This window comes from Spinacia oleracea, chromosome 3, assembly GCF_020520425.1.
Source record: "Spinacia oleracea cultivar Varoflay chromosome 3, BTI_SOV_V1, whole genome shotgun sequence".
Lineage (NCBI taxonomy): Eukaryota > Viridiplantae > Streptophyta > Magnoliopsida > Caryophyllales > Amaranthaceae > Spinacia > Spinacia oleracea.
Window position 1 is genome coordinate 139227276 of NC_079489.1, and position 72089 is coordinate 139299364.

General features: G+C 35.9%; 5 protein-coding genes across 5 annotated transcripts; 3 read left to right on the forward strand and 2 right to left on the reverse strand.

The window, feature by feature from the left end:
- Positions 1-11440: 11440 nt before the first annotated feature.
- LOC110799831 (protein PHOX3-like) lies at positions 11441-12543 on the reverse strand. Its single transcript, XM_022005098.1, has 2 exons — positions 12300-12543; positions 11441-12234 (listed from the first exon to the last, which is right to left on the reverse strand). Exons 1-2 carry the CDS (start codon positions 12541-12543, stop codon positions 11441-11443), a joined length of 1038 nt encoding a protein of 345 aa, XP_021860790.1.
- A 923-nt stretch (positions 12544-13466) lies between these two features.
- LOC110799834 (phosphoglycerate mutase-like protein 4) lies at positions 13467-17751 on the forward strand. Its single transcript, XM_022005100.2, has 7 exons — positions 13467-13712; positions 13893-13998; positions 14568-14618; positions 14702-14812; positions 16311-16442; positions 17030-17105; positions 17261-17751. The coding sequence occupies exons 1-7, from the start codon at positions 13693-13695 to the stop codon at positions 17482-17484; spliced, it is 720 nt and encodes a 239-aa protein (XP_021860792.1). The 5' UTR covers positions 13467-13692; the 3' UTR covers positions 17485-17751.
- A 727-nt stretch (positions 17752-18478) lies between these two features.
- Positions 18479-21576, forward strand: LOC110799832 (phosphoglycerate mutase-like protein 4). Its single transcript, XM_022005099.2, has 7 exons — positions 18479-18662; positions 18919-19045; positions 19822-19872; positions 19960-20070; positions 20820-20951; positions 21058-21133; positions 21213-21576. Exons 1-7 carry the CDS (start codon positions 18643-18645, stop codon positions 21431-21433), a joined length of 738 nt encoding a protein of 245 aa, XP_021860791.1. The 5' UTR covers positions 18479-18642; the 3' UTR covers positions 21434-21576.
- A 686-nt stretch (positions 21577-22262) lies between these two features.
- On the forward strand, positions 22263-38014 carry LOC110799833 (metal-independent phosphoserine phosphatase-like). Its single transcript, XM_056839711.1, is given in 8 exon segments — positions 22263-22433; positions 23624-23753; positions 28755-28871; positions 30407-30463; positions 30465-30548; positions 31157-31232; positions 34772-34831; positions 37716-38014. Coding segments are annotated over 8 exon segments (846 nt in total). The 5' UTR covers positions 22263-22410.
- A 21445-nt stretch (positions 38015-59459) lies between these two features.
- LOC110799839 (uncharacterized) lies at positions 59460-61307 on the reverse strand. Its single transcript, XM_022005103.1, has one exon. The coding sequence runs from the start codon at positions 61305-61307 to the stop codon at positions 59460-59462; it is 1848 nt and encodes a 615-aa protein (XP_021860795.1).
- Positions 61308-72089: the final 10782 nt, after the last annotated feature.

The following is a 72089-nucleotide window of genomic DNA, read 5'->3' on the forward strand; positions in this document are numbered from 1 at the left end:
GTAATTTTTTCTGTTGGCTTTAAGTACGGAGTATGTAGTTTTTTCTGTTGGAACTGCTTGTTCTCATTGCCTTATGTTGATTTTTGTTCCAAGAGTTGGTTAATACAAGTATAGTTTTTGCAGAGTGACACCATAAAAAGAAATAAATGTTTGTTAAAACAATTGAGCTGACTCTGCTCAAATTTCAGGTTTAATTTGGTAAAACAATCATTATGTAAGGAACACCAGCAGTTGTTTTTTTAATGTCCCCCCTTTTACATATGGACATACCTATTACGTTAATTTTTAATACTTTGTGGTAACTTTATAAAAGTACCTATCAAATAAAATTTATTTTTAATTGTACTAATATTTATTTATATAAAATGTCACGCACGCATCACGTGCATAAACACTAGAATTGACAGTTCCTTTCATCAAAACTACGATCGTTGAATCATTATTGACAAATAAAATAGAGAAAAGAAGAACAAGGCTTGGTGTTTGTGAAAATCAATTATAGAAGCTGTAATGTTATGATTCATATGACAAAACATAAATCATGCGGAAAAACCATAAAGCCAGGAAAGCATATTATTTACACATAGAAAATATTATCGGAAATGGAAATATTGCCGGAATCGGAAATATTGTCAGAATCGGAAATATTATCGGAATCGGAAAATAATTCCGGAAACGGAAATATTAAATATTTGTTCGAAACGGAAATTAATTCCGGAATCGGAAATATTAAATATTGTTCGTATCGGAAATGAATTTCGGAACCGGGAATTTAATCGGAAGCGTATCGTACGAATAAGCATCGGACGAGGCCTGCCGGACGAGGGCCCAGCACGAAGCCAGGCCATCGCCCAGCAAGCCAAGCGCGCCACACGAACAGCCAAGGCCACGCCAGGCCCAGCGCAAGGCCAGGCCCAGCAGGCCATGGCAGCGCGCGCAGCGCGCGCAGCAATGGGCTGCGAGCATTGCTGCAGCTCGCGTGGGCTTGTAGCTCGCGTGGGCCGAGCGGCCGTGTGGGCTGTGTGCTGGCATGGCCTACACGCTTGCGGGTCATGCTCGTGTAGAGTTTGTGTTCACATACGAAACCTAAAGAGTATAGGATTTGTTTAATGATTAAAATTCCTAATCCTAAAAGATAAATTAATTAAATAAGAATTCTACTAGGATTCTAATTTAATTAATTCGTATCCTAGTAGGATTCGATTACTTATTCCATGGTCTATAAATATGAGTTAAGGGCTCATAATTTATATCGAGTATTGAAGTATTCAAAGGGTAAGTTTTTGAAAGAAAATTCAGCCACACTCTTGCACAATAATAACCGAAATTCCTAAGCACCTTAAGGGCGATTCTAGTTGGTCATTCTTGAGGCGGATCCAGACGTAGTGTGGACTATCTACGGAGGGACGACACTTGGAGTCCTAAAGACTTGTTCTTGTTCGGTTCGGGCGCAGCTAGGGAAGGCACGTTACAAAGTGTATGCATCTATACTATGCTAAATGATTATGTGTAAATAATATGCTTTCCTGGCTTTATGGTTTTTCCGCATGATTTATGTATTGTCATATGTATCATAACCTAACAGTGGTATCACGAGCCTCTTATTATTTTCATAATCTAAATTGCATGAACATGGTTAAATATTACAAATTTGCAAGAATTAAAAGGGGTGATTAATTTTCGTAATTGTTAATTAATTGCAAATTGCGTTTATTTAATTATACGTACGCAGTTTTTCGGCAGTTTCTTCGTTATTCATCCAAATCGAGTGATTTTTGTGTCAATTCCGCATGTAAAAGGCATTCTAAAATTTTGACAAAAAAAATTATTTTTCGGCCGAACCCAAAATTCTCAAATTCGAAGCCTAACTATGACTTTTCGGAGGTTTTAGTTTTTCGAATGCAAAATTTCGTAAATTTAAGATGTTAAATTAAATATTTGCGATTCTTGTTGATAAATCTTGAATTTTTGATTGACCTACTGTATATGTTTAACAAGTTTGAATGCCTAGCCTTGTTAATTATGCAATCTAATTTGTAATTATGATTAATTTGTTGAAAATTGGAATAATTTATAATTAATTTGATTTTCATAATTAGTTATAATTTAATTAGATACCTATGATTAAGAACCACCATAAAAAATTGTAAATTTATGTTAAATTTTAAATTTTTTATGACCTAGACTTGAATCCATGTTAATCGGAAATCAATTAAATAATAAATTTTCGATTTTTCGCCCTAAAATTATGAAATTAATATTATTTATTAATTTGTCATTAATTTTGAATATAAATTTTTAATTTTTATGCGATTCGCTCATATAACTTGCACGCACAAAGCAATGGACGCTACGTGTTACCCTTAAGGGGTGTTGTATAGTGCGGGCATGCGACGACGAGCAAGGGAGCTCGTCGCCCATGCGGTACGAATGCAGCGAGCAAGGGCATGGTGCACGAGCACAAGGCAGCAGCCCTGCCTTGTGTCGTGGGCTGTGAGCAATGGGCGTGTGGGCAGGGGCGAGAGCAAGTCACGAGCAGTCGCGTGTAGGCAGCAAGCGTGCTGCGCCACAGCGCGCACTGCCTCGCGCAAGCATGAGGAGCCTCGCGCGCAGCGAGCGCAAGCTCGCGTGCCACGAGCGCTACGCACAGCGTCGATGGCTCGCGCGCAGCGAGCGCCAGCTCGCATACTGCTGCCTCGTGCGATGAGCGCAAGCTCGCATGCGGGAAAGGCAGGCGCGCAGCGAGCGATGGCTCGCATAAATCGAGCGCTGGGGCGCGTCGCGAGCGATGGCTCGCGTGCATCGAGCGCTGGCGCGCGCAGCGAGCACCAGCTCGCGTGTTCGATTGATGCCTTGCGATGGTGAGCAGCAGCGATGCGACGCAGCGCATGGGCTGCGCGCACATGGCCAGCGATGGCTGTGTGCGTGTGGCCCATGGGCGTGCGTTGCGTGGGATTGTTGCGTTGCGATTAGATCGTTTTGAAATTTTAATTTGAGATTTTCAGTTTACGTAATTTTAATTAATTTTAAAATTAATAATTTAAATTATTTTCTTGGATTTTAATTTTGAATATTGTAATTATAATAAATTTTATTTATTCTAATTATTTTACTAAAATTAAAATCATGAATTAATTTAAATACGACTGAAATTAAATTAAATTTATGGATTCAATTATAAATTTATATGAGCTTTAAATTTTAATTAAATTTGTATGTTTCTGGTTAGACTAGAAATACATTTTTATGTTTAAAATTAGTAAAGCATATGAATTTATTGGTTTAAGTGGGAGCCCCCTTTAGTCATATACTCTTGATTAGGTCTACAAATCCTTAAGGTTAAAACAACTTGATTAGAATTAATAAGGACTGAATAATTTGTACATTATTGGTTCCCTTGATTAATTGCTGCAAATGTTTATGTGATGCATAATGTGTTTTACTAACCAGCTATGTGGGCCATTCATGATAATGAATGGGTGAATGGTATATATTGTATATGTACTGTTTTGCAGGTTATGAAGTGACTAGTATGGCCCAAATAGGATAGAAAATATGGTCTGCGTACCATTAATTTGAATGTAATTGGTCTAAAGTACCAAAATTGTTTTTCAATTCAAATATGGTCTGCGTACCATCAAATAGTTGTAATTAGTTTAATTATAGCTTATCCTATTTGAAGGAAATGGTGCCTCCCACGGAGATTTTCGAGACGGACTTTGAAGTTAAAGCTTCAAGATGAAGTCGGGCCATACTAGATCACATTTATCTTATGCATGTTTTAAGTTATTTATTGCTTTTAAATATGTCTTAAAATGCATGAAATCAAAGCTTGATTATGTTGCATGATTAAGGATTTTAGTTCACTTAAAATCTAACCAACATAGTAAGAGCCTTAAGTTCCAAACTTAAAAAATTGAGTTAAAAGGTGCCATGCCAAAATATACACTTGCTTGGATATCCTTTACATCAATCTAGTAATAGTTTTCGCTCAGCGAGGTGTTACTTATTGGTCCTAAAGGGGCAAGGTACACAAATAATTGTGAGTACATGTTAGTTTTGGTGAAACTCAACGATATAAGTAAGGAGTCCTTTTATGTCGTGGCAAAATCGATAGGTTTACCTAATAAGTTCTTAGACGTACCTATCAACCAAGAATAGTTTCTAGACTATTAGCAAAAGGCTTTTGCTTACCTAAGATGTTTTAGGATTAAGTCGACAAACTGTGCTTAGTTCTTCAATGATTTTAGGGTCTTGGAATCATTTTATTCACACCTGCCGGAACACATAATTCGAATAAAATGCTAATGACTTGTTTAAATTGCATGATTGCTTTCATTTTCAAGTTATTATTCATGATAAATGTTTAGACTTTGCATATTTCAATGTATGTTTTAATTATTGTTTATAATTGAATATCTTGCACTGCAATAAATCCTTTTAGAAAGGTAACAGTAAATTTCCTCGATTGGTAGTGAATCCAAGAACGATTCACGGAAATGAGAGAAAGTGAGCAATTTAAAATGTACGTTTCTTATAGCGACTTTTATGGTTGTTTTCGAACATCAAAGTCGAATGGCAAACCAATTGGTGCTTGTGAATTCAAAATACACTGTAGTTTTGAGATCATAAAGCATTGAGTTTAAACGCTCAGCCTTACCAATGGTTAACAACCTAATATCTTTGTCCATTTATTTCTCGAATGAGTCTAGTCCCTAGACATTCGAATAGATTGATGCTTAGAGAACTTTAGAAGCTTCTGGTAAGATCATCCAGTTGAAACAGAATATTCAACATAAATAAAATGGTAAGAACTCTGTTGGAATGACATCGGACATATCTAACAAAGTATAAACGTCAACACTATAGAATTCAATTCTTAAGACTATAAGAAAGGGTACAAGAAATAGGAAAACAAGGAACAAATGAAAGGAATTTACGATTCCGTTTCTACCTATAAGTTTATGTTTAAAGAGAAGTGACCTAGCAATCAAACTTCCTTGGTATCATATACCGCTTGAGGTTCTTACTTCGGTAATAACTCAAACAATGGAAGCTAGGCTACACTAATGGCCTACAAGTGGGAAATGAAGCATGGCAATGCTACATTAGTTGTAGGGTCATCTAGTTTGTTTTAAGTCCTTTCAAAGGCTGGAACTTAATGGCTATTTTGTTCCATAATCAACATACCTAAATTTCTGTTTTCAAACACAGAAAGACTCACATTCAAGAAAAACAAAAACAATATTTGTTTGTTTATTTGAATGAAATGGTCAATTACGGGTTGAGTCAATATGCTTGATTAAAACAAACAACTCTTTAAAAAAACTTTACTAGGTTCAAATCAACCCCTTGATTTGAGTTCCACTAATCTTTGGCATTGTTGCTTAGACCATATCAACAAGTTAACATTCAAAAGCTCTATTTTGATGGACTTTTAAAAGTTGATTGATTTCTAGATCATTTTAAGACAACTAGTCTTACTTGTTGAAAGTAACAAAAGATATGAACTATTGTTAGAACGCCTAGACAATAGAGTTCAAAGCTAAAGAAAGATTTTATGACTTTATTATTTCACATGGATTTGAGTGAATATAGGTTTATTTACTCAAATGTGATATAAGTTGAATCTGTTTGGCTAGTTCAAAGATTCAGAAGTATAAAATCCACTTGGCAAGAAGTCATAAAGATCTAGGTTAGATCATGTTGATGATTACTTGAGACCAAATACGATCATCAATGATTGTGTGTTGTAATTTCACAATCTAGGTCCATAAGATATGGCATATCTTAGTTGGAATAATCGAAGTCAATTAGTACTTGATTCGATTAATGATGAATCATAAAGACTTTTCCTATAATTTCTAAAACAAAATGCTCAACTACCACCAAACTAAACCAAATTCGTCAAAGCTATTGAAAAGTAATTTCAGAATATCTTTTCATAATATATCTAAAGAGTTCCTAAACTCAGTGGGAGCTTAGTGTTTGTTATTCAACAAACTAAGGCCCAAGTCTAGATATATGTTTCATTGTGATTTATTCAAATGAGACACAAGGGTATTGTTTCTACCACGAATTTTTGAGAACATAATGTTTGTTTGCTCGAAATAATGTCCTTTTGGAGATTCGTTTCCAAAATGACAAGTGGGAGAAAATAGACCTCGAAAGTCTTCGAGGCGAACAACAAACATAAACGGACATTCCGGAGGCTTTTCGAAGTGCTTCAGAAAATTCGAACTTATTCTGTAAGGACTTTACAAGTGGCTTTAAAGAATAGACATCTCTTAGAAGACTTTACAAGTGCTTCAAGGAGAACAGAATATTCAAAGGACTTTCAAGTGGCTATTGATATTCTATTGTTTGATGTTCTATACCCAAGTAGGCATAGAATTCAAGTCACTGAAACTATGAGATTCTTCTATTAGATAGTGAAGAAACATAGAGATCAGGTCAATGAAACTATGAGATTCTTCTATTAAATAGTGAAGAAACCTACAACTTGCAGTCAAACTATTATCATATAGATTAATGAGTTTGTGACTTGTAAGAAAGCTATGACGAAATATAGATTCCCTAAAATGGTTAGAGGCCATATATAGACTATATGTTTAATTGGTTAAAGGCCATAAAACATACTCAATGTTTTGATGACAAAATTGAAATTTTGTTGATTTGCAAGAATAGTTTCACACCTATTGGTTGCAAGTTTGTTTTAAGGATAAAAACCATCAAACATGGAATTGTGTTCACACATAAAGCTAGATTAGTTGCTAAAGGTTACAAGCAAATTCATGGCATGGATTGTGTTGAAACCTCATGCATAATCGTAATACACAAGTCTATAAATCAAGCAATGATTGCATATTGGTACATATGGCAATTGGATGACAAAACGTATTCCTCAATCAAATGATGGAATAAACTATGTACATGGTTTGTCATAGGATTTGTGGATCCAAATAAATGCTTGAAAAAGAAAGCTAGCTTATAAAATCTAAGTACAGATTTAAGCAAGCAAATTGGGAATTAGAAATGTATTTTAGTGAAGCTAATAAGTATTTTAATTTCATAAAATGCACATAATTCTTATAGATATATAAGAAGTTTAGTGGGAGTACATAAAACTTAATTGGTCATATGTGTATCACACACATATCTCTCTATTGTGAAATAACATTCAAATGATAATGACTTAGATTTGAAATTATTCATCAATGATGGACCAAGGCGAAACTTAGTACATACTGGGTATTAAGATCTATTTGCAAAGATCTTATAATATTGTTTTAGATTAAGTAATAGCATTTACTAAATCAAACACGAAAGACTCCATTGGAGATATTCGACCCATGTGAATAAATCTAAGTAAAAGATGTTTGAACTATGTATAAGCATTTACTAAGTTAAACATCAAAGAATCTAATGAGATTCTTCACCTATATTATATCTCAAAGAATTTAGTTGGATTCAGTATCTACTGAAACTGAATGAGCTAAAGTTACATGAATATAATTCAATTGGGAATTATTCTGCAAAATAATTTATCATGTATATAATATAATATGAGGATCGCCAAAAACGTATCGTATGACTTTAGGCATGACGAACATATACCAATCTCTATTGATCTAAGTAAAGATCAACTAGATTGAGATCAAGAAAAACTTATGGTACTTGAAAAGGTACATAGGATTTGTTCTTGATTCAAGGAAATAAAGATATGCTAAATATTGATGCTACACGCATAAACACTGGCAAAGGATCAAGAAAGATCCCTTTGAAGTTAACCATTGACAAGGACGAGCTATAGAGCATTGTGTTTTGAAATGGCAACATGGATTGGAGACCATGAGTTGTTGCGTGGGAAATTAAAATATTAATTTCTATGTTCCAAAGATACAGATGGAAAGTCTTCCACATATCTGTGAACTGCTTGGATAAGTAATTCCAAACAAAGCATCACTAGCAACCTATAAAGTTGAAGTAAAAGTACTTATTGCCTAAGAAGCAATAAAACAGGGTTGTTTATGTTAAAGAGTTCTTCAATGAACTTGGGTGAGATCCTATGTCTGCTGACTTGATGGTTCTTCATTGCAAAATGCGTAGAACCACTATCGAAGTAAGAAAGACTAGATCACATAATAAACAAACTCAAAAGATCTTATCATCATATCTCGAAAAACATTCGATGAAAAGGATGTTAAGATTGGCAAAGCATGATAACTAAACCTATGCAACAAGTGAGAAACAACACTCACATTGTGGCACTGGAAATCAAGCATAGCTTTGAATTCCATGAACTGTTTTAAAGATGGGTTTGAGGCCCATGGTTGTAAAACATTAGGGTTGAACATTTATCATATATGAAATGTATTTTTCATATTCCATTTAATCTTGGTTTAGTATTAAATGATGAGTCCCTTCAATTTGACGATATATTCAAGATAGACTGTCAGGACCAGTCCTGTGACTAAGAATGACTAAGAAATGTCTATCAAGTGAACTTGAATGTCAAAGGTTGAAAATGGTCCCTAGTCGGAGTTTTCTATAAAATTGGACGCATAGAAAACGTTAGACGATTAGAATGCAAGATGACTAGTAGTTCTGTTTCTTGAACTATGTGGACATGGCAATGTCATAATCATTTGCATAGATACTTACTTTGGGAAGACTAGTATCGGACAAGACCTATGAAACTTTACTGTAAGAGATGAAAATCTGTCATAAGTAAATTTCATTAAAATTATTAGACACTAAATCCTCAATACCTGAGTGATTTGAGATTACTTGTTTTGAGAACTAGTTGCTTTGACGTTGACCAATCGTCGCACCGTAAAAGGAGGCTATAAAGGCAACGCTCAGGTAATCACCTATCAAACGAAGTCTAATCTCAAAATCGCAAGATTGGGATTGTCCTCCCATAAATCGGGATGAGATGCTTAAAAGTTGTACAAGGCCACTCGGAGAGCTAGAAACTGTGAAATGCATGGCCGTGCTCGGATGAATCATAGGCTATGATTATCTGTTTATTTGATCAGTTGAACTCTGAAACCGAGGAACTCCTCTGGACATAATAAGGATGACAACTCTTACCTTATGTTCAAGAGCAAGCATCGAGCGACAAAGGAATTAGGAAATGCACACTTGTCCCTAAGGACAAGTGGGAGACTGAAGGAAATAATGCCCTTGGTCCAAGTATGCATTCTATGTTAAGTCTAATAAGTGCGGTTCAGTATTAATTAACAAGTTAATAATTCAGTGAGATCAAGTGAGCTGAATGCCTAGCTAGAGGCCGCTTCAGTTCAAGTGGAATTAATGATATTAATCCACAGCTTACTCTTGACTGAACCCGTAGGGTCACACAAATAGTACGTAAACGGATCAAGTATTTAATGGCATTAAATACTCCATCTATGGATATTCGGAATCGACGGATCTTGGTTTCAGTGGGAGCTGAGATCGTCACAGGCAAGAAATGAATACTCCGGAAACGATGATATTGCCGGAAACGGAAATATGGATCGTATCAGAAATATAAATATTATCCAAGTCGTAGATGTTGCCGGAAACGGAAACATGGTACGTATCGGAAAATATTATCGGAAATGGAAATATTGCCGGAATCGGAAATATTGCCGGAAACGGAAATATTGTCAGAATCGGAAATATTATCGTAATCGGAAAATAATTCCGGAAACGGAAATATTAAATATTTGTTCGAAACGGAAATTAATTCCGGAATCGTAAATATTAAATATTGTTCGTATCGGAAATGAATTCCGGAACCGGAAATTTAATCGGAAGCGTATCGTACGAATAAGCATCGGACGAGGGCCCAGCACGAAGCCAGGCCATCGCCCAGCAAGCCAAGCGCGCCACACGAACAGCCAAGGCCACGCCAGGCCCAGCGCAAGGCCAGGCCCAGCAGGCCATGGCAGCGCGCGCAGCGCGCGCAGCAATGGGCTGCGAGCATTGCTGCAGCTCGCGTGGGCTTGTAGCTCGCGTGGGCCGAGCGGCCGTGTGGGCTGTGCGCGGGCATGGCCTACACGCTTGCGGGTCATGCTCGTGTAGAGTTTGTGTTCACATACGAAACCTAAAGAGTATAGGATTTGTTTAATGATTAAAATTCCTAATCCTAAAAGATAAATTAATAAAATAAGAATTCTACTAGGATTCTAATTTAATTAATTCGTATCCTAGTAGGATTCGATTACTTATTCCATGGTCTATAAATATGAGTTAAGGGCTCATAATTTATATCGAGTATTGAAGTATTCAAAGGGTAAGTTTTTGAAAGAAAATTCAGCCACACTCTTGCACAATAATAACCGAAATTCCTAAGCACCTTAAGGGCGATTCTAGTTGGTCAATCTTGAGGCGGATCCGGACGTACTGTGGACTATCTACGGAGGGACGACACTTGGAGTCCTAAAGACTTGTTCTTGTTCGGTTCGGGCGCAGCTAGGGAAGGCACGCTACAAAGTGTATGCATCTATACTATGCTAAATGATTATGTGTAAATAATATGCTTTCCTGGCTTTATGGTTTTTCCGCATGATTTATGTATTGTCATATGTATCATAACCTAACAGGGGTGGGGGGAGGTAAGAAGGTAACAAAATGAAACACATCACATGGTAATCCATAACCTATCAGAATTCGAATTCAAATTCAAATCGGATTACCCCCTTTTTGAATCAGTAGCGGATGCAGAAATTATAGGTAGCCAAATATTGATGAAATTTTAAATATAATTATGTAATTAAAGAAAGTTAATGAAAATTTAACTAAATTTTTTTTATTGTTCCAAGTAGAGTTAAGGACCTAAAAGTATTGTGGCTCCACTGATTTTAACGAAAAATGGTCGTACCTAATTTTTTTTTTATTTCGCAGTAATTACAAACAAGAAAAAAATACCAAACACACCCATTACTCTTGGCTACTTGCCATTTCATGGGACATACCTATAATCTTACTATTACAAGGCTCTGCACTGCTAGTACAAGACTCGACACTACTGACACAAGACTCGACACTATTGCAAAGAGACGCATATAGAAACTTCTTCCTTGGACGTTGTATACAATCAGATAGCGGGGCATCAACCTTTCTCTTCCTTTCTCCTTTGATCCTGCAAAAAACGGAGTTAGTTTGAGATATAGTAGTGTTGTTCCTCTTAGCCACATGGTTCCTTGTAACCTTCTTTCCAATGCCTCGGCCTACCCTCTTTCTTACTCTAGTTCCTATTCAAAATTCTCGTCTTGTTGGATACTTGACGTTGACTTGAAGAAGGCATCATCCCTAGACTCACTTGCATCTTCAATATGATGATGGTTGTCCGTAATGGTACTCATGGACTCACTTTCTGACTCCCCATCCTTGGATACAAAAATATTGTAATTACCACCCAAATTTAGCTATGCTCTCTTTGATTTTCCTACTCTTCCTTTGTGTCTCTAACTATTAAATTATGTTCTTTCATATCAACTATAGAGGAGTCATCCAACTTTTCCTCTTGACTTTCATAATTCGTTTTTGTAATATTCTTTGGCCCACCACCTCTTACTCTAATCGTCATAGGAGATGCTAACTTAGAATTAAAATATTGTATAGATTTGCCTTTCAACAATAACTGGTAGTCTTTGCTTGAAATGGACAATGATGAACCCGACCTTTTTCGATTCACAAACCGATAATTGGATTCTGCTAGCTTAGAATTCCCAAAGCTTGAAACACTTACAACATCTTCCATCATCTCATCTTTCTTCCCTTTCAATATTGTAGGCATGAGGTTTTCTTCAACAACACTAGAGCATGCCGACGAGCACTTGTCATTCATGGTAGACAAAATTGGCTTAGATACCATATCCTTTTCATGAAGCAGAACTTGATCATTACTATGTTCCTTCACCAATTCTCCTTTAGACTTCTTTTTCGGTGGAGTTAGGCCAAGTCCTAACCCAATTGGTACATCACCTTGAGAACTTTTTCCTGAATCCTCCTTGGGTAGGGATTGTTTTACCTCCTCAAGTTTCTCGAGAACCTCTGGATTTTTAGGATCATTATGAGAGGCCATTATCAAGTCCCAGTAGGCCAAGTCACTTCTCCCTAATTCAATAGCAGCCATGGCTCTTCTAAACATAGCTTTTACATTGCTCGGGCTAAATTCCAATATAATTGAGCATATTTGCCCTACCTGCTCAAACTCCCTTTTTCCACTAAAACAAGATGCTGAATTCAGAAGAATACAATTAGTCAAATAAAAAAATTCAGCTCTATCGTCATTCCCCTCAAACTGAAAACAACCAAGAATAATCCCAACATATCCATATTTTTCAGAGCATCTTCTATACTCCCTTGTTTGAAAAGAAAGTTTCCTGTCTCCTTCATATCCCTTGCAAGATCTAGAACACCCCTAGGATTTTTCGAATTTGAGATTAATTCAATAAAAAACTCATCTTCTTCCATAAGGTTATCCCCCTCTGTGAGAATTCGATTGAGCTCCCCTCTAAATTTATTATACGTCTCCAATGAACACATTTTATCGACCCGAAGAACTCTACGCACTACAAACAGCACCCCCACACAAGAAAATCACCAAAACCAAACTCCAAAACCACACAAGAACTAATTACCAAAATAAGACACTAGAAAGAAGAGAATTGGTTCTTAATACAGAAAAGAAGAAGAACCTCTGATTATTCTGATTGGAAGAAACACCTACTCCTTTCTTTATTTCCTTAATAGATAAAACAAAGGGTCATCCTCTTTATGCGATCGACCGCGAAAATGGATAGCTGCAAAACCTGGAAAGAGGATTATACAAGAAGACTAATAATTGCAGTGCTTAGAAAATTCAGCTCGCCGGAGACCGGAATAGGGTGTTCAGTCCCGTCACCGTCTCCGACAAGCTCAAACAGAAGGAAAGTTGTTTGCTCCAAGAAAGTTTTCTAGAGAGAATATCGAGAAATTTTCTAGTGTCTTTATTTGTTCTGATGGTCCTACCTAATACTCCGTCCATATTATAGTGCTTCCAGAAAGCAAATTTAAAACTTGTTTCATTTGAAAAATCTTTTTTTTATTGAGGATCAAAAATACGGCCCAGTTTTATTGGACTTATTTTGACTGAATTTATATTATTTGAACTTATCTGAAAATAGCTGAACTTATCAGAACTTATCTTAACTTATTTTATCTGGAAAAAACTTAATTTGTACGAAATAAAATTATTTGTGTGTGAAAATATTAGAAAAAGAACTTATTTTTGCTGAACTTATATTATCTGAACTTATCTGAATTTATTTTGTCTAAAATAAATCAAAATAAGTCGAGCAGAACAGAACCCGAACGATAACATAAAATTTAAAATGTAAAGTTTAAAATGATCTAAATAATTTTTTTTTGAGCCTTTGCAAGTTGCAAGCGCGGAAAAAGAAGTTTTGGTAATGACTATCGGATCAAACCAATACTCAAAATAATGATCTACCACTATTATGTGGGATGCATTGTGTCACTAACTCAGTCATTCATGTCGAATATTCTTGTTTTTCCAGAATCTTAACCTCGAAATAAAACTCAAGTCCATCCACTATTTCTACGAGTAATTCACAATTATTCTTTAACCGGTCAAAAATTATCAGCAAAGACATTAACAATTCACGCAAATTCATTTACCGTACTCATATCACAATGTCCGATTCTCATTCCAGGTTTTTCTCTTTCTCTCAATCCTAATATCGCGAATAATTTCTTCATATTCAAGATTTTTGTTTCACTGTTTTCTTTGATTGTTCATACGTTTGTTTCTATCTATTCGATTGCAAAACTGCACCTACTACTAGATAGTCCGATTTTTTTTGTTGAATTTTTTAAATTGGAAAATCAATTAGGGTTTCAGTGGAAACTTATGGGAATGGCTCAATTGATCCTTTTTGCACGGAGGTCATCGTGGTTCGTCATGGAGAAACTGATTGGAATGCTATTGGCAAAATGCAGGTTGATTTTTTTCTCAACCTTTTATGTTTTATTATGGAGTATTATGTTTGTTCTGGTGTGTTTGGATGTAGGCTTGTAGCATCGCTATCTCAATCTAGCTCAGCTTCGTATATCGTCAAACCCTCACATTGTTATTAAATTTTCATTGTACAGTTAGGTTATCGATTCATGCCTGATCATATTCTCTGCATCATAAAATTGTAAATGTGGTAACCTGGTGTTTGTGTAAATAAGTAGGGGAATAGGAATTCGCAAAATTAGGATTAGGATGGGTTATGGGAGGAGTAATTTAGGGAAGCATTCTCTAGGAAAAGATTAATTGATTATACCATTCTGAAATTAGAAGCAATTCTAGTGTCATGCTATCAGCATTTATGGGAGATTAGGAAAAACAGTAGAGGGCTTTAGCAACCGATTCTCGATTCCGTAATTCATTTTATATCATGCAGTCTGGTCAAGGTTTTATCTATGAACTTGGATTCAAGCAGAAATGTTGTTAGCATCTGCAAAGTTTCTGCAGTACATGACTATTTCAATGTCTATTTTCTCCCTTCACTCCTATTACACAGGGGCAATTGGATGTTGAGTTAAATGAGATTGGGAGACAGCAAGCAGTTGCGGTAAGTTAAGGATACTATTTACTGGTGTCATGGTGTGTACTTTGCGTTGCCTAAGTACCTCACGTAATTTTAATTTCTGTTAGGTTGCTGACCGACTATCAAAGGAGCCTAATATATCTGCTGTATATTCATCTGATCTGAAGAGGGCTCTTGAGACTGCAGAGACAATAGCATCAAGATGTGGTGGACTTGAGGTCAGTTCCTGTTCAAAAATACCATTAAAGTAGAATGTGGGGATTTGTCTATGCAGAAGGCTAATGAACTTGTTTTCAGTTCACTGCACATGATTCTTTCTTTCACCGCGAGTTCAAAAGATGTAGGACCCCTTTATTTGTTGTTAGGAAGACAACTAACGAGTCGATTATCATACTTCCTAACACCATAAGTAGTTATTTATGGTGTTATATTTATGAGAGAAATAGGTGTTTTTTTAGTACGGGGTATGTATTACGAAGTATAAGACTGACATAAGGCATGGAAATACTTTTTCTAGCTTCTTGAGGAATTACAAGGAAAACAATCATATGAGTGGAAAGTGAGGTTGAAAAGAAGAAATGCAGACCTAGCTATGTTTACCTTAGAATTACAAGGAAAACAATCATATGAGTGGAAAGTGAGGTTGAAAAGAAGAAATGCGGACCTAGCTATTTTTACCTTAGAATTACAAGGAAAACAATCATATGAGTGGAAAGTGAGGTTGAGAAGAAGAAATGCAGACCTTGCTATTTTACCTTAGAATTACAAGGAAAACAATCATATGAGTGGAAAGTGAGGTTGAAAAGAAGAAATGCGGACCTAGCTATTTTTACCTTAGAATTACAAGGAAAACAATCATATGAGTGGAAAGTGAGGTTGAGAAGAAGAAATGCAGACCTTGCTATTTTACCTTAGAATTACAAGGAAAACAATCATATGAGTGGAAAGTGAGGTTGAAAAGAAGAAATGCGGACCTAGCTATTTTTACCTTAGAATTACAAGGAAAACAATCATATGAGTGGAAAGTGAGGTTGAGAAGGAGAAATGCAGACCTTGCTATTTTACCTTAGAATTACAAGGAAAACAATCATATGAGTGGAAAGTGAGGTTGAAAAGAAGAAATGCAAACCTTCCTATTTTTAGCTTAGAAAAATAAATATCAGGAAAATTATGTTTGGATCTGGGCAAATAAAGTTACTTTAGTTACTGGCCGATAATTTCAGACAATTTCCGTGTTTATTTTTATTTTTATGTGTGGAGGGGATTTATAAGTTCAGTGAAGTACCGATGAGTTCAGATAGGTTCAAATAAGTGCTACCAAGTTTAAATCACTACCAAAAATAAGTTCAGATAAGAAGATTTCAGATACAAGATGAAAACGCAAATGTGGAAGTCTTTGTTTTTAAAAATTTACAGCAGTTATCCTGGTCACTAGTAAAATTCCCAACTTTTATATAACTTTCATGTGGCGGAATATTTTTAGCTAGTTCTTGATCAAAGAAATTAATCATGCATATTTTATAACAATAATCTTCTATTAACCTTCCTATTTAAGCTTTTTATGTTGAGATGGAATCTTTACCTCAGTGGAAATTATTCTGGGTTTCACTACTTGTAAGTCCCTGCAATAGTGTGGATTGATCTTTGATGCAAGTAGGGTATCGTCTGACTTGATGCCTTTTCGTTATTAATTTATTGGCAATGTATTAACCACAGGTTATAACAGACAAAGACCTGCGTGAAAGGCATTTGGGAGATCTGCAAGGACTTGTTTATCAAGCAGTAGCAAAGCTTAACCCTAAAGCTAATGAAGCATTTAAGTCTCACAGAACAGATCAAGAAATCCCGGTGAGTATAGACTCTATGCACTTAATATTATATTTAATATATGGAGTAATACTGTACAACTTATAAATACTGTCCAAATTAGTTGCTCTTGTTTGTCATGCAAGCCTCTTTTGCTTCTACTTTTGATGCTGTTGAGGTACATTTAATATAGAACAACATTGTAAGTTTAAAACTCAAAAGTGCTCAATTTCCTTCTATGCGGTTTAGGAGCTTGGTATTCTTCCCAAACATCAAGGGAATGAGATTTGAATGCTAAAGCAAAGTGAGTTGCACAAAAGCCGCCAAGATCGAGATCATACCTTGATTCGATATTGGTACTCGAGATTAGATTGTAGGATTGGATTGTAGAATTGTTAGTTTTTGTAGATTGATAAAAATGTGATATTAATACCGCCAACATACCAGGAATAATTAATACGAGTACAAAGTAACAAGTTTGTGAAAGTTGCTCAGCGGCATGTTTGTGCATGCAATCATTGAGCCAGCATTCAACATTTGAATGTATAGTTCATTTGACATCCAAGCTAAATATTTGAATGTATTAGTTCATTTGACATTCAAGCTAAATTTTGTAACTCCCTGTGCAGGGTGGAGGTGAAAGTCGTGACCAGCTGTATAAACGGTGTACGTCTTCGTTACAGAGAATTGGTGAAAACCATAGAGGTGATCTATTATTGCTTTTATTCCATTTTTCAACATTCTTAACCTTCAACTCATAACACAGAAAATAAAATAGTGCGTAGGAAGCTGTTTTCAGTTGTGTTCAGAAAACAGGCAATTACTTTTGCGTACGTTCTGATTGCATGTTGTCATTGCAGGGCAACGAGTTGTCGTAGTCAGCCATGGGGGCGCCATAAGATCACTATTTAACCGGGCTGCAGCCAAAGGACAACACCCAGGGAAAATATCTAATACATCGGTTGGTGTAATTCAGCTATATGACGGGGACAAGTGGTCCATCAAATCATGGAACGATGTTAGTCATCTCAAACAAACCGAATTTCTAGAGTCAGGTTTTGGTGGGGATGCTTCTTCAGGCTAGCTCATTCGTGTTTTGATTTAGACTAGTGATTCTGTGCAAGAAACGTTGACCACATGATTTTAGTTACCTTGATCATGTGAGTTACCAACTTACCTAGTATTGTAATTGGAAACTCGTCAATTAGACCTGATGAACAGAAATTCTGCTATGTAGTACCCATTGTGTGTGCTCCGAGTCGAAGACCATGTACTATAGATTGATGTAAAGACCCTGATAACTGATTCCTTTACTCGTAATAAAATATGGAGTACGAGTATATTGATGATAGATGGGATGAATGTTTGGTGCATTTTCATACAATTATACATGTTTTCTTTGTTCTAAATCCATTGGCATCTGCAGCAAATGGCTTCTATTAACAGGTCATATGTGGCTTGTCCTGTTATATGTAATCAACCTTATTCAATATGGTTTCTCAACCTGGGTTCCTGCCCCAGCTTGTTTTGTGCCGTATCAATGTTTCATCAAGGTAAAACCACTATCTTAATACTTCCTCTGTTTTTTTTTTTTTTTTTTATTTTTTATTTATAATTGCACCATTTGAGGTCACGCTTGCCAATGCACAATATTAACCACTAATATCTTTTATATTAGAAAATTTTTATAAAAATTAGATATTTTGAAAGTATGTTTCGAGGCGATTCTAACAAGATTCCATAAGATGACCGTATAAGGGTGTGTGATTGTGTGAATAGTGTCAAAACCCAAATGGAGCAATAATTAAAAAACGCATGAAGTGTAAATTTTCCTCATCCCTGAATACTACTCCGTAGATCAAAACCGGATTTTATTTAACCGGAGTATGATATGAATTATGAAGCATATGAGTACCTTGAGATGGGTTATGGCCATTGTGGGACTTGTGGCTAAGCAGATTAGCAGATGAAAAGTTGGTCAATCCCCCATAGACAACCACTGACCAAGACAAATTAACTTATTAAGTGGATTACACAAAAACAAACAAACGAAGTATCAAGGAAAAAGATGTGCGCTTTTGTTAGGTGGTGCTGTATTAATAAACTAAGCTGACTGCTAAAGAATAAATCCATGAGTCAACAAGAAGACAACATTTAAGCACCAATTACACAGGAGGCTTCATCCTTAAGGGCTTAAACAAAGTCTCCTACATCTTGTTTTCAATTTTCTGCATTTTTCTCAATGGCTGCATCTGATTCCAGGTCTTCTCTCTCTTTGAAATCCCATCATTTCATTTTTGTTTGCTGATAAAACTGTAAAATAATACAGTCATAACTTTGTGCGAAAATAATAAGAAATCTTAAATACATTATTATCATTACAAATCCTAATTTTCCCGAGGAAATAAGTTTCCAGATTTAGGTTTCCTAATTATCGGCTTCATGTGCAGAACTGTTGAAGAACTCTTCCTGTTATCCTATTCCTAATTTTTCTTTTGTTGGTGTTCAATTTGTGAAGGGTGTCAATGGAATGTGTTAAGAATGATACTATAGAAGGAGCAGCAGAGCCAGTTGATGGAACTTGTACAGAGATCATTGTCGTTCGTCATGGTGAAACAGAATGGAATGCTCTTAGAAAAATGCAGGTTTGTTTATTAGTTCTATTCATCTGTGTCTGTGGACAAAAAAAGACAAAATAATTGTTCTTAAACTAGTGCTGCTAATTTGTATTAGTTCTGTTCATCTGTCTTATAAAAAAATAGACAAAATAATCTGACAGCAATTGTATTAGTCCGTGGAAATTTTAGCTTCTTGTTACTCATATTTTGTGTTACACCCATTCACTTGGTGATGACTGAAAAGCAAAAAGGAAGAACTGTGCCCTATTTTTCATTGACAAATATGATAATGGCAGAGAGAAATTGTCCATACATATCATATTAAGAACTAGGGGAGTGATATGATTTTTGTGTTACAACTAGATGAAACTAAAGTCCTACTTTTTTCACCTTAAAAGAAGTCTTGAGTCTAATAAGTTCATATAAAGGCAAATCTATCTGACGAGTTCATGAGTTGTCAAGAGAAAAACTACATAGCCGGAAAAATGTTTTATACAATGAACATCATAAGAATATTTCAATAGTTGTTCCAGAGATACTAACTTGGTCAGACTTCCTTGGTAATCATTGTATCAGCACTTGAGCAGTCAGGCTATGTTAGCTGTTACTATTAACATGTGTTCAATAATAAATTGGACTTTGCTGATATATTCACCAGAAATTTGCATTACACAAAGTTTGCTCCTTAAAAGGACCTTCAAAGTAGATTGTACTCTTATATGCAGTTATATAGTTGTTTCATACTTTTTATGTTCTTATCAGTACCTGTTTATTCAAATTTCTACTTTTATTTGATGTTTCAGGGACAGATGGACATTGATCTAAACGAGGTCGGAAGACAGCAAGCTGTCACAGTAAGTTTAGTTATAATACTCTGTAGTCTGTATTGATCTAATTTTGTTTTTTTTTAAGTCTTTAGTAAAAGGTTATTTTTGTTGTAGGTTGCTCATAGACTTTCAAGGGAGACTAATATATCTTGTATATATTCATCTGATTTGAAGAGGGCTTTCGAGACTGCAGAAACAATAGCATCTAGATGTGGTGGACTTGAGGTTAGTTACTCAATCAAATACGAATACAACTAGTTTCCTCTTTGGCTCTTTGGGATGACAAAGGATCTAATGGATAACTGTCAACAGATGAATTGAACCATAGTATCTATAGAATTTGGTTAAAAACTTGGATTCTGATGGTTAAACACATGCAGTAACAGAGTAGTGATAGGCTTTGCTGTAGTCAGAATTATGTTTCATAAAAAAAATAGTGGAAAATTTACAAAGTACCTACTACCGCCGTTTCATAAAGATGTTTATACTTACTATTTGCACAAAGATTAAGAAAAAAGTAGAAAAGTAGGTTGAATATAATAGAATATGGATAAAGTAAGAGAAATGTGTAAGAATGTAGGTGGGTGTAAGAAAAAAAATGAATAAAGTAAGAGAAAGCGAGTGGAAATTTGCAAATATTGTGGGATAAGATCATAAGAAGGGTAAGGTAGTAATTTTCATATCCAAAAATAGAATAAAGCAAAGTATAAAGAATATTATAAAGCGGATTAAAAAGGAAAGCGTAAAGATCATTTTGAAATGGAGGTAGTATAAATGTTCAAGTGCAAACCAAATGTCAAAAAAACAAAATATAGATATGATTTTCCTAGAGGTGGTGTGGTGTAATTAATGATTAGCTTTTCAAATAGTTAATTTAATCACACATGCAGTAGATTAATTTGTTAAACCAAAAGTGTATTAATGTTTACAGAGTAATTAGTTTCTGATCAGTTACATATGGGTCTCAAAATCAGGTTGTTACAGATAAAGACCTGCGAGAAAGGCATATAGGGGATCTTCAAGGACTTACATTTCGTGAAGCACCAATGGTTAACCCTATAGCCTTTGAAGCATTGAAGTCTCCTGAAAATGATCAAGAAATTCCGGTGTGTATCTTTTATGCGACTATTTGTTTGAGTCAAACGCTCATTTAACATTCAAACTGAAGAATTTTCTGAACTTTTGAACCTTCCAATACTAAATCATCTGCAGGGTGGTGGTGAAAGTCGCGATCAGGTGTACAAAAGATGCACATCTTCATTACAAAGAATTGCTGAAAAACACAGAGGTAATATTTTTTTGGGAAGCTAATTTTTGAGTTACTGATGAAACAACTAATTTTTTCTGGGTGAATGTTGGAAATACAGGAGCGCGAGTAGTTGCAGTAACTCATGGGGCTGTCATAGAAATGCTATACAAAAGAGCTATACCTGGAGGACGCGCTGAAGGGATATGGAATACATCTATAAGTATATTTCAGTTGTTTGAAGGAGATAAGTGGTCAATCAAATTATGGAATGATAAGAGTCATCTCAGAGAAACTGAATATCTGGAATCGGCTTCTGGTGGAGGCGATGCTTCATGCTAGCTAGCTTATGATTTGGGATTCGTGTTTCAACTCGTGATGAGATGTGTTTGTACCAAGGTGGATTGATGTACGCGTCTGTTGTATTTTTGTTAATTGCAAGTCTTAATAATTGCAATTATATATATGGCATGAGTGGAGTTAAAGACTGTCTGGAACCATTTTTCTTAATTAAGAGATCTAAATGCAGGAGTTATATGCATAGAAAAAAAATGTGCATGCGGTCTCGTTTCCGGTAACGGTCACTTTGTCACGAAAACCACTTGTAATGGATGAATAGGATGGATCGCAGTTGACGCAATGTGAAGAAATTCACATTACTGCATTGTAAATCAAAAGTATTACATCAACGCAATATAACCAAAATACGAGTGAGTATTATATTTTGTGAACAAATAACCACCCAAAGTATCATGTTTCATAAACTAATGCCAATTGTGTAAAAGTGTGGTGTAACGTGGAAAAAACCTTCTATCACAGCGAGTCATCGTTACGGACGCGGAGAGAAAGACGTGATTTTTGCCGCACCGTTAAGTAAAGTAGTTTCGCAGAACGGCAAGGCCAAAATCCCGTTACAAAACGGCCATTACGTCACAAAACGGTCGAGTTTTAATTTCATGGTTATATATACTTTGATAAAGGGTAATCCAACACAACTTTAAAACTTGTCTGTTTATAGCAAAGTTGATCATAATCAACATAACATCAGGATCAAATCTCGTCTACATCGCCGCCTCTTATTGTTCTCAATACATTATTTTTAAAAGGGACCAGGAAACAAAAGACTAATGTGTTTGGTGAAGTTTATTAGGTGGTGAAGATCCCCTATTTTTAAAGTACTTTATGTTAATAATAAACTGAGCTGACTGTTACAAAAAGAACATCCCAAAGTCATCATTCATCAATCAGGAACACAGCATTTTGTTAAACAGTACTGCAAGCTTCTTCCTCATCTCCCTGCAATTTTTTTTTTTTAATCAATGGCTACTACCTCTGATTCCAGGTATTCTCTCTGAAAATCTTCTGTCAAGTTTTAAAATTTGCTTACTCTTTTTTGCTTATTGATTGTTCTCCGTAATGTTATTGTGAAATTTAATGTTCAGATAAGTTTAGACAAGCTAATAACTCCCGATAACATTGAGATAATATGGGTTACAGATAAAATAAGTCGAATATAATAGGGATTACATCGTAGCCTTGAATTGGAATTGGAGCGTAATGGTTCAGATTGGTAAACTGTATAGAAACAGTAGTCTGCTAACAATCTAACATAAACTGGAATGAAACACAAGACATGGTATTATATTAACCACACCCATAAAAACACCCAACTAGTCTGTTTGACCAATCCTAAAACAATAGAACCTTAATCTCAAACACAACTGACTAATTGAGCATAATTAAGCTAAGTAGCTAACATATATAATTACAGGCATTCCAACAAATTAACATATATGGAGTACCTAATAGCCCTAAAGATGGGTTGGCCTGGTTGGGCCTTGATATGTGCCAAGCCATGTGTCTCGGGCCTGCATGAGCCTGTTCCATGCTAAGCCCATTTATTTCATGCCGGGCTGGGCCATGTCAACATTTTTTAAAAGGCAGCCAAAACCCACATTTAGGGACGGGTCGTGTCTAATTAGGTGATTTGTCGGGCCGTGTCGTATCCTGCTTTATCCAAAAAACATGGTCGGAGCTCAACCCACGGCCCACAACTTTGTAAATTAGCATGCAATACAGTAGTAGTGACCAGTGAGCATCTTGCACATGTGTCTATGATCTGGTTTGCGATTACATCTGAATTTTTAAGGATAACTTTTCCTCAATTGTCTAAAGTTATTGAAAACCTATTCACTGCAAAATTATGCATCATTAGAGACAAATTTTGAGACGGTTTACTAGAATTTCGTCTCTAAATTAAAATTGAGATGAAATTGTATATGGAGTTTCTCAAATTTCGTCTCAAATTTGTAAAGAATTTGCCAAAATCATGTATCAAAATTTTTGAGACACCCTCTATAGAGACGCCCTATTTCTATCTCAAATCCATTTCTAATGGTTGTTTTGAGACGGATTTGGACTATATATATAGAGACGAAATTCCTCATCTCTATAAAACGATTATTTTGTACTGATTGTCATTGCCTTTTTTACATAACTGTCCTTCTCTCTTTTGGTGTTCCACTTGTAAAGGGTGTCGATGAAATGTGCTGACAATGGTGGTGTAGAAGAAGAAGAAGCAGGGTCAATGAATGGGTCTTGTACAGAGATTGTTATTGTTCGTCATGGTGAAACTGATTGGAATGCTCTTGGAAAAATGCAGGTACGATGATACGTTAATCAATTATCAGGGTATATTAAAATAGAAAGTCAACCAGTATTGGGTGAGATATTAAAAACAAAAAGAGTTGGAGCATAATGGTAGAGGCGTAGAGTTCTCAACTAGAGCTGTACATGTTGGGCCGTGTAGGTCCACTTGTCAAGCCCGCGTGCTCCGTGTCTTAACGTATCGTGTCTGAAATGGGCCAAGGAAAAGACGCATTGTAGGGCTCATATCTCTCTTTTATAAGTAAGGTTCATGTATATCGGGTAGAGCCAAGTTGTGTTGTGCTGTGCCAGTAGGCTCTTTACTAATTTTAATACAAATTGTTTTTTTGTTAATTGGTAAAGAAAAAAAAAGAGTGCTATATGTGGACTGACCCATCATGCTCATGTCAGGCTTGTGTGGAGTTTCTAAAATGACAGTTGATAAACGGCTCTCGTACCATGTCGGCCTTAAAACGGACTCATGCTATGACGAGCAAAGTCTGTGTCGGGCTCAGTCAGGCTACATGTCAGCCCGGCCTGGCCCGGCCCATTCCCAGCACTACCCTAACTTCAAAATGTTAGGGTTTTTCATGCTAGAGTGGGGCTAAGTACAGACAAAAGAAAAAGAGTAAACATTAACGAAACGTGTAAGAAAGCCTCCCCTGTAATATCTTCAACGATAATCCTCTCAAATTCGTAGGTTGCTCTTAAATTACGATAAACTATAGAAAGTGTTAGTCAGATGAATGTACTTAAAATATCAGATTTGAAACGTATAAAACGTGACAAAAGAAAAATGTGACCATATTAATTGTCAAAAAAACATTAACATAATGAAAAACAAACTCAAGATGACAAGATCAAGCTAAACAAACTAATAACAAAGTCCTAAACAAAACACATAGAAATCTTACTAATAATGAAACCTTAATTATTAAGAAATTATATATGTGAAGAGGTAGATCCTTCACATGCATACCTACTTGTAGAATTGTAGAACATCTGATATTGTCTCTGCATTGATAGTGAAGCATTAGGCTGCAACATAGGCAACGATTGCATTGGTAAACCAGCACCGTACGATGACGTCGCCGCACCGACATTATCAACGATTCCTCGCCCTTGATCGTAGTACATTGTATTCATATTGTACATCAAGTTACTCCCCTTACCACCACCACCACCACCACCACCACCACCATCATGATCATCACCCATTAAAGTTGCTACACCCCCTTGATAATAATGATCATTATTAGGGTAATTGAATGGTACTAATTGGTGGCAATATTGTTGATTATTATAATAATAATTATTACTATTGTTAATGGGGTAATTATATGAGGAATATAATTGATTATACCCTTCAATATAAGGGTACCCACCCATTATTTGGTGACCACTCATGACACTAGAGATAGGTGTAGGTGTTGGGATTGGGCTTGGGCTTGGGCTTTGGGTTGGCTCATGATCATAATAGGGTACTAATAAACCCGCCTTTTCAACATCAACATCAACATCAACATCATTACTAATATTATTATTACTACTACTATTACTCTTAATCAAGGCAATCCTTTGCCTAACAAACTCAATTTTGCTATCCAAATGAGCAAGAAACTCAACGAGTTGATCACTTGTTAACCCATCAAACCTAGAATCCCAAGACGGGTACGGGTTCGGGTACTTACTAATCAAACCATTTTTTTGCCTTAATTTCAACAACTCTTGCTCTTCCTTTCGCTTCCAATCATCAACCATGTCGTACAAATTAAGCGACCTCTTGAACTTTTCGTCATTAGGAACACTCAAATACCTATCAATGATCTCTTTAGCAATATTCGGATCCGTAGCCCGACCCAAATCCAAAGAATCTCCTTTGAAGGAATAAACTTCGGGTTGTTCCGTAGATTGCTTCTTCTTCTTCCCTTCATTGTAAGGGTAGATAATAATGCAAACGGGAACATTACATAAGATTGAGAACTCGTGACCTTTTTTAAGCAACCCTTTCTTTCTCTTTGCATAAGTAGTGTTCCTTAACTTTTCCTTGCTTATAAACTCCATTGCTATTTTTGCCCTACCCATAATTAATTCACTTTTTTTTTTCTTAGGAGAGAAAGAGAAAGAGATGGAAATTTAGAGGTGTTGTAATGAATAAATGGTGGAAGTTAATTAATGAAGGTGGGTTTAAGAAGTGAAAGTTCCTTGTAGTACAATTAGGTTAAATTGGAATATTTTGATTCGGAGTATATTTGTATATTGGTAAGTATGCATGTGTAATTAAGGAAATAATGTCAAAACCATATATTTACGATTTTATTACCATTCATTGGAGAGATTAATTCAAAAAAAAAAAAAAAATTATAGTGACGTGCTAATTTTACAGATCACTCTAATTGATTGACCTTTTTTTCCCAATTAACTATAATTTTAAATTGCCCCATATATAATTTCCAAAAATAACATTGATTTTCCTTTATTCTCAAAATATCCATGAGCGATATTGTGAAAGGCTTGAATTTTTAAAAAATATTTTGCCTTTCTTTCCTTTTTTTAAAGATTTTAGAGAGGATTTTGTTGTTACATATATTTGTGTGAATATTAATTAATTACGGAGTATCTCATATACTATACATTATTATTATACACAAATTCTTGTACAATGTTGTCACACTATTATACACAAATTCCTGTACAAGGTTGTCAAACGGTAGAACATATAAAATGAACTGCACACTCTTATATTTTCCCCTTACGGCCCTATTTGATTCAATATTAGTAAAGGAAGGGAAGAGAAGAGAAAGGAAGGGAAGAGAAAGGAAGAGAAAGGAAGAGAAATAAAATATATTTTCCCATGTTTGGTATGATGAATGAAAATGATAGGAAACCCATGTTTGGTACAACATTAGTAAAGGAAGGGAAGGGAATGAAAGAAAAAACGTGAGTTTAAGATTTAATATTTTGTTTGACAGACTTAATTTTTTCTTTCCTTCCAAATTCCTCCAATTTTGGGAGGAAAGGAAAGTAAAACTTGTATACAGGGAGCTTTCCTTCCAATTCCTTTCATTTCCTTCCACTACCCATATAATTTTTTGAACCAAATATAAGAAACGTTATTTTTCCTTTCCTTTCTTTTCTTTTCCTTCCAATTCCTCCCAACCAAATAAAGCCTACATGTTAGAGGGATCACACATGGACATATAAATACCCTTGGATGCATGGTGCACCTGACTGGACCTTAATTTCCAGTCGCGGGTTATAGTTCATCTAGTAAAGTCATAAACAAGAATCTGAGTACCAATTGTTTGTTGGTTCATTGGTGATTGAGGCTGAACTTGATAGGGAGAACCCGTATTCGATCACCAGCACCAATAATTGGAAGGGGACTTAAACCTAACCACCCAAAACACGCACCAAAAACCCTAAAGATGAACCATGTGCTAACACCAAAAAAAACAAAAAAAAAAAAACAAGAATCTGAGTTGATAAAAGTAAGGGAATTGTGTATATACTTCGTATATTGATCAACAGGAAAACCCCCAATTACCTAGGCTAAGGGAAGTTACACAAGTGTACGTACATTTTGAAATACACATGCAATGACTTGCAAAATGTTAATGATCAACTAAAAATTAGGCATTATGGAGTTTTTTTTTTTGGTTACCCACAATAATAGAGTTAATTTAGTTGTTTGGTACGTGTTTAACTGAAAGTTGAACATCTTTTTAGGGTTTACAAAAATTAGGGTTTTCTAAGGCGGAAATAGCCAATTTTCTTCGGAAATTTGGTTAGTTCTGCCCCTTCTCTTTCAATTCTGTTGTATTTTTGCTTTAGATCTCAATAAAATTACATAGTTTCAGTGTAGTAAGTACCCCTATAGTGGGATTGATTGTTTCAGTTTAGTAAGTTGTTTCTAGTTAAGTTTTGTGTGTTTAGTTTAGTTCAGGTTGTTTCTTTGGTAAAGATTTATGCGGGATCGAAGAGGATGTCAATCTTTCGACTACAATCAGACGAATCAGACAGAAATCATATTTGTCACGGCTAGAACAGATCTATAGACCCCCTCGTCAATGAAGGCTGTAAATCTCAGCGATATCAAAGAGGGTATACAGAATGTTTGATATACTACGATCGTAGCTATGGTGAAATAAAGCTTTTATTTGATTCGATTGTTATGTATTAGTTAGATTTAAATCTTTATGTAGATGTCGTATGATTTTTTTATCAATGAATTAATTTGTTTATCAAAAAAAAAAAAATACTGAAAGTTGTACATTTACATGTACTAAATGGGTCCAGGGCTATTATTAAAACTCACTGGTATATAATGCCATCCTGCCACATGTCGCCACCATTAGATGGCAAGTGACATGGCTCCAATTCATAGTCACATTCACATACAGAGTATAATATTTTCTTACAAACACATGAAGAAATGCAATCGTCAATGCTTGAACCCAAGACCTCATGTTCAAGAGCTAGAACTTTAACCACTAATCCAATGACACAACTTATGATATTTAAGCAATTTAAAACATATAAATTATGTTTATTAATACCATGTATTAAAACTTTAATGCCTACCATAATTATACATTTTAATGATTTCTTGTGACACTAAAATATACTTATTTTTTTTCATTTATATTTTCATTCAGGTTCATTTACGATTACCTTTTTTTAGTAGGTCAATTCATTTACATATACTTAGAGAGTTAGAGCTATAAAAAAGAGTAATTGGATTACACATAGCAAATGATTACTCTATTTTTAATTTAAATTTAGTTTACTAAGATATTTAACAAATTTTATATTAAATCACCCTTACATAAATAAAATATAAAAATAAATTATGCACCAATATTTATCTCATATTATATATGTAAGTATTTAAATTTAAACTATTATAATTTATTTTTATTTAAGTCAAATTTTATCAAGATCAATTATCAAATTACGTATAATCACCGGGGTATCGCCCGGGTGACAATAACTAGTTATACTTTCATATATGTAGGTTGCTGATCGACTGTCAAAGGAACCTAAAATAATATGTGGTATTATATATTCATCTGATTTGAAGAGGGCACTTGAGACAGCTCAAACTATTGCATCCAGATGTGGTGGCCTTCAGGTTTATTTTGTTAATTATACGTACTCTTGTTAATCAATACAAGTATTTAATGTTTGAATAGTCAATATAATTAATTATATTGAGTAAGATATATAGATTGGTCTTTTTAATTTATATCCATAAGTTTGTGACAGGGTTGCTTTTGTTTTTGCTACACATTCCTTTTGTCTTTCAAAGAATTACGTTATTTTGTCTATTGGTCTATTTTATTTGTCTCAAATTTGTTTTGTGGGCTTTCCTATTCGATTCTCATTTGTTTTTTAATGAAAAAATACAAGAAGTTAGGGTAGCCTTCTCTCAAGGATGTACCCTAACTTATCTAAAGATATAAAATAAGAAAATTTACTTTCTACATAAAGGTTAATATCTTGATGAATCTGGATGTTGTGACCTATTGCGGCAGCATAGTCTGCTGCGCGATTGGCTTCCCGATAAATGTGGCGAGAGGAAGAAGTGCCAAAATGTTGTAAAAGCTGATTGACGTCTTTCATTAGCACCTGAATCTTCCATGGGCATTGAACTTGACCTTGTAAGATATTAATAAGCAATAAATTATTCTCATGTTTCTATACAGTTGTGTTGTCTTGCCCTCCTAACACCCTCAAGGGCTCAAGGTAGGGTGTCTGGGAAGACGATGGATAATGACTTGGGGGTGAGCAAAAAGTTGGGTAGCCTGAATCGGAACAGGAACCTGTAAGGAACTTGCGGTTTCGGAATGAAGAACCTGCTAATGTAAAAGGTTCCGGTTCCGATTCTCAATTTTTTTGTTACGGGTACCCTGTTTGATCTCTATATTGAGTACCTGAAATCTGGAACTGAAATCAAATATGGTAAGAAGTATATTAGACCAAAACATTCAAAAATTTAAGCTCGTTTTTGAAAAATATAAATAATACTTATATAATAGCAATTTAAGCCCAAATTACAAAATAGTCAAAGCCCAAATTATAAATTAGATATTTTTTTCTTAATAAATTAACAACAATTTATTTAAATCTATAAAATAACATGGTACCCTGAATTGGAACCAGCTATAACATATTCCGGTTCTAGTTGTTGAGAATTTGACGGGATACCCATACTCCTATAGACCTATAGTGCTCACCCTAATAATGATCACTCGTAACATATATATACCCCCTGGGTATGGAATAGTGTCATACTCTGGGTTCCCATTGGTCTATTTCACATAAGCAACCCCACATGAAATTTAAATTTAAATCCAAAATAGCAACCCAACATGAAATTTATAAATCTAAACCAATCACATCCCAGAGTGTGGCACTATTCCATAGCCAGGGGATATATGTAGCCTTTTTGTAACATATAATATAAATTTGTGATATTCTCCGGCCACATATACCCAAATGAATTGATATAAAGGTTGGTTCATTTTGTTTTGTTTGTGAATTACTACAAGTCCGTAATTATAAGAAGTTCATTAAGAACACGAATGTGACAACTAATTCTGAACGGAGTCGTGGAGATAGATGGATCAATTTAAATTGATTTATGTTTTGTGTCTAATATATCAGGTTGTTAAAGATGAACACCTGGTAGAAAGACATCTAGGATGTCTTCAAGGACTTGTATAGTTGTATATGATGAATGAATGAATCATCAAAGATTAATCCCAAAGCTTATGAAGCTCTCGTTAGCTCAGAACAACAAATTCCGGTCTTTACATGTATTCTCTTTCGAAAATAGTGTCTACTACGTAGGGAATGTACTATACTATTATTACCCTTAATAGTTAATTCCTCCGTTCTTATTTACATGAAACAATTTATTTTGGCACACATATTAAGGAGAAAGTAAAAGAAAAATTTAAAGGACAAAAATGTCCCTTAACAACAACAATCAACTATCACTTTCACATCTTTAAATGCAATGGCAAAGATGACAAGTTACTGTATAATACTTTTCCATAATAGAATTGTGTCAACTAAAAAGAAATCTCCCTACAAAATCAAGAGTCTTTCATCATATATACCCAAGGGAGCAACAATTCTAGGCCTCATACATACAAAAATCAATTCAAAATACAAGAAAACATCCTGCACAAACAACCCTAATTTAGGTTTAGGAAGTTTTAGGGAAAAGTCACTAAAATTCCAGGTGAAAACGGTTGGCCCATACCTTTAAACTTGCTCTTAGCTCGTTTTTTTGGAAACGAAAATTTTAATTCTTTAAGCAAATTATGTCATGTAAATAAGAATGGAGAAGCATTACTATAAACTTCAAGGAGCAACAATGGAATTAATATATGCATTCATCATCTGTAGGGTGGTGGTGAAAGTCGCGATCAAGTGTACCAAAGTAGCGCAGCTTCATTGCAAAGAATTGCTGAAAAACATAGAGGTAATGTCTTAATTAATTAAGAAGCTACTCCGTAGTTTGGGCTCGTTCGATATCACTGTCAGTTTCTAAATTTTGGTTATTTGGTTCTGGAAGCAGGGGCGGACCCAGGAATTTATAAATGGGGGTCTAAATTTTTTTTATGGTTTTTACTTTTTAATTTCTCGTATTTGCTTCTTTTAGGGGGTTAAAGTGGATTGGTATGTAGTCGAAATATTAAGAACGCCATAATAAAATATATGAAGGATTTATGAACTTTAATTTTGGGTTTTCATAACAATAAAACTCAACACCTAGTCCAAATTGCAACAATAACTTAGCGCGATTTCAATTTACAATTGATAAAACGAGTTTTTCATACTTTGACGGAGATTACCTTTATTACAATAATTGTCACTAAACAAATAGCACACCAAGACACTAATAAACAAGGAACATCATTTTTAACACTTATGGAGAATTACGCTATTATATAAGATTAAATTAATTAACCCTATACGTCTAAAAAACATACAACTATAAGACTATAAGTCTATAAGTCTATAAAAGTGGAGTATAAAAATACATTACTATTTTTTTGTGTGTTTGTAAAAGCAAAATCATGAACCATTATAGGAAAAATATATAAAAAAAAACAATGAAGGAAAAATGACTTGCAAAGGGAAAAGGAAAAAAAAATAAACATGAAGAATTTAGAAGATCTACGAAGGACAAGTAAAAGACAAAAAAAGGAAAAAAAATGAAAAAAAAGGGAAAAAAACACATTTAATATCCTTTTAGGAGGATTTGAACCCTGGCAACATGTGTAACATACTATTCAAGTAACCATTATGCTACAAGTGTATTTCATTGTCATCAATGTACGTTAATTATACATAAGTTAACTATTTTAAGTGCAATTAATTACCCTAATATTAATTTTACAATTTTTTTTCAAAAATAATGGGGGTCCCTTTGAATCCCTCCGGGTACCCGTAGGTCCGCCCATGTCTGGAAGTCCTATGAATTAGATTGAATCTTGAACCAAAATATAGTCATTGTACTAGTAATTATGTTGATTTTGAAAAATGGCAACAAAAAATTGGAAACTATTTTTTATGGTTTTTAATTTTTGGTTTTTAGTTTTGTATACAACATAAAACAAATAATGATACCGAATGGGGCCTTAGTTAGGGTGTGTTCTATTCACCAGCTGATTTTTACTTATTTTATCTGAACTTAACTAAACTTATTAGAACTTATCAAAACTTATTTTGGTTATAAATTATACTTTGTCAGCCCTTATTTTTCCTGAACTTATCTTATCTGAACTTATCTGAGCTTAACTGAATTTATCTGAACTTATTTTTCCTGAAATAAGTGGAAAAGGGTGAACAGAACAGAGCCCTAGTTGTACGATTTTAATTAATTAATGAAGTACTTCATCAATTTTAAAATTATTTGTCTTATTTCCCTTTTTGCACATTTTTCAATGTAATATTCACACGTTTTTTTTTATAATACATTCACACGTAAATATCTTGAAATAGGAGTGATAAAAAAATTATAAAAAGTTGATCGATATTGTGAAACTATGACTTTTCTAGAAGAATAAAACAAGATCACGCGTGATTTTGAAGTACATATATCGCTACATAGTATAGTACAAAGGGAGTGTTTGGCAATTGGCGGTTTGCGATTAGCTGTCGGCTGTTTTACTTGGCTGGTTTGACTGGCTATTGGCTGTGGTGGCTTTTTAGTAGGTTGTTTGACTTATAAAGATGTTTGGTAAACTCATTTGTTGGCGGTGACTACATAAAATGATACTTATAGACACTATTATGTTTTATTAACCATTTATTACATTCTTACTAATTAATTAACCAAGTTAATTAGTATTTAAATTAATTATTTAATAAATTATTACATAATGTAATTAATAAATAATAAAATAAGTAATAAAATAAATGAATAATAAAAATAACTATTATTTACTTCTAGTTCAAAGAATTATTAACTTTAATATTTATTAATTAGTACGGAGTATTAATTAAAATTATGATTTATTAATTAATTATTGTTAATGCATGGTTAATCATTGAATTATTTAATAAATTATTAAATAATTTAATGAGTAAATAAAAATATATTAATTAAAATTACTATTTAAATAAATAAATAAATTAGTTGTATTTTAAATGATCACTAATTAATTAGTACTTAACTAGTAGCAATTAATCCCACTCTAAAAAAAATAGTACTCATGGTTAAAAATATGAGTAGTAATTAAAAATATGAGTTAGTAATTAACAGTTCTAATGCATAATTAATAATTGATTAGTCCATATTAATTTAATTAATTGCTAATTATTTATTAATATCATTATTCATGGTTAATTAGTGAAAAAATAAGGATTGAAAAGTAATTTGAAGATTGAAAATCCAAAAGCCATACAAAAAAGCTAGTAACACTATCTTTTCATTTTTGGCGAATAAGCTGGCTTTTCAGCTAATCAAAAATCCACTTTACCAAACACTTTTATTGGCTGTTTGACCAACATGAAAAGACAACAACTAAAAGTTAGTGAAAAAGCCACCAAAAAGTCATTTGCCAAACACCCCCGAAGTATTCAATTTTCATTACAGAGTACAATCTTTTAAATATTTCAAATAGGACAAACATTTAGAAATGGATAGAATAATTAAATTATCGTGAAGTGACGTGGTTGGTTAATTAATGTTTGTGTTTGAATACAATGTGGATGTTGAAGGAGAGCCGCCGAGCCGGTGGTAGTAGTAACCCATGGAAGTGTAATAAGAACACTATATAGGTGGTAGTATTGTTCACTTGTTTGACGGAGACGTGTGGTCCATCAAATCATGGAAAGATTACACTCATCTCGATCTCATATTCTGATTCTGACAGACTATAAATTAGCTTCAATTAATTCCCTTTGGATTTGCTTTTTTTTTTTTTTTTTTTTTACCAAGTTTGATATTTTGAAACTCTCAAAGTTGAAAAATTGTAAGGCGTATGTGTTGATTGGATAACATTTGTACGGTTTTGCAAAAGATAATAAGAATAATGAAACGTTGATGGTTATTTGAAATTATATATGAACTCAGAGTTCAAATTTGTTTAGAGTATATTGGATTCGGTAAATTCTCTTGTCAATTCATATACTAAACGAGTACCTGGTTCAAGAATACCACGTCATTTGTAACCTGATGAGTTCAACTATATTTGGTGTATAACATGGCCCGTGAAATCATATACTTCGTATATGAGGTCAAGTTCGAGTTTAAAAGATGTAAAAGAATGGTGGCGGTTAATATGGTATGTATATATGAGATTTTTTAAACGTCAATTGGTTTATCGGTACCAATACAGAATTTGTCGATACAATAACGCAAATGTTAGTATATGTACTCCTTAACTTCACTCCAGTCACTAGCCCTGCACTAGTCTACGTACCAATATCAAATTAGTGGATAGCGACAAGAGTCACTTACATCTATTTTAAACACAAGCCACTTTTAATATAGATCTCCTCGTAATACAGGTAACTTGTGGCTGACTGCTGATGGCGATACAAAGATAATTGGGGATGGATGGCTTAGAGGTGAGTGGTGAGTGGTGAGTAGTGAGTAGGTGACTATGGTTGGGACATGCAGGATTTTGACAAAAAGGGAGGGTCATTTCATGTAAAAAAAATTCAAGCTTGGTCCACCAAAATTGGGTTGGGCTTGTCAGTCCCTTCATTTTTAACCTAAAGTACATTTCCAACGTAAAATTCATGTCCAAAACCAATTCCTTTTAGGTCCGATCCATGTTGAGATCACATTCTTCTCAATCATTTGTTGCTATGTCAAATTTAGAATTCATCTAAGTAATACCACCAATAATAAATAAATAAATAAATGGTAAATTTGCCAAAAATGATCTTTTATAACTCAAATTTTGCAAAGGATTTTTTGTCAAAAAGGACCTTTTATAAGCGTTTTTTTGCGAGAAAGGACCTTTTATGTCAAAATTGGTGAAATGGGACCTAAAATTAAATAATTTTTGTTGACTGGGACCTTTGCCCGGATTCTTGGAGTTGACCCAAGTTTCCGGTATTGACTTTGACACGTGGCAACCGGAAAAGGCCACGTGTCAATATACTCATTTAAAAAAAAAAGTTATTTTTTCCCCAAAATTCCCCTTTTTTTTTTTGACATCAGCGCTTTAAAAATGGTTGATTTCCCACAACCCCCTCATATTTCCCGTCCACCATCACCATTCACCACCGACGAGCCCTCATGCTTCTCTTTTCAACACCGAATTTTCTCTCTCCTCCTTTGCCTCCTTTCTCTAGTGGTTGAGTTTCGACCCTATATATGGTGGTCAATTTTAGCCGGAATTTTCAGATCTGAAACTTTTCCACCATCCTTACCGCCTCGAAACCCTAACTCCAGTCACCGCCCTCTTCCTCCAATCCATCAACACTACCCTCTTTCAGCCTCATACCGTTTTAAGACTAAAAATGGAAACCCGTTTTATTTCTAGACTAAAATAGTTGGGCTTGTTAGTTCAAAAATGGAAAAATGGGGAGAGAGAAAGAGAGGGCTGAGAAGATGTTGAAGCAGAGGAAGTACACACATTCTTCCGTTGTTGTATGCTTTGGGTTGAAATTGGCCATTTTCGACAACATAGTTAGAGGGTGTAATCAAATGTTGGAAATTAAGCTTAGTTCCAAGAAAAAGGAGTAAATTAATTAATCAATTCATTAATGGAGCAAAACAATGATGTGAGAATTGTGAGAAATTCTGGGGATGTATTACTTGTGTATGTTAAGAGAAGGTAATATTGCAGAGAAATTTTGGGGAAGGTAAGAGAAGGTAATATTGCAGGAAGAGTACACAAAAAAAAAGGGAAAATTTGGGGAACAAATATTTTTTTTTCTTTTTTTAAAATGAGTATAAGGACACGTGGCATTTTCCGGTTGCCACGTGTCAAAGTCAATGCCGGAAACTTGGTCAACTCCAAGAATCCGGGCAAAGGTCCCAGTCAACAAAAATTATTTAATTTTAGGTCCCATTTCACCAATTTTGACATAAAAGGTCCTTTCTCGCAAAAAAACGCTTATAAAAGGTCCTTTTTGGCAAAAAATCCTTTTGCAAAATATGACCTTATATAATTTTTTTTTTTGTGAAATCACACCTTAATGTAAATTTTTTTGCGAGAAAGGATCTAGGGGCTAGGGGAAGTTTCTGGCATTGACTGAACTTTTCCGGCCATTGACTTGCGCGTGAGCAGCACGTGTGGCTTAAGTTGGCTAAAGACACTGATTTTCCCTAGTCGTGATTTTCAAACTTGATTTTATTTCGATTTTTTTTTTCAACTTTAGGTTTTAAAGCTTAGAATTTTGGAGGAAAATTGGGTGTGGTTAGCAAAATAAAGTCATACGTGCTTCTCACGTGCAAGTCAATGGCCGAAAAATTTCAGTCAATGCCGGAAACTTACTTTTGGTTGTCTTTCGCAAAAAAAAATGTACATTAAGGTGTGATTTCACAAAAAATAATTATATAAGGTCATTTCTCGCAAAAAAATATTTACATTAAGGTGTGATTTTACAAAAAAAATATATATAAGGTCCTTTCTCGCAAAATTTGGGTTATAAAAGGTCATTTTTAGCAAATTTGCCTAAATAAATAAGTACTTTCTCCATTTCTTCTTAGTTGACACTTTTGTTTTTTTACTTCAAGCATTATTTATATAAGTCATTTTGATTTTATTTTATACTCGCTCCATATTTATTTAAGAGATACACTTGGCCGTACACGAGTATTAAGAAGAAGAATTGAATTAAATAAAATAATAAAGCAAATGAGGTTGGGTAGATATTTTAATAAGTAAACAAGTGGAGACCATGTCATTTTGGGGGGGGGGGGGGGGGGGAGGTGAGGTGGGTTTATGGAATTATTTGTTTAATAGAATTGTGGGTCATAGGGTAAATTAGATGTATTATTTAATTAGATGGTGGGGTTGATAAGTTACTCAAAATGACAAGTGTATCTCTTAAATAATACGGCTGGAAAAGGCAAGTGTATGTGTATCCCTTAAATAAATACGGAGGGAGTAATTTTACTTCAGATAAAGCATAGGCATGTGCGTTGTTGCTAAATCCACATCAACTTTTTATAATTTTACCTTATTGAATATACGGTTTTTTCATTAAATGCCCCTGAGGTTTCACGAAATTCACCAAATACCCCTGCGCGTTTCAAAATACATAATATACCCCTATTTAAAATTAAAGTGCACCAAATACCCTTGTATTTAACGACCGTTAGTTCTCCGTTAGCTTTAATTTACGATTATACCCTTATTTACCTAATATTCTATATTTTAACTTAAAAAAATAAATCTCATTTCTTCTCTCCCCTCTCATCTCCTAGTTCTAACCCATCTTCGATCTCACACCCAATTCATCAATAGCCATTGATTCACCTCAAACTACCCAGAAATACAAGCCTCTTCTTCCGGTGATTGGGTAGTGCAGGTGGTGGGAAGTCCGGCGAATCCACCATTTCCGCCGATGAAGGTTGAAGACTTGAAGGCTGGCGGCGAGAAGAGATCGAGGAAGTCCGACGAATCCATTTTACTGGACAAATTCATTGGGAGGAGAGGGTTAAGCGCGACGGAAGAGAATGAAGGAGAAGACGGCGACGCCTTCTCAATTCTCTCTCCTCAAACCACCTCCTTCTCCCTACCAAACTCCAGACGGAGGAACCCTGACCCGAATGCTTTCCTGGGTCGTTAATTTTTGCTTGAAGTGAGAAACAATGTCGCCTGTAGAAGGATCTCGGGAAGAGAATGTGTACTTGGCCAAATTGGCTGAGCAAGCTGAAGGTATAAGAAGCTTTTTGGTAATACATTGCGATCTAAGACCTTGCAAATTGCAATTGCATTATTATAATTTCGAACGGAACCACTCAACACTATTTTGATCAAATATCACGTTCGAAAAGCTAATTGGTTTGCAAGGGATTGGCAGGCTTTTCAATGTCATTTTTTGTGTGTATTTTGCTAAAGGGATTGAATGATAATCCTCTGTGTGTATTTTGGGAAAAAAACAGAATAAAAATGTTCAATGTTCACTTTTTTAATGTGAATTTCCTGATCAAATGACTTGCAGCACTTTGAGAAGATCATCAAGATCAAACAAAACATGGATTGAGTGTTAATCCTTTGTGTATATTTTGTTAAAATCAGAATAAAAGTGCTCAGCATTCACTTTTTTAATTTGAAATTTCTGGTCATATGAGGTGCAAGAAGTCAGTTCTTAAGAGTGAGATTTTGTTTTTTTTATAATATAAGGGATTGGGTGTCAATCCATTGTGTATATTTTGCGAAAAACAGATTAAAACTTTTAATGGGAATTTCTTGATCAAATGAGGAGCAGAACTTTGAGAAGATCAGAGTAAATCCTTAGTTTGCGTTTTCTCAAAAGAAAATGAAACTTCATCATATGTTATTCCATATAAATTTCCAACACACTCTTGTGCGGCAAGTGAAGGATTAAACTAAAATAAAAGGCTTGCGATCTAGGACAAGGAATAACAGGGGTTTGTCAAGTTTGCAAAGTCATACAACCGAAGGCTTTCACAAGCATTGCCTTCTTCTAATACTTTTTGTTTGTAGCAAAGTGTTCACAAATGCGTTCTGCTCCCTTGATTTTTTTTCTTTATTCTATACTTCCAGTAGTTCCGTCTTCCGATATCAACCAACCATGGAAAAGTGTTTGGGACAGATTAGGGAAGCCACAAAAAGATGTGCCATCCAAAAGCCAGATTGCTGATGTTTGTCCAGGAGACAAAGCTCATTGCAATATAAGTTGGACTAACCAAAATTCAGCTTTGATTCCTAAACCTTATGCACAAATAGATTATGGCAATCAAAGTTTTTGTAAAGTTACTATGCAAATTAATCATCTTTTATGGAATACAATCCCTATTTATTGCTCTAATTTGTTACAAACAGCTCTGATTAGAACTGCAAAGCCGTAAGATTTAAATTATGCAGTTTAAAAGCAGTTTGGGTATTTGGTGCAAACAAGTTTACAAATAGGTGTATATTGTGCAAAAAGTGTATAAATAGGTGCATTTAGTGAATTATAAACATGACTTAACGGAGGACTAACGGAAAGTCAAAATAGGGGTATTTGGTGAACAATAGGAAAAAAATAGGGGTATATTATGTATTTTGAAACGCGCAGGGGTATTTGGTGAATTTCGTGAAACCTCAGGGGTATTTCATGAAAAAACCGTTGAATATATGAATGTTTGATATAATGTATTGACAAGTGTGTCTAAAGAAATGCGTCTAACTAAAAAATTAATTGAGAAAATATAATTAATGGTTTGTGAATGACCATATTATGATCGTTAATCCTTGTCTAATCCTTATAAGTATTTTATTATTTATTATTTTATCCTTATAGGTCTTTTATAAGTATTTTACAATTTTATTCGAGAATGAGTGGATGAGAATTAAGATTGGCGGCAAGAAGAGTTGGTACGTTTATCTTTATATTTTTGGCGGGAGTAGTGTGATGCTGACATATAGTCAGGACATGAGTAACGTCATAATTGAAACAAAAAAAGAAACAAACAAAACCCAATATAACTAATTTGATTATATGACAAAACCGCACTATCTTAGCGGGCCCCAAAAGCTATTAGACAGTTGGTCTAAACACGCGGGAATTTTAACGGTCTTGTCAATTACAATATCATTTGTTAGTTGAATTTCACCTTCTCAAATCAGTAAATCAAAATACACTCCCCACCAACAACAATTGCGGAGAACTCCGGAATTATAACTTCATACAGACTACAGAGTACTCATACTTTTACTGTTTTTCGCAAAATATATATTAAGACGAATTTAACAAGATCTCACGCATGTTTTTCTAAAGTGTAGATTATAAAAAATAAACAAAGTAGATTATGTGAATAGTGCAAAAAACAAAGTGTTGCTACTATTTTGAAGCGGAGGAAGTAGTTTTCATTATGTAGATGTCGATTACTCCCTCTATCCCTCTTTAATCTTTACATTTGGTATCATGCACGTTGTTTAATGACTAACTAATGTGGTTTGATATTCATTCATTTTTTTATTTAAACAATGTAAATTACGTTTCTTTTTACGGAGTACAAGATAAGGTTTTCACTTTTATACAAAATCTGACATCCAAAAAAGTATGATAGATTTAACGTCCTAATGGAAAGGTGTGAGAGATTAAATATCCAATTGAATTTAATTGATTAAAATAATCATTTGGCACACATTTTGACAGAACATTAGGACATTTATGTTATAATATACTCCGTAAAAGAAAATATTAAAAATCTAATGCATAAAATGAAACATCCGAAAATAAAATACTTAAAAAGTAAAGGGACGGAGAGAGTAGTTCTCAGTTAATAACGCAATTTATACATAATCCGTATTAGAGAAGGGATGCAAAGTGATAATTGTGCACTTTTAATTCTCCTTAGTTCACGAATTGAAAATTGTAATCTATACAATTATTTGAGCTTCCCTAAAAAGAAAAAAAATGTTAGTTTTAGTTAATGTCATGTTAATAATAGTTTTTGACAAAAATGAATTTGAAGGGAAAGGGTGATAAAGTTGTTTAGCTACTAAATGGAGAAAAAAAAAGGTTTAGAATGACTGTAAGATCCTACTTAAATTTTAAACCGGTTGGTTTTTTGCTTTTAAATTGAAAGAACACACATCACACATAGAGACTTTAATAACCATGCTTAACTATGGTTTACTGTAGTAAGAGATGATAATTTTTTTCGGGCATTCACTGTTATCGAGAGGCCGATCAAGCGGCTGATCGATTTCTTGACGGCAAAAGGAAGTTCTTGTCCTAATTTGTCGTTATAATTTTCGTCTTTTTATCCTTCCCTTTTCTTCGTCATCCAAAAAAATGAGTTAGATTAAATCTTTTAAAGTGGTTAACGTGATTTATTTTCCTTATTATATCGTTGGTAATTGGTATATCTTACGTCCAACATTTGTTTAATTAATTGCAAAGAAACAAGTAGAAGAAACAACAAACAACACAATAAATGTTTGATAAATCATTAAATCTATATGAGGATGGATTGTGCTTGTCGATCGAGTTGTTAGATTTGTGGGCCCCGATTGTAACCGAAAGGTAAACATAAGTTATGATTATTAATTTTAATTTTTATCGCATAAATTTTGTTTTGAGGCGTGAGGGTTAGCACTATATAACAAATTTGTTTATGTCATTTTATTGCAAACCCCAAATTGAAGTAATGTGCTTTATTATTGATATTGAACTCTTAATTTTGCGATAAAGGTGGCTGAAATGGAGGCACCTGGTTGTAGATGGTCAATGTTTGGCCGTTGACATATTCTAATTATCGAAATATATTATTTGTATCGAGCTAATTTGATGAGCTGCTCGTAACACAGTAACATTAAAATAGGGTGTTATAATTAACTTATTATATGTACTTATTTAGTAAGTATTATACAACAATACAAATCGGAGTAACTAACTAAAGAGTAAAGAGGATCATGGATCAAGTAGCCATACAGTAGATAGAAAAATCATAATGGGGATTACTAGCTAATGGTAACTAACAAATAACAAACAAACCATAATTATTAAGGCTTTTAAAGCCATTGCTCCAACATTAATGTCCCACTATATAAGCTTTAGTACTAAGGCCTTGCATTTTCTCTCTTTCCACTAAAAAAGTGATGTAGTATGTATTCAATAAAAATTGATTTTAATCTATGGAACAATTATAAACCGGTAAAAACCAGGGTGAGATATGTATTAAGGCCTATCATGTATATTGGGCTTTGAATATAAATTGTGTTAATTAGCCTACTAAGCTGTATGATGTATTAGGCTTTAGGTTTAGGCTTTAGGTTGTATATAATACACATCTTCAGAAATACAAACTCAAGAAACACAATTAACCCTAATTTGTCATGGTATCGGAGCTAGCAGCCTAGCAAACCTACCATCTCATTTTTTTTTTCCAGCCGTATTCAAGGACTAGCACCAGCGTGTTTATCTTCTTGATTCTTGCTTAAACCAGAGTGTTCTTGCTTCACCATGGATGACAATGGAAAACTTGATCACTCTTCTCCATACTACCTTGCCTCCGGGGATCGACCAGGCAACCTAATTACTCATGTCCTGCTGCGCGGGGATAACTACTTGGCATGGTCACGAGCGATGATGACATCTCTCAAATCGTGTCGCAAATACGTATTCGTTGATGGCACTATCAACAAACCTACCGATAAGAAAAAGCTCCTTGATTGGGATACGGTGAACTCCATGATTGTCTCTTGGATTATGAAGAGCATGGAACCAAAGGTAGCCTCTGCCGTACCGTACTTTCAGGAAGCTAAACCCCTATGGGATTTCTTGGCCAAGAAATTCAAGGTGGCTAACGGCCCACGTTTACAGCAACTTCGGGCCGACATCATAGCTTGCAAACAAACCAAATCAATGTCTGTCGACGACTACTACACCAAATTGATGGGTCTGTACGAAGAATTGGCTCACTTCAAACCCCTGCGTTCTTGTTCGTGTGGGCAGTGCATTGTGACGTTATCGGGAAACTAGCCTCCGACCGAGACGAGGAAACGTTCCATCAATTTTTAATCGGCATCGATGATGAGCTTTATGGGACTGTTCGCACCAACCTACTCTCTCGCGTCCCTCTTCCTTCTCTGGATGATGCATATCTGGCTTTCACACAGGAGGAGCAGTCACAGGGCATTGCTCGTGGGAAGGCTAGCCAAGACACACTCACCTCTCAATCTATTTTTGCTCTACAGGCAGACAAGCCGAGAAGATTTGAGAAGGATAAGTCCAAGCTCTCATGTTCACACTGCAAGCAAGGGGGGCACGACATCAACACTTACTTTAAAATACACGGTGTACCGGATTGGTACGAGGAATTGCAAAGCCGGCGCAACAAGAACGGGCCTGCTGCACCTCGTTCTAGCTTTGTACTGAAGGAAATAATGCCCTTGGTCCAAGTATGCATTCTATGTTAAGTCTAATAAATGCGGTTCAGTATTAATTAACAAGTTAATAATTCAGTGAGATCAAGTGAGCTGAATGCCTAGCTAGAGGCCGCTTCAGTTCAAGTGGAATTAATGATATTAATCCACAGCTTACTCTTGACTGAACCCGTAGGGTCACACAAATAGTACGTAAACGGATCAAGTATTTAATGACATTAAATACTCCATCTATGGATATTCGGAATCGACGGATCTTGGTTTCAGTGGGAGCTGAGATCGTCACAGGCAAGAAATGAATGCTCCGGAAACGATGATATTGCCGGAAACGGAAATATGGATCGTATCGGAAATATAAATATTATCCAAGTCGTAGATGTTGCTGGAAACGGAAACATGGTACGTATCGGAAAATATTATCGGAAATGGAAATATTGCCGGAATCGGAAATATTGCCGGAAACAGAAATATTGTCAGAATCGGAAATATTATCGGAATCGGAAAATAATTCCGGAAACGGAAATATTAAATATTTGTTCGAAACGGAAATTAATTCCGGAATCGGAAATATTAAATATTGTTCGTATCGGAAATGAATTCCGGAATCGGGAAATTAATCGGAAGCGTATCGTACGAATTAGCATCGGACAAGGCCTGCCAGACGAAGGCCCAGCACGAAGCCGGGCCATCGCACAGCAAGCCAGGGCGCCACAACGCACCAGCCAAGGCTACGCCAGGCTCACCGCAAGGCAGGCCCAGCGCGCGCCAACGCTGCGGCAGCGTGTGGGCCTCGTGGCAATGGGCTGCGAGCTCGCGGGCTGCGCGCGCGCGCATGGCGCCCCTCGTGGGCTGCTGTGCGTGCGTGTGTGTGTTGGTGTGCTATAAGAATCCTTAAGCTATCAGGTTTCGACATATGATTAAATTCCTAAACCTAAAAGGATGAATTAATTAAATAAGAATTCTATTAGGATTCTAGTTTAATTAATTCGTATCCTAATAGGATTACAATTCCCTTTCCATACCTCTATAAATAAAGGCCTAGGGTCATTATTTTGCATAGAGTATTCAAGTATTCAAAGTGATTTTGAGAGCAAAATTTCAGTCATACAATTGCCTACATTAGCCGAAAATTCTAAGTACCTTAAGGGCGATCCTAGTTGGTCAAGCTTAAGGCGGATCCGGACATGCTGGACTATCTACGGAGGGACGACACTTGGAGTCCTAAAGACTTGTTCTTGTTCGGTTCGGGCGCAGCTAGGGAAGGCACGCAACAAAGTGTATGCATCTAAACTATGCTAAATGATTATGTGTAAATAATATGCTTTCCTGGCTTTATGGTTTTTCCGCATGATTTATGAATTGTCATATGTATCATAACCTAACAGTGGTATCACGAGCCTCTTATTATTTTCATAATCTAAATTGCATGAACATGGTTAAATATTACAAATTTGCAAGAACTAAAAGGGGTGATTAATTTTCGTAATTGTTAATTAATTGCAAATTGCGTTTATTTAATTATACGTACGCAGTTTTTCGGCAGTTTCTTCGTTACTCATCCAAATCGAGTGATTTTTGTGTCAATTCCGCGTGTAAAAGGCATTCTAAAATTTTGACAACAAGAGTGTTTTTCGGCCGAACACAGAATTCTCAAATTCGAAGCCTAACTATGACTTTTCGGAGGTTTTAGTTTTTCGAATGCAAAATTTCGTAAATTTAAGATGTTAAATTAAATATTTGCGATTCTTGTTGATAAATCTTGAATTTTTGATTGACCTACTGTATATGTTTAACAAGTTTGAATGCCTAGCCTTGTTAATTATGCAATCTAATTTGTAATTATGATTAATTTGTTGAAAATTGGAATAATTTAGAATTAATTTGATTTTCATAATTAGTTATAATTTAATTAGACACCTATGATTAAAAACCACCATAAAAATTGTAAATTTATGTTAAATTTTAAATTTTTATGACCTAGACTTGAATCCATGTTAATCGGAAATCAATTAAATAATAAATTTTCGATTTTTCGCCCTAAAATTATGAAATTAATATTATTTATTAATTTGTCATTAATTTTGAATATAAATTTTAAATTTTTATGCGATTCGCTCATATAAATTGCACGCACAAAGCAATGGACGCTACGTGTTACCCTTAAGGGGTGTTGTATAGTGCGGGCATGTGACGACGAGCAAGGGAGCTCGTCGCCCATGCGGTACGAATGCTATGAGCAAGGCCATGGTGCACGAGCGCAAGGCAGCAGCCCTGCCTTGTGTCGTGGGCTGTGTGCGATGGGCGAATGGGCGAGGGCGAGAGCAAGGCACGAGCAGTCGCGTGTGGGAAGCAAGCGAGCTGCGCCACAGCGCGCACTGCCTCGCGCAAGCATGCGGAGCCTCGCGCGCAGCGAGCGCTAGTGTGTGTGCGACGAGCGCTGCGCCCAGCGATGGCGTGCAGCGTGCTTGTTGCGGCGTGCGACGAGCGCTGCGCCTAGCGATGGCGAGCAGCTTGCTTGTTGCGACGTGCGACGAGCGCTGCGCCCAGCGATGGGCTGCGGCAGCATGCTTGTTGCGTCGAGCGCTGACGCGCGCAGCAAGCACCAGCTCGGGTGATGCCTTGCGATGGTGAGCAGCAGCGATGCGACGCAGCGCATGGGCTGCGCGCACATGGCCAGCGATGGCTGTGTGCGTGTGGCCCATGGGCGTGCGTTGCGTGGGATTGTTGCGTTGCGATTAGATCGTTTTGAAATTTTAATTTGAAATTTTCAGTTTACGTAATTTTAATTAATTTTAAAATTAATAATTTAAATTATTTTCTTGGGTTTTAATTTTGTATATTGTAATTATAATAAATTTTATTTATTCTAATTATTTTACTAAAATTAAAATCATGAATTAATTTAAATACGACTGAAATTAAATTAAACTTTTTGGATTCAATTATAAATTTATATGAGCTTTAAATTTTAATTAAATTTGTATGTTTCCGGTTAGACTAGAAATACATTTTTATGTTTAAAATTAGTAAAGCATATGAATTTATTGGTTTAAGTGGGAGCCCTTTTTAGTCATAAACTCTTGATTAGGTTTACAAATCCTTAAGGTTAAAACAACTTGATTAGAATTAATAAGGACTGAATAATTTGTAGATTATTGGTGCCCTTGATTAATTGCTGCAAATGTTTATGTGATGCATAATGTGTTTTACTAACCAGCTATGTGGGCCATTCATAATAATGAATGGGTGAATTGTATATATTGTATATGTACTGTTTTGCAGGTTATGAAGTGACTAGTATGGCCCAAATAGGATAGAAAATATGGTCTGCGTACCATTAATTTGAATGTAATTGGTCTAAAGTACCAAAATTGTTTTTCAATTCAAATATGGTCTGCGTACCATCAAATAGTTGTAATTAGTTATAGCTTATCCTATTTGAAGAAAATGGTGCCTCCCACGGAGATTTTCAAGACGGACTTTGAAGTTAAAGCTTCAAGATGAAGTCGGGCCATACTAGATCACATTTATCTTATGCATGTTTTAAGTTATTTATTGCTTTTAAATATGTCTTAAAATGCATGAGATCAAAAGCTTGATTATGTTGCATGATTAAGGATTTTAGTTCACTTAAAATCTAACCAACATAGTAAGAGCCTTAAGTTCCAAACTTAAAAATTGAGTTAAAAGGTGCCATGCCAAAATATACACTTGCTTGGATATCCTTTACATCAATCTAGTAATAGTTTTCGCTCAGCAAGGTGTTACTTATTGGTCCTAAAGGGGCAAGGTACACAAATAATTGTGAGTACATGTTAGTTTTGGTGAAACTCAACGATATAAGTAAGGAGTCCTTTTATGTCGTGGCAAAATCGATAGGTTTACCTAATAAGTTCTTAGACGTACCTATCAACCAAGAATAGTTTCTAGACTATTAGCAAAAGGCTTTTGCTTACCTAAGATGTTTTAGAATTAAGTCGACAAACTGTGCTTAGTTCTTCAATGATTTTAGGATCTTGGAATCATTTTATTCACACCTGCCGGAACACATAACTTGAATAAAATGATTAATGAACATTGAATTATGCATGTATGCTAGAACTTAAGTTTATTAAGAGAAACTGTGAATGGTTATTTATTTGTTTATTCTTTTCAATTGTAGTTTTAAATATGGCAAACAACAATTCATTCAACATTCGATCAATTCTCGAAAAGGAGAAGTTGAACGGGAAAAACTTCCTTGACTGGCAAAGGAACTTGCAAATAGTTCTTATGCAGGAAGAAAAGGAGTATCTCCTAGAAGAGGCGATGCCCGAAGCCGCAGGCGACGGGGTCACTCAGGCAGCCCTCAATCGTTGGATTGATGCCAACAAGGATGTGAAATGTCTAATGCTCGCCACCATGAGTGCAGATCTGCAGAAAACGTTCATCAACTCAGATGCTTTCACAATCATCAGTGAGTTGAAGAAAATGTTCCAAGATCTGGCTCGAGTCGAAAGATTCGAGACTCATAGGCAAATTCTTGAGACCAAGCTTAAGAAAGGCGAGCCCGTAAGTCCACATGTTCTCAAAATGATTGGACTCATTGAGAATATGAGTCGGCTGGATCAACAATTTTCTCAGGAAATGGCTATAGACACCATCCTCCATTCTCTTCATAGCGGGTATGATCAGTTCAAACTGAACTACAGTATGAATAGTCTGGACAAAACGCTCACTGAGCTTCACGGTATGCTAAAGACCGCTGAAAAGACGCTCAAAAGTGATAAGCAGGATGTGCTTATGGTGCGTGGGGGCAAGTTCAAGAAATCTGGAAAGAAGAGGAATGCTAAGAAAGGTGGCAACAAGGGCAGCCCAACTAAGCAAACTGGCGCCAAATCTGTAAAGAGGAAGGTCAGTCAACCCACTTCTGAATCCGAATGCTTCTACTGCAAGAAGAAGGGGCATTGGAAGAGAGATTGCTTGAAGCTAAAGGAAGATCAGAAGAACGGAACAGTCGTTCCATCTTCAGGTATTTTCGTTATAGACTGTATACTTGCTAATTCAACTTCTTGGGTATTAGATACAGGTTGTGGCTCACACTTATGTTCCAATCCACAGGGACTAAGAAGAAGTAGAAAGTTAAGCAAGGGTGAAGTCGACCTACGAGTGGGAAATGGAGCACGGATTGCTGCATTAGCTGTAGGAACTTATTATTTGTCGTTGCCCTCCGGGCTAGTTTTGGAACTAGAAGAGTGTTTCCATGTTCCAAGTCTTACTAAAAACATCATTTCAGTTTCTTGCTTAGATGCTAAGGGATTTTCCTTTTAAATAAAAGACAATAGTTGTTCGTTTTATTTTAAAGAGATGTTTTATGGATCTGCTAGATTAGTCAATGGACTTTATTTATTAGATCACGACAAACAAGTATATAACATAAATACCAAAAAGGCCAAAAAGGATGATTCAGATCTCACCTATCTGTGGCATTGTCGATTAGGCCATATAAACTTGAAACGCTTAGAAAGACTTCAAAAGGAAGGAATTCTAGAACCATTTGACTTAGAGGATTATGGTAAATGCGAATCATGTTTACTTGGCAAAATGACAAAGCAACCTTTCTCTAAAGTTGGAGAAAGAGCAAATGAGCTATTGGGTTTAATCCATACAGATGTATGTGGACCAATGAGTACAAATGCTAGAGGTGGTTTCAGCTACTTTATCACTTTCACTGATGACTTCAGTAGATATGGTTATGTCTACCTAATGAAGCATAAGTCTGAATCCTTTGACAAATTCAAGGAATTTCAGAGTGAAGTAGAGAATCAATTAGGCAAGAAGATTAAGGCACTGCGGTCTGACAGAGGCGGTGAATATCTGAGCTATGAATTTGATGACCATCTGAAAGAATGTGGAATTCTATCAGAATTGACTCCTCCTGGAACAACACAATGGAACGGTGTGTCGGAACGGAGGAACAGAACCTTGCTAGACATGGTCAGGTCAATGATGGGTCAGGCCAAACTTCCATTAGAATTTTGGGGACATGCACTAAATACAGCTGCACTCACTATAAATAGAGCTCCGTCTAAAGCTGTCGAAAAGACTCCATATGAATTATGGTTTGGAAAGCCTCCAAATGTGTCTTTTCTTAAGATTTGGGGATGTGATCGAAGTATACGTCAAACAATTAATTTCAGACAAACTTCATCCAAAATCTGACAAATGTATCCTTGTGGGCTATCCAAAGGAAACAAAGGGGTATTACTTCTACAATACATCTGAGAACAAGGTGTTTGTTGCTCGAGATGGTGTCTTTTTGGAGAAAGATCACATTTCCAAAATGACAAGTGGGAGAAAAGTAGACCTCGAAGAAATTCGAGTCGAACAACAAACTCTAGAGAATGCTCAAGATGACATTCAGGATGAAACTCAGAGATCTTTAGAAGAATCTGGTGAGAATCATGGTCAATCTAGAAATTTTACCCCGCGTAGATCGCAAAGATATAGATCTCAACCGGAAAGGTACTTAGGTATTTTGACGAACGAGAGCTATGACGTTCTATTACTTGAAAGTGATGAACCTGCGACTTACAAACAAGCTATGACGAGCCCTAGCTCCAAGCAATGGCAAGAAGCCATGCAATCTGAATTAGACTCCATGTCTGAAAACCAAGTATGGGATTTGGTCGATTTGCCAGATGGCTACCAAGCCATTGGAAGCAAATGGGTTTTCAAACTGAAAAAGGACAAGGATGGGAAACTTGAAGTTTTCAAAGCTAGATTGGTTGCAAAAGGTTACAGGCAAGTCCACGGTGTGGATTACGATGAAACCTTTTCACCAGTTGCAATGCTAAAGTCTATTCGGATAATGTTAGCAATCGCTGCATATTACGATTACGAAATATGGCTGATGGATGTCAAAACTGCTTTCTTAAACGGCGTTTTAACAGAAACTGTGTTTATGACACAGCCTGAAGGTTTTGAGGATCCAAAGAATGCTAAAAAGGTATGCAAGCTAAAGAAATCAATCTACGGATTGAAGCAGGCATCCAGGAGCTGGAATATACGTTTTGATGAAGCAGTCAGTGACTTTGGTTTCATCAATAACGCAGACGAATCTTGTGTATACAAGAAGGTCAGTGGGAGCAAAATTGCCTTCCTAGTATTATATGTCGACGACATATTACTTATCGGAAATGACATTCCTATGTTGAACTCTGTCAAGATTTGGCTTGGGAAATGTTTTTCGATGAAAGATCTAGGAGAAGCACAGTACATATTGGGCATCAAGAGTTATAGAGATAGATCTAAAAGGATGATTGGACTTAGTCAAAGCACTTATATCAATAAGGTGCTTGATAGGTTCAAGATGGCAGACTCCAAGCGAGGCTACCTACCCATGTCTCATGGAATAACTCTAAGCAAGACTCAGTGCCCAAAAACACTTGATGAGCGTAGACGAATGAATGGGATTCCATATGCATCATTGATTGGTTCAACAATGTATGCTATGATATGTACACGCCCGGATGTTGCGTACGCACTCAGTGCTACGAGCAGATACCAGTTAGACCCAGGAGAGGCGCATTGGACTGCTGCCAAGAATATTCTGAAGTACCTGAAAAGGCACAAAGATGACTTCCTGGTCTATGGTGGAGATGATGAATTAATTGTTAAAGGCTATACAGACGCAAGTTTCCAAACCGACAAAGATGATTTCAGATCACAGTCTGGGTTTGTCTTCTGCCTCAACGGAGGTGCAGGAAGCTGGAAAAGTGCTAAGCAAAGCACCATTGCGGATTCTACAACTGAAGCGGAGTACATTGCTGCACATGAAGCAGCAAAGGAAGCTATATGGCTAAGGAAGTTCATAGGTGAACTTGGTGTAGTCCCCTCCATTAAAGGACCAATAGCCCTGTATTGTGATAATAACGGAGCTATTGCACAGGCAAAGGAGCCTAGACACCACCAGAGAGTCAAGCATGTACTTCGTAGATTTCACCTTCTACGAGAGTTCGTTGAAAGAAAAGAAGTCGAGATAAACAAGATTGGAACTGATGACAACATATCAGATCCATTGACTAAACCTCTGCCGCAGGCGAAGCACAACTCGCACACTGCAGCTATGGGAATCAAGCATATTGGAGAATGGCTTTGATATCCCTGTTTAATGTTTTAAAGTTTTAGAGTTTAAATCTTTGTAAAACATTATTGGTTAATCATTCACAACAAATGAAAAGAATTCATTTTTCCATTTAATTTGTGGTTTATTAAATGATGAGTCCCTTCAATTTGACGATATATTCAAGATAGACTGTCAGGACCAGTCTTGTGACTAAGAAATGTCTATCAAGTGAACTTGAATGTCAAAGGTTGAAAATGGTCCCTAGTCGGAGTTTTCTATAAAATTGGACGCATAGAAAACGTTAGACGATTAGAATGCAAGATGACCAGTAGTTCTGTTTCTTGAACTATGTGGACATGACAATGTCATAATCATTTGCATAGATACTTACTTTGGGAAGACTAGTATCGGACAAGACCTATGAAACTTTACTGTAAGAGATGAAAATCTGTCATAAGTAAATTTCATTAAAATTATTAGACACTAAATCCTCAATACCTGAGTGATTTGAGATTACTTGTTTGAGAACTGGTTGCTTTGACGTTGACCAACCGTCGCACCGTAAAAGGAGGCTATAAAGGCAACGCTTAGGTAATCACCTATCAAACGAAGTCTAATCTCAAGATCGCAAGATTGGAATTGTCCTCCCATAAATCGGGATGAGATGCTTAAAAGTTGTACAAGGCCACTCGGAGAGCTAGAAACTGTAAAATGCATGCCGTGCTCGGATGAATCATAGGCTATGATTATCTGTCTATTTGATCAGTTGAACTCTGAAACCGAGGAACACCTCTGGACATAATAAGGATGACAACTCTTACCTTATGTTCAAGAGCAAGCATCGAGCGACAAAGGAATTAGGAAATGCACACTTGTCCCTAAGGACAAGTGGGAGACTGAAGGAAATAATGCCCTTGGTCCAAGTATGCATTCTATGTTAAGTCTAATAAATGCGGTTCAGTATTAATTAACAAGTTAATAATTCGGTGAGATCAAGTGAGCTGAATACCTAGCTAGAGGCCGCTTCAGTTCAAGTGGAATTAATGATATTAATCCACAGCTTACTCTTGACTGAACCCGTAGGGTCACACAAATAGTACGTAAACGGATCAAGTATTTAATGACATTAAATACTCCATCTATGGTTATTCAGAATCGACGGATCTTGGTTTAAGTGGGAGCTGAGATCGTCACAGGCAAGAAATGAATGCTCCGGAAACGATGATATTGCCGGAAACGGAAATATGGATCGTATCGGAAATATAAATATTATCCAAGTCGTAGATGTTGCCGGAAACGGAAACATGGTACGTATCGGAAAATATTATCGGAAATGGAAATATTGCCGGAATCGGAAATATTGCCGGAAACGGAAATATTGTCAGAATCGGAAATATTATCGGAATCGGAAAATAATTCTGGAAACGGAAATATTAAATATTTGTTCGAAACGGAAATTAATTCCGGAATCGGAAATATTAAATATTGTTCGTATCGGAAATGAATTCCGGAATCGGGAAATTAATCGGAAGCGTATCGTACGAATTAGCATCGGACGAGGCCTGCCAGACGAAGGCCCAGCATGAAGCCGGGCCATCGCACAGCAAGCCAGCGCGCCACAACGCACCAGCCAAGGCTGCGCCAGGCCCACCGCAAGGCAGGCCCAGCGCGCGCTAACGCTGCGGCAGCGTGTGGGCCTCGTGGCAATGGGCTGCGAGCTCGCAGGCTGCGCGCGCGCGCATGGCGCCCCTCGTGGGCTGCTGTGCGTGCGTGTGTGTGTTGGTGTGCTATACGAATCCTAAAGCTATCAGGTTTCGACATATGATTAAATTCCTAAACCTAAAAGGATGAATTAATTAAATAAGAATTCTATTAGGATTCTAGTTTACTTAATTCGTATCCTAATAGGATTACAATTCCCTTTCCATACCTCTATAAATAAAGGCCTAGGGTCATTATTTTGCATAGAGTATTCAAGTATTCAAAGTGATTTTGAGAGCAAAAATTCAGTCATACAATTGCCTACATTAGCCGAAAATTCTAAGTACCTTAAGGGCGATCCTAGTTGGTCAAGCTTAAGGCGGATCCGGACGTGTTGTGGACTATCTACGGAGGGACGACACTTGGAGTCCTAAAGACTTGTTCTTGTTCGGTTCGGGCGCAGCTAGGGAAGGCACGCAACAAAGTGTATGCATCTAAACTATGCTAAATGATTATGTGTAAATAATATGCTTTCCTGGCTTTATGGTTTTTCCGCATGATTTATGAATTGTCATATGCATCATAACCTAACATGTACCTGCTGCCAATACCAGACCTGTTCTTGGCTCACCTGTTCGGGCTAACGTAGCTACTGCTGCTTGTAGCAGTGATGATGGGCCTGAGGTCACCACCTCCCTTGACCTCACCCCAACTCAAACCAAGGTGCTTTTGAACATGATCAATAATCCCAAACTTGATCAAATGACGGGTGAGTTTTCGGCAACCTCTTGGATTATAGATACCGGGGCGTCATATCACGTTACTGGTGACGAATCTTGTTTAACCAATGTGCGACCCATACATGACTGCCCTATTGGTTTGCCTAACGGAGAACATGCTATTGCAACAAAAGAGGGTCAAGTTGTATTGTCTGACAAGTTGACACTAAATAGTGTCCTTTATGTTCCTTCTTTAATGTGCAATTTATTATCAGTGTCTCAATTAACTGATGATTCACGGTGTTTTGTTCGATTCACTAATTCTTTGTGTGCTATACAGGACCAACATTTGGGGAACCTGATTGGGGCCGGTGAACGGAAGGAAGGACTCTATTATTTCAGACGAATTCCTACAGTAGGTGCGGTGTCCGTGGGTGATTTATCTACGTTTGAGCTTTGGCATCGTCGATTGGGGCATCCGTCGGATCGTGTTCTCAAGTTAGTTCCCGAGGTTAAAAGTAGTCTGGCTAGTAAGAAATTAAATAAAGCGTGTACGGTGTGTCCGCAGGCCAAACAACATCGTGATAGTTTTCCTGTTAGTGATAGTAGAGCCACTAGAATATTTGAACTGATTCATTGTGATTTATGGGGGAAGCATAGCACCCCTTCTTCTAGTGGTGCTTATTATTTTTTGACATTGGTAGATGATTTCTCTAGGGCGGTTTGGGTGTACCTTTTACATTCAAAAACTGATGTTTATAAAGCATTTAGTTCTTTTTTCTCTATGATTACCAGACTATTTGAAACCACTGTCAAGTTTGTTCGTAGTGATAACGGCACGGAGTTCAACTGTATGCTTGATTATTTTAATACAAATGGAATTATTTTTCAAACCTCCTGTGTGGGGACTCCACAACAAAACGGCAGAGTCGAACGGAAACATCAACATATACTTAACGTCGCCCGTGCTTTGATGTTTTAGGGTCACTTGCCCATCTCTTTTTGGGGTGAATGTATTTTGGGGGTCGTATATTTGATTAATCGTACTCCATCCGGTCTGTTACAAAATCGGACACCGTTTGAGGTTTTATTTGGCACGGCACCCGACTTATCCAATGTTTGTATTTTTGGGTCTTTATGTTTTGTCTACGATAAAAAATGCAAGACAAACAAGTTTGCATCACGGAGTCGGAGGTGTGCTTTTGTTGGCTATCCAAATGGGAAAAAGGGTAGGAAGGTGTATGACATGGATACGGGAGATATCTTCGTGTCTCAGGATGTGAAATTCCATGAAAATGAATTTTCGTTTGACCTCACACATACTGACATTACGAACAACAATATGTTGGACGTAGGAGCTCATGGGCATGTTGATATGTCAGGTTTGGATTCTGACTTGGATGACATTGATTATGCTGATGGTCCACATGAGGATGGGGCTGCCATGGCCCAACTTGGTCAGCAAGCCCAAATTGATCCTCCCTTGCAAACTGACCACACGGACCAACAAGTCCAGTCCCTTGTCTCTGCAAACTCGCCACCTTCCACTTCGTTGGTCCAGTCCTCGCCACCTTCTCAGTCAGCCACGACCCAGCCTGCCCCTACGGCACCTACACCTGCTGCTCCTACTGCACCGTCAGCTATTCCGCTTGGCCTCGGCAAAGGGTTACGGGCTAGACGTCGTTCCACTTGGCTCGAAGATTATGTTACACCTACTATCAAAACGAGTCCTTCCCCAAGTTCCACGGTCTCTCCAAGTTCCTCAGGTACTCCCTTCCCTATAGCACACTTTGTGAATTGTGATAAATTTTCTGTACAACATCGTATATTCCTTGCAGCTGTGCTATTAAGTTTGGAACCTCGTACTTTTAATGAAGCAATGGAGGATGCGGGGTGGAGAGAGGCCATGCAAAAAGAAATAGGCGCTCTTGAGGAAAATGAGACTTGGGTCATGGAAGAGTTACCGCCCGGTAAGAAAGCTCTTGGATGTAAATGGGTCTACAAGATCAAATTTCATGCTAGCGGTAAAATCGAACGCTTAAAAGCGCGTCTGGTTATTTTTGGTAATCATCAGGTTGAGGGCATTGACTACAACGACACTTTTGCTCCAGTCGCTAAGATGGCCACGGTTCGTGCCTTTCTTGCCGTCGCCGCGGCGAAAAATTGGGAACTCCATCAGATGGATGTTCATAATGCGTTCTTACACGGCGATCTGGAGGAAGAAGTCTACATGAACTTGCCGCCTGGATTCTCGGTGGATAAACCGGGAATGGTCTATCGTTTGAAAAAATCTTTATACGGTCTGAAACAAGCACCGAGATGTTGTTTTGCCAAGTTAGCTGCATCATTGAAACAGTATGGGTTTCTTCAATCATACTCGGATTATTCTCTCTTCAACTTTCACCGAGGATCGATCCAACTACACGTCCTTGTTTATGTGGATGACTTGATAATCTCTGGTAATGACTCTTCCGCTATTGTTGCTTTTAAGGCCTATCTTGGTGAATGTTTTCATATGAAAGACCTGGGTCACTTGAAGTATTTTTTGGGAGTTGAAGTAGCTCGTAGTTCGGCCGGGATATACTTATGTCAACGTAAATACACCCTCGACATCATTACGGAGACGGGTCACTTAGGGGCTAAACCGTGCGGCTTCCCTATGGAACAAAACCACTCTCTCGCCCTTGCCAATGGCGCTATTCTACCAGACCCAGAGCGGTACAGACGTCTAGTCGGTTGCCTCATCTACCTATCTTTCACATGTCCAGATCTAGCTTACGCCGTTCACACTCTCGCGCAATTCATGCAGTCTCCACGGCAGGAACACTGGGACGCGGCAATAAGGGTAGTTCGATATTTGAAGGGGTGCCCGGGTCAAGGCATCCTTCTGCGTGCCGACTCTGATCTCTCCTTGTCCGGTTGGTGTGACTTCGACTGGGCCAGTTGTCCATTGACCAGACGCTCTCTTACAGGTTGGATTGTATTTCTTGGAGGTTCTCCTGTATCCTGGAAAACTAAAAAGCAGCAAACTGTTTCCCGTTCCTCGGCTGAGGCGGAATACCGTTCTATGGCAGCTATCACCGCAGAGCTGAAATGGTTAAAGGCCTTGTTACTGAGTTTGGGCGTCGAACAAACTAGGCCCATGGCATTGTTTAGCGACAGTAAGTCGGCTCTTCATATTGCGCAGAACCCAGTTTTTCACGAACGTACGAAGCACATAGAGATTGATTGTCATTACGTTCGAGATGCAATTCAGGAAGAGGTGATTACTACTAGCCATGTATCGACGCACGACCAATTGGCGGATATATTCACCAAGGCACTCGGAAAACGTCAGTTTTTACGACTACTTGGCAAGTTGGGCATTTGTGATCTACATGCTCCAACTTGAGGGGGGGTATTAAGGCCTATCTTGTATATTGGGCTTTGAATATATATTGTGTTAATTAGCCTACTAAGCTTTATGATGTATCAGGCTTTAGGTTTAGGCTTTAGGTTGTATATAATACACATCTTCAGAAATACAAACTCAAGAAACACAATTAACCCTAATCTGTCAATATGTCACAGTCATACCGTCACGTACTCATGTGTCATCTTTTTCTGAACATAGCATGGCACTCCCTCCGCTTCTAAATATGTGTCATATTTGGATGAATGTGTAATGTTTAAGAAAAATGAGAAGTGTGTAAGAAAAGCAATGATTGAGAGTGTTTTTTGGGGAAAGGATAAAGTAGATAATTGTTTATTGATAAAGTACAAATAAAAGTGGATGTGGGAATTGAAAAGTGAGAAAAGTGTAGAATGTGTAAGAAAAAGTAATCATGTAAAAAAGTGATAAAAGTATATATGAAAAAGTGGGAAAAGTGTACGTTCAAAAATAAAAACAAGACACTTATAAGGAAACACTATGTTTAGATACATGACACATATTTAGGAACGGAGGAAGTATTACATAAGCGAATACGTAAGTAGCTGTATGCTTTTAGCTGAACTCGATTTCTTTTAATCTAGGAAACACGCAAGTTTTTATGGAAGAGGCTATGACTCTTCACAAAGGGATTCAAGAGGCGATTCGGCTAGACATTAAAGATCTCCACATTGAAGGTGACAATCTCCTTGTCATAAATGCAGTTAAAGAAGTTTGGAAAACACCATGGAAGCTCCAGAATATTATTAAGGATATCAAATTACTACTTCAGCACTTCCATATTGTTCATATTCGGCATGTTTACAGAGAAGCTAATAGAGCGACAAATTGGATAGCAATTGTAGGGTATCTTCTTGCCCATCCTATGTATATTGACACTTGTAATAGCCTGCAGTTAGAGCCCATTGTAAGTGATGACTACTTAGGAGTTAGGCCCTGTTCCTTTTGGCTTAATTTCAGTTTCAGGACTTATTTCGCAGTTCAGTTCAGTTCAGTTCAGCTCAGTTCAGGAGCATTCAGTTCAGTTCAGGAACATTCAGTTCAATTCAGTTCAGTTCAGTCTAGTTAAGTTAAGTTAAGTTTAATTATTTAACTCAATTCAACTTAATAATAATAATATTTATTATTTATTATTTATTATTTATTTAGTTCAGTTCAGCTCTAAAGAACAGAGCCTTACCCTTATGTAGAGGGACTCCTAAGTTTTTCTTCTTATCTATATAGAAGAAAAAAAATTCATTCACTTTTATAAAAAAAAATGGTCTCTAACAAAATGTGAACACATGACCGTGCCTCTCATTAATAATGTAAGAAAAATAATTATCATCTAACCTATATAATGTTTATGTTGGTTATACCAACTCAACCTTTAATTTTTTTTTAATATTTCAATAATTAGGTATATTTAAGAACATTTAATATCATATTGTCTGCATTGATCGTTGACCTGAGGCATCTCCCCGGCGAATAACTAGTTGTACAAAACAAAAGTAATGGGAATCTAATTATCGATTCGTAAATTAATTTTTGTTTACTTAGTAATGCATTTTCCTTAACTTTAAGGAGTAAAATCAAGCTCTCCTAAAAAAACCATCCAAACAATTGTTTCAGATCTCGCAACAATATGAACGGCAATGTTACTCACTACATCATTTTATTATAATATTAATTTGTTTTTGAGAGTTAGGAATTAATTTCCTCCAATTGTGTGGAAGACATAGTTTTGAGAGCCAAATTTTCATAGCATTTGCACGAGAAACATATATGTTGATATACTGCTTGAATAGCAATCAACTTGAGCTAGTTCACATTCATTTCATGATTGTTCTTTATTGGAGAATGCAGCTGCAGCCACTTCAGTTTAGATTTGGAATTTGGCAATTATAGTTGGTTGGGTGCGCGTGTGATAATTGATAGGATAAATAGGGCGGCCTCCTTAATAATAATAATAAATAATAATAATAATAATAATCATAATAATAGTAATAAATAAATAAATAAAATAATAATAATAATAATAACATTCTTTCAAATAGAGCATGCTACAAATCAAAGGAATTGAACTCAGTTTGTCTTATTATTTGTTTGGTTCAAATTTCTTTAGAAGACTTGCATGAAATCTTAGAGCTCTGGCAATTTCAAGTAAACTCCTATGTTTTCTCTCAACTCTGTCATTCTATTGAGGAACATGAGGAACACTCTTTTCATGTAGGATTCATTTACTAGCAAACATATATCTGCAAGACTCTTTGACTATTTCAGTCCCATTATCAGACCTGATTTTCTTAACCCTTTTGTAAAATTGTGTTTCAACCATGGAGATAAATTCAGACATAACCTTCTGAACTTGTAACTTGTTGTGGATCAAATAAGTACATGTGATTCGACTGTGATCATCAACTATAGTTAAGAAATATGAAGCACCATCCAAGTTTCTTATTCTATATGAACCCCAAAGATCCATGTGAATTAAATCAAAACAAGCAACAACTCTACTGTCACTCACACGAAAAGGAAATTTATGATGTTTTGAACTATAACATACACCACAATTGTTTTCAATAATCCCTTTGAAATATTCAGCATTTACAAATTTCATTTTGGACAAAGAAGCATGTCCTAGTCTGACATGTAACAAATCCAGTTTGTTTCTAGAATCACCCTTAGGTTGAGAAACACTAGTAGCAGTCTTATTTGGTAAGCTGGTCATATGTACATCAATCAGACTATCAACTGTATTACAACTTGGATGCTGAGAATTACCTTGACTGGTCTCATTATCACCTGGAATTTTGACAAAGTAGTAGAGGCCATTTGTCCATTTTCCAGCACCAATCAGCTTGGAACTAGAGGGGTCCTGGAAAGTATATCCAATTCTGGTAAATGTCACTAGAATACCAGTATGTTCAATCAGTCTACCAATAGACAACAAGTTATGTCTAAATCCTTTAACTAGCAACACATCATTCAGGATTAGGCTATCACTCAATACAGTGTCACCCAACTTTTCAACAGTCATCTGAGTTCCATCAGGCAAACCAACTTCGATAGGCTGAATGAGAACTCTTATGTTAGTCAATATGCTCTCATCATATGTGATATGATCACATGCACCAGAATCAACAATCCACATATGGTCATCAATCTGTTTATTTGTAGTACAATTGAAAGAATGAGAAATTGTACCTGCATAGTTTGCATAAGAACAAGTAGCTCCACTTGTGTCACCACTCTGTAATTGTTTTCCTTGTATCACCTTCATGACTTCTTGGCAGATAGCATTGAGCATTGCACTATTCACCACTCTAGTATCACCAACTGAGTTATCCAGAGGATCATCACCAACATCAGAAGCAGAATTTACATGAGCAGCAAATCTGCTACCACTTGAGTTACTCCCTTTAGAAGCCTTTATAGCATTATACCAATCAGGATAACCTATGATCTTGAAGCATTGTTCAGCAGTATGCCCTTTCCCTTTGCAGTGAGTACAAATTCTATTCAATTTTTCCTTCTTTAGTTCTTTCCAATCCTTCTTTCCATGATTGCCAGTGTATTTCTGAACCTGGCCACCTCTGTAAGCCTGTGCAGCCATAGCACTATTGCTCATAGAATTGCATTCAACAACAACATTACTTACTTCCTTCTGTTTTTCTATTTGTTGAGTAATTGAAAATACTCTATTCAGGTTAGGCATTGGATCCATGGCCAATACATTGGTGACAGTACTATCAAAACCTCCATTCAATCCAAGTAAGAACTTCATGATTTTATGTTCTTCTTCAAACTCAACCATTTTCTTCAAGAATCGACAACTACATGTAATCATTGCACCACATGTACGAGTAGGAAAAGCTCTTAAGGTTTGCATTTCATACCATAGTTTCTTCAGCTTACTGTAATATGAGACTATAGTCATGTTTTCTTGAGTGAGATTCTCAATTTCCTTCTTTAATTGATAGATTAATGGACCATTAGATTTTCCAAATCTTTCACTCAATTCATGCCACAATTCAGCAACATTGTCAATATAACCAAAGTCATCAGCCAAATCATGATTCATAGAACTTAGAATCCAGCTACAACCATAAAATCAGCTCGTTTCCATTTCAAGTAAGCCTTGTGATTAATAGCAGGTTTTGTCAACTCACCATTGATGAAACCTTCTTTGTTCTTAGCAGTTAGTGCTCGCTTAACATTTCTACCCCAGCGAACAAAATTCACACCAGTAAAAGGCACATCAACTAAGGAAGATGTTGGATTATCTGAATCAGCTATGAAATAAGGATCAAAGTTATTGATATTACCTCCATAATTTGCTTGTGAACTCTCACTTTCATTGTTTTCAATCGCCATTGCAATGATCAATCACAATAAGAATCAATTTAGCAAAAACTTGTGCAAAAAACTTTGCAATCGCAAGAAATTTCGCAGCAAATCTTCAGCAAGCTTCAGTGATCACGTACTCTCAGCTAGGAGATTAAGAACAAACGAGATCAATTCTCAAAATGAGAAACCTCAATCTCTCACCAGAGATTTTGCTCTGATACCATGAAGAAACTCAAGAGTTTCAGAAATCTTGAGAGGAAAGAAAATGTGTATTGCTGATCTTAATTAGTTGGAAACAAAAAGAAACAGATACATGGTATATATACATGGCATATCATCACAAACCTAACAAAATTGTAACTGATTTATGTTGAGGAAATAATAAAATAATAATATAAATAAGGTAGTTCCTATAGATATTAACATTAACTTAACTGAATTTATTTTTGCTTTTAATAATTTAATTTAGAAAAAGTATTTGTGTTGAACTTATTTGAACATATTTGAGTCTGTTTTGTTTGACTTAATTTATTTATTTCATACAAAATAAGTACAGATAAGTTCAGATAACTTAAGATAATAAAAGTTCAGACAAAATAATTTTTTTTCAAACATTTTTACACACAAATAAGTTTATTTAGGATAAAATAAGTACATATAATATAAGTTCAGACAATATAAGTCGAATAGAACGAAGCCTAAAATGAACTTATCTAATCATAACTTATTTTGATAAAATAAGTTAACCAAACAGACACTTAATATTACAAGATTTACTTTTACTAACTACTCCCCCCGTCCTTTTTTTCTCTTTACGTTTGGTATCAATCACACGATTTAACGTATAATTAATGAGGATAAATATTCTGCTATTTTTTTTAAATGAACGCAAATTGCTCCATTAATCATGTTTTCACTTTGTCCAAAATTTATTTATTGCCTTTTTTTGGATAAAGTGGAAACAACTTTTCTTCTTTATTAAAAAAAATAAACAAAATAAGACTTCAATCCATTAACTAATCTAACAACCAATAAGATTGATTTATTTAATTTTTTGAACCAATTAAGGCAAAATAAACAGATTGCCATATATAAAAAGATTCTCAATGTAAATAACGAAATCTCTATTCTATGAGGGAACTCCCGAGGTAAACTTAGTAATTGCATTTTTGGTGTCCCCTCTATAGAATAGTCTATTATATCCCCGCTCGCAATTGAATTAATAACAAACTATGCCTTAAATTAAATCAAGAATAATTATATCATAATTGCCAATTTGGAAATAAATTAAATGAATCAAATCATCTTTATGATTTATTGCAATTATAATTTATGCTTAAGCTAAATTTGGGGATAACATCAATTAACCCATAATTCGCGTCAATCACCTCTCAAGAAGCCAAAAATAAGCAGCATTTGTTTACTATATAAAATTAACCCCCTACCCATCTTAATCACTCAAAACACAATATATGTTTTGCTCTCACTTTATGTGATCTCTAATGTATGACTATGTTAAAGCTTTATTATTGGTTGTAGTTGAATACCTACTAATTATACAAATACAACACCACTTTCTTTTATAGTTACGATCTTACAATTATCACACACTTGGTGGATCTCAATCTATCATTTCATTTTAAAGTTTTCAACCTATCGTGATGAAAATAAAGAACTTGATTAGTTCCAAATCTATCGTGATGAATAACATGTATAAATTTTATTTGACAACAAAAATCACGTACAAATTGGATTGTACAAATATTTTTAACAATTTTCTTAACTTTTCGTCTTTTCGACCATGCATTTGTGATGAAATCTTCCAATAGGTATTAAACCATTGATTAAAATATTTTCTTAAGATAAATAAAGAGGTAGTCATTCTATGATAATAAATATTGGTTTATTAATATTGGATTACGTGCATCTTAAAATCTACGCACGCATCACGTGCATGAAATACTAGTACGTAAATAGCAAAAGGGACGGAGGGAGTACTGTAAAGATGGTTGTGGGACGGACTTCTGGTCAAGCGCACTCTATATTGGACCGGGCTGAAAATTTTAAAATAGGGCCCAGGCCTAAGCCAAAATTTACTAAATTTAGCGTGCTTTGTTATGTCTTGTCATTCTTTTTCCAAAAAAAATTGAGCCCCAGGCCATGCCCGCGACGTCGTGCCCGTGCCGGACCGTGCTTTTCTGTGCTCGAGCCATGCCGGGATTTTTTCTTGCCGAATCGGCCTCGGTCCCACAACCATCTTTAGAGTACTATGTAGAATTTTGGACAAATAATGCCAACATTAGATGCTTCATACTTGATTGAGAGTATGTGAGGTTGAAATGTTACAAAAATTCGAAGATGAAGATGGTGCAGAAAACCCACTTAATTAAACACTTAAACATTGATTGGATTGAATTTTGTTGGTTAATTACTACTGGACTACTGGTATATTCATGTAGTAAGTTAGTAGTTGTAACAATAAATGATTGGTAGACATGCATGTGGTGGTTAGCAATTACGCCAATTAGAGCATGCACTTGACTAAAACATACACAATATGTACTCCGTACTACTGTACAACAGAAAGCTGCTAAACTCTAAAAAGGCAATGGTTAAAGGCGTTAATTGCCATTTATGGAATTCAATTAACATGGTTCCGACAGATTTCCAAGCTCAGCCATTTAATTACTACTCCCTCCTCCGTCCCGGAATATTCGACCCGGTTTGACCGGCACAAAGTTTAAGGGACTTGAATTGACTTATTTAATTTAATAGGTAGTAGTTAATAGTGGGGTATTATTTTAATGTAGTTAGTGGGAAATGTGTAAAAGGGTGGGGTTGGGGGAGAGTAGGGGTTGAATTTTTAATTATTTTTTGTATGGAGTAGGGGGTAGGTGGGTTAATAGGGGTGGAGTGAGAAATAATATAATATTGTTAGAATATTTCCATTTTTAGAAATAAGTCAAGTATTAAGCGACGGCCCGATAAGGAAAACAGGTCAAGTATTCCGGGACGGAGGGAGTAGTATTGTATGCATAGTATGTGTGCGAAACATATATAAAAACTAATTTTATTTTCCATTCAACTAATCACCATAAATAATAAGCAAGAAAAAGTTGTTTACAAAGTTCTTACTCCCTCCGTTCCTAAATACATGTCCAGTTTTCATTTATGGTGTTCCCTTTTAAGTGTACAGTTTCCGTTTTTGGACATAAAAACTTTACCAATATTCTCCTTAACTTCTAAACAATTACACAAAATACCTAACTCTCCTAATTATTTGTGCCGAAAATATATTAAAATAATGATTATTTTTTTTTTTTTTTAAAAAGGAAGCCAGACATGGGGAGTTGGGGTTTTTATGGGGAACATTAATTGTCCCCCCATATATTCCCCCACCCACCCCATTCTCACCCGTATTTCTCTCTCTCCTTCATTTCTTCAACTTCCCTCTCTCATTTCTTCACTCTGTTTCTCTGGTTTCTCTCCTTCTCTCTCTAGAATTCGAAAAAATCTCTCAATTTTTTGGGTTTTCTAGGATTAAACCCTAGAAATAAGTTATTGTCTCCTTTGAATTTGTTGTTTTCTTGCTTAGATCTTTCTGAAAAGTGTTTGCATGTGCGTTTTTGGGTTGTTTTTTGGGTTTGATTGAGTTTGGTTGAGTTTCTGGGATTTCTGGGATTTTTTGGTTGAAGATCTGGAAGATCTAGGGTTTCTGGGTTATTTGGGTTACTTTTGTGATCTGGGTGATCTTCGTTTTCTGGGATATCTTGGTTGAAGATCTTGATTCTTTGGTTGAGTTTCTGGGTTTTTCTGGGTTTTTTTCGAGTCTTGTTGAGTTTTTGGGTTTCTGGGTTGACGATCTTGATTCGATCGTTGAGTTTCTGGGTTTTTCTTGATCTTGGTTGAGTTTATGGGTTGAAGATCTGCATGTTTCTGGGTTTTCTGGGTTGAGTTTCTGGGTTATTTGGGTGGAAGTTCTTGATCTTTTGGTTGAGTTTCTGGGTTTTCTGATTATTTAGTTGAGTTTCTGGGTTGATGGATTCAAAAAAAACGGAGAGTTTTCATGGGTTTTCCTCTTTCGATGATAACGTAGGCAAGACGGAGTCATTTGAGTATCAGTGCACCGACGAGCACTGCGATCTTGGTGAGTATTGTGAAGGCGAGCACAACTATAGTTGTGAATATCTCCGTTATTTACGCCAAAGATACGGTTCTTTCTGTGCTTCTCCTTCCACCGGATCTGAAAAAACGGTGGAGGGTAAACCACCGCCACCGCCACCGTCCCCTGGCGGATCTAAAACCCTAATTCCTGATGATGAGGTTGATCAACCTCCACCTAAGTCCCCTGGTGGTGTCGATGTTGGGGGATATGAAACCCTAATTGCTGAGAAAGGGAACGACGATCCCGATGACGGTGGCTCAAAATATGATGGTGCATGTTCGAGGTCCTAGCTTTGTTGGTGTTGCATGTCTACAAGGGGCAGTTTTCTCTTCTTCCCTCTCTCTCTCTCTATTTATGGCTTTCCTTTTAGAATGCATGTTTAGCTGTTGATGAAATTGTAGGCCAACAAGTGTGATCTCTTGCTGGCAAGGGTTGGATTTGTTGTTGTTGAAGGAGAATGTGTTGATGCATGTGGACTTTGGAGGGTTTTATCATGAAATTTTCTCCTGTTTTTTTATGCATGTGGTACGCCCCTGTTTTTATTTGTGATGAAATAATCCCTAAATTTGATCATAAAATTTTACATGATGTATACTTGATGAATTTGTCCCCATTTGATCTTGATGATAACCATGAAAAAATTTCCCTTTTGATGAAATGTCCCTGTTTGAGCTTGGTTTATGTTGATCCCTGTTTGTGTTGATGAATTTGTCCCTTATAAGATAAAATGATGAAATGATGAAATGATGAAATGATCCCTGTTTGTGTTGATGAAATGATTAAATGAACAAATGATGAAATGATGAAATGATAAATGATGAAATGAATTTGTCCCTTATAAGATGAAATGATGAAATGATAAATGTCCCGATGATAAAATGATGAAATGAAATGATGAAATGAAATGATGAAAAGATGAAATGGTGAAATGATGAAATGAAATGATGAATTTGTCCTTGTTTGAGCTTGGTTTATGTTGATCTTGACTTGATTCCATGTCTCAGTTTGTGTTGATGTCTACTGGATGAATTGGTCCCTATTTGATCTGGATGATAACAATGGAAAAATGTCCCTATTTGAGATTTACTTGATGAATTGGTCCATGTTTGAGATTTACTTAATGAAAACGTCCCTGTTTGAGATTTACTTGATGAATTTGTCCCTGATGTGTTTGGTCTGTTGTGTTAACCATGAAAAATTGTCCCCTGTTTGACCCTGTTTGACCCTGTTGTGTTGATCTATGACGAGTCTTTCAATTTGCTGAGAAGCCAAGATAATGTGCTTCAATGAGGCTTGGGGACACCTGAGATCCTTAAACTGATGTGTTTAGGTTTTCGATCTTTTGCCAGTCTTTATGTCTTAGGAAACGAATAGTTTCGTAACACATATAGACTGGCATTAGACCGGAAAACCTATTCATTTCTATGTTGATTCCTAATTGTATCCCCTTAATTTGTCTTTGTGTGTGATCAATGATGAGTCTTTCAATTGCTGAGAAATAAATCCAATAAACTACAAACACTCGTGCTGCCATTAGTATCAATTATGATGCTTCTCCGACGCTAAGTGTTTGTAGTTTGGATTTGTGACTGTGATGCTTGGGGACATTCTGAGATCCTTTTGTGCTATAAACTAAGATTGAAACACTACATATGTTTGACCATGTTTAACTGATTTGTTTAGGTTTCCGATCTTTTTCCAGTTTTCATGTCTTAGGAAACGAATAGTTTCATAACACATATAAACTGGCATTAGACCGGGAAACCTATTCATTTCTATGTTGATTCCTAATTGTTTCCCCTTTATTTGTCTTTGTGTGTGATCAATGATTAGTCTTTCATTTGCTGCCATTAGTATCAATTACGATGCTTCTCCGGCACTAAGTGTTTGTAGTTTGGATTTGTGATTGTGATGCTTGGGGACATTCTGAGATCCTTTTGTGCTTTAAACTGAGATTGAAACACTACATATGTCCACAAAATTTGACTTAATGAAATTGCCATGTTTGGTACGGAATTTTTTTTATGTTTGTTTGATATTCTAAGATTTATGTTTGTTTGAAATTACTACCTTTATTGATTTTGTGTATGATCTATGATGAGACTTCTTATGCTGAGGCTGAAACCCTGTTATTTTTCAATAATACTCGTGCACCATTAGCATCAATGATGCTTTCAGGAGCTAAGTATTATTGGAAAGGGTTCGGTCAATGATGCTTGGGGACATTATGAGATCTTATGTTATTTGATCTGTGATGAGTATTTCATTTATTATCATTCATGTCTTCTGGTTGATCTGTGAATGTGCATGTTAATTAGTTTTTGAATGCAATGATATTACTTGAACCCAAACCAATTTAACTCAGATTAACAAACTATTCATTCATTCCAAAAGGTTACTTTGCTTACAAAATGTTTTGCATACATGTATTGCTTACATTCAAGCTTCCAAAAGTGACTAATTGTCCCCCAAAAATACATGTCCCCAAAACACAAAAGTGTTGTATCCTTTGATCAACCCATGATCCTTAGTCCCCTTGATTCTCTGTTTCTTTCTGGCATGTCTTCCCAGACTTCCCATGCTTGACTTGATCTGTTTGCTTGTGCATTTGAGCTATCTGGAATGTCTTCCCATGCTTGATTGCCTCTGTTTTGTTGTGTATTTGAGCTCTCTGGAATGTCTGCCATTGCTGCCTCACTTGTATTTCTTTGTGCATTTTTGTCCTCTGGCATATCTTGTGCATTTTCAGTGTGTTGTCCATTTTGTGTTCCATACAAGAAATCCCACCCATCATGTACTGCCCACATTGGTGCAATAACTTGAATGGGTAACCTTCCTTGAGCAAAAAGTCTTGCCTTGTTCACATGTGGTAGATCATAATCATTTGAACCCTTGGCTTTTAGTATTTCATTCATCACATATTGGTATGATAACCAAACATTTCCAAGTGTTCTTGCCTCTAACTCATAATAAGCTTGGTTCACTACATCCATCATGTCATCAACATCATTTGGCATTTTCTTGTGCATTAAACTTTGAATACTTCTGAGAAAACCCATGTCTAATATGTTCAAGTCTGGACTGTTTGGTGGTTGTTGAACTAGAATGAAGGTGAAGTCACATTGCTGATGTGCTTGTTGCCATAGTGCATCAGATTGAGTGATGTGTGTTCTTGCATTGTCTTGTTGTATGAATATTGTTTTTGGCCCTTCACTTGGAGGCCATTTTTGCATGACTGCTGGAACAATTTGATTGATGAGCATGTCCCTTGTCTCTTCTTTTCTGACTGATTCAACTACTTTAGTCACCATTGTCCCCTTGTCTCTGTTTTTGAATTCCTCTTTGCTGCTTCTTGATAAGTGAATGGAAAGTTCCCCAATTTTCCATCAAATATGCATTCATTTTGAGCATTGAATCTAGGCCTTGCAACAACTGCTGTGAACATTACCTTTGGTATGAATTTGCTTGACTTTCCTGATCTGTATTTGCCCCTTTCATGCTTCCCCAAATACACCCTTTGTGTTTTTTTGCTCAAGTAGAACCACTTTTCACCAATATGCACAAAATCAAACATTGGTTGGTATTGCCTCTTTGTTTGTGGACCGTCCCCTTATAGTAAATCTAGGACCCACTTGACCCTTTGTGGCATGTTGGGGTCTTGCAAACCCGGATGTAGGGGATTTGTGTGTGCCCTAACATCACCCCTTTTTATCATTCTCCAAAGTGTTGTTGGTCCAATATCTAGCATCATTGCCAAATCCCTAATGCATGTTCTGTCCCCCATGGTTAGACTTGTGATTGTGTCTTGTTCAACTAGAATGAGCTTCCTGCCAGCATTTTTTTCCTTTGTTGCCATGTTGTATCTCTGGAATGCCTCTTTTTGTGCCCTTGCTTGCTTCCAAATTCTTCTGACTATTCTGGGATGCACATTGTACATTTCAGCAATATGTTTAAATGCTCCATAATATGGTTTGTCTTTGTCCCTTTTGCGATGGTTGTTCAACAACCACATCAGAATTTGCAACCTTGTGTCACAACCGAGCCTTGGCTTCTTCTTGCGTTGATGACCCCGGATTCCTACATGTTGTTGCTGAAAGTTGTGTTGATGCTGCTCTGGTGTCTCATTGAGATCAAATGGAAACACTATGTGTTCTATGTCCCCTGTTTCTTCTGCTGCTTCATTCAAGTCGAAAAACGTCCCCTCCTCATCAATGTAGTGACCATCCTCATCGTATTCTGGTAACCAAGCATCATTAATGTTCCAAGCAGCATCTTCCCATCCAGCATCATTTATTTCCTCCATTTTGTCTGAGCAGAAGAAGCCAAATGCAATGAAGCTGCCAGCCCCTGTTTTGAAGAAATGCTCTGTGTTTGTGTAGTTTTTGGGTTCTTTTTGGACACTTTATTCTCTCTCCTGATGTATATGAAAATATTGGAGGGAAAAGTCCTTTTTTTGCCAAAATTTTCCCACCAAAAGTGAGAAGTCCCCACTTTTGTTGGCTGATTCGTGTACTTTATTCCTGCTTTCCTATTGGCTGTTGGATATTTTTCCATGAATTCGATTGGTTGGTTTTTGAGTTAGTGGATTGCTGACTTGGCACTTTTGTACTTTTCTGAATTTCCCTCCTCTTTTCTATGATTCCTTTTTGTACTTTATACAATAAATAATTATCTACTTTTTCCTTTCCCCCAAAAAAACATTCTCAATCATTATCTCTTACACACCATTCAATTTTATTAATTACCGTGTAAATGTCCAAAGTGGACACATATTTAGGAACGGAGGGAGTATTAAAAAAATAGACATCATCTCTATTTAAAAATATTTAAATAATGAAACAATGTAATACATACTATGTATTCGTTAATGGTAAAAGTTTTAAACTGTACGTAGTACCAAAGTAATTGAAAATATCGTAGTTACGAATCAATCGAATTCGTACATCATATTGATGTACCCCTTTAAAAACAAATGAATAAAAGGTGGATAATGGAACTCCGTCATCATGTAAAAAAATTTAAAGTGAAAAATTAAAAAATTTCAATATTTAATATTAATGTGCAAAGAATTACTTACGTGTATCAGGTGCGACGTTGTCAATCGGTTGAAAATGATTGTGGTGGAGTTGTACTTCAACACCCAAAATAGACTATAAACAACATATTGGTATACCTCCACTGCTTTTCTTACCATTGGCTATATGATCCTGAAATGTTAAATTTGTAAATCTCCATAAAAAAAAATTGATTTTAGTTTGGTAATTTGTGCATTACCATCGGATATATCATCATGAATTGTTCAATTTATTAACACAATTTATGTTTTTATTTTTTTTCATTTATGCATGAATGCGGGAGAAAAATATATCTTCGCGACTTCAAGAAAAACGGTGGCAGGAGATTTGGGGTGAACTCGTTTGTTTGATGTACTCTTTAAATTAATTTTGGTTTTCCATATAAATAATAGAGATTTTGACAATTGTAAGTAATTTGTACTCCGTATAATTATTATTTTTATTTTTTATCTCTTTTTTTACTTTTATTTTATTATTTCCGGGAAAGAAAATGAGATATTATAGGACTGATTTCCACAACTTTTGAATTTTTATTCTCATTGCTTTTATGTTTTGTGGAGAAACAATTCAATTCTTGTTGACTTTTTACAGTTATATTGCCTGATATTATGAATAATAATTACTTGGGTTTCCTAATTTCAAAGATTGAAGCAAATCATCAGTTTTTTAAATTAGTAATGAATCAAAATTTAATTTCATTCGTGATTTATGTATGTCTGACTTATATGGTTATCCTGATTTGTTATTACAATAAGTTAAATTACTAAATAATCAACTTTTTTTAATTGAATTGAATTGTGAAGGTGTGAGGGTATTATTGTCTATTCTTAGGGGGACACGAAAAGTGACATTACCGAAATTCCCCTCCCCTCTTCACTTATATAATAGAAGATAATACCACGTACCAATACATATTATGTTAGTTCCCTGTTCGGAGAATCTTTCTTCGGTGTCATTTGGGGAAAAATTTAAAATAAGAATTTTAAATTATTAATTGCACAAGCTACAATATACCACTTAGATGCCTGTGATATTGATTGAATGTGTTTATATTATGTAAGATGTTGAAGTTTCAATCCTTGATCCTTTGTAATTTTTTGGCCAAGATCTGTCCCTGGCTGCTCCCATTATAATCCTAAAATTAATCTTATGTATACAACTATACATGTATCCTTCCCACGAGGAGGACATATAATAATATTCCGTACATGTTAGGTTTGTGTACGCTATTAAAGGCTTTAATGGGTGTTGCTAGGTTTTATTTATGTTCCGGTGT

What these genes read in the sequence shown, in the direction of transcription:
- LOC110799839 (XM_022005103.1), bottom strand. Translation starts at nt 61,307, where the DNA reads ATGAATCATGATTTGGCTGATGACTTTGGTTATATTGACAATGTTGCT.
- LOC110799834 (XM_022005100.2), top strand. Translation starts at nt 13,693, where the DNA reads ATGTCCGATTCTCATTCCAG. An exon ending in ATGTCCGATTCTCATTCCAG is followed by an intron (nt 13,713 to 13,892) that starts GTTTTTCTCTTT and finishes AAAATCAATTAG; the next exon opens with GGTTTCAGTGGAAACTTATG. An exon ending in GAACAGATCAAGAAATCCCG is followed by an intron (nt 16,443 to 17,029) that starts GTGAGTATAGAC and finishes CTCCCTGTGCAG; the next exon opens with GGTGGAGGTGAAAGTCGTGA.
- LOC110799832 (XM_022005099.2), top strand. Translation starts at nt 18,643, where the DNA reads ATGGCTGCATCTGATTCCAG. An exon ending in ATGGCTGCATCTGATTCCAG is followed by an intron (nt 18,663 to 18,918) that starts GTCTTCTCTCTC and finishes CAATTTGTGAAG; the next exon opens with GGTGTCAATGGAATGTGTTA. An exon ending in CTAGATGTGGTGGACTTGAG is followed by an intron (nt 20,071 to 20,819) that starts GTTAGTTACTCA and finishes TCTCAAAATCAG; the next exon opens with GTTGTTACAGATAAAGACCT.
- LOC110799831 (XM_022005098.1), bottom strand. Translation starts at nt 12,543, where the DNA reads ATGTGTTCATTGGAGACGTATAATAAATTTAGAGGGGAGCTCAATCGA. An exon ending in ATTATTCTTGGTTGTTTTCA is followed by an intron (nt 12,235 to 12,299) that starts GTTTGAGGGGAA and finishes TTCTGAATTCAG; the next exon opens with CATCTTGTTTTAGTGGAAAA.